The sequence below is a fragment of the Podarcis cretensis genome, assembly GCF_951804945.1.
Source record: "Podarcis cretensis genome assembly, chromosome: 3".
Classification (NCBI taxonomy): domain Eukaryota; kingdom Metazoa; phylum Chordata; class Lepidosauria; order Squamata; family Lacertidae; genus Podarcis; species Podarcis cretensis.
The window spans coordinates 50,145,524-50,217,257 of NC_137172.1; the positions used below are offsets into that span (position 1 = coordinate 50,145,524).

A 71,734-nucleotide genomic window follows, 5' to 3' on the forward strand; every position below is an offset into this window, starting at 1 on the left:
ACCTGCGTCCCGGTTTGTTGGAGTTACTGTTTTGCAATGGTTCCTTTCTTACCTAGAGGCCAGTTCCAAAAAAGGGGGGGGCGGGATTATACTTTTGTCACACAGGGTTTCATCTCCATGCTATTTAACATCTACATGAAATCACTGGGAGAGGAGGTGTCACTAATATGCAGGTGACATTCAGCACTTTCATCAAATACAGGAGGAAGTGGATCAGTGCCTGTATGCAGTAATTGACAGAATGAGGGCTAATAAGCCATGCCTGCCTTTTATAGAGATTTAGACTTTTTGTTGTTGTTGTTTAATCGTGTCCGACTCTTCATGACCCCGTGGACCAGAGCACGCCCGGCACTACTGTCTTCCACTGCCTCCTGCAGTTTGGTCAGAATTTAGACTATACATCCAAGTAATAAAATGGGCTTTTGTGCCAACCTATTAAATCATTCTTTTGGGTGACTGTGTGAAATTTAAACCGGTGCAGGGAACAGGCTAAAATTATGCTACAGTGCATACAATGTGTGGCAGATGTATGTGTGATATTCAACTAAATTTTACTCAGAGTAGACCAAATGAAATAAACAAGTCATGTTCAGTAATTGGGGTCTACTCTGAGTAAATCTTAGTTGAGCAGCACCCTGTGTTGCCACTTTTGCCTTCTGGCAACTGGTTCTTCACTGAAATCAGCTGTATTTCTTCTGGATATATCCAATAATTCTCAGTTATAGAAAAGGATTTTGTTTTCTGTTGGGTTCCTAAAAGGAAGTGATTCAATTATTTAGAATCCACAAAAATAATCGGGAACAAAGGACTTGCACCATCAACAACATACAAAAAAAGTGGTCACTACTCTTTATTGAGGTAAGTTAACACAGCAACTAAAGCCTTTTCAGGCAATGAGCTGAATCTGTAGTTAATGCTTCAATCATGGTTCTTAATGTTGGAAAGTATTCTGATACCAGTGGGAGACTCTTGTAAGAAGGCGAAATGCTGGAAAAGGAAAATGCAAATATTAATAGAAACATAGTCCATGACTTAAGTTTGAAATAAACCTGATATTTTGTATTTTTGCTAATCCAAAAATGCTAATTTAACTCAACTGGAACTTTATTGCTCAAGTTTTGGGCCAAGTGACTACCTATGCATTTTGTCTTCAAAATGTTCTAGCATTAAAATAACAAGTTTCACAATAGTATGGTTCATTATTTCAGACATTTAACACCATATATTGTAGAAGAACTGTTAAGTAGATTGCGACGATAACTATCAATGAAGGAAGCTAATTATCACCATGGTTCTAATCCAGAAAACCACAAAGAAATTTAATGTATTAGGTTATTTTTCCCTTCCGCTAGAGAGTAAAATGCCACACATGCAGACCTCTATGGTGTGCCAAATTCAAACAGTTCTTTCTAGTTTGGGTCTATTGCTTCATGTAACTTTAGTACTACTTAAATTTATAATAGGAACCAGGCCTTTTAGATGTGGTGGTTTAAGTTTAACAAGAACTACATTGTTATCACAAACTATATTTGAGTAGTGTCACAAGCAGCAGGCATAGATATATGGGCAGAGGGTGAAATGCAATAGCTGCCATAAGTGGAAATTTGTGAAAGCACTCTTCTGTTAACTCAACTTTTCAAAGTAACAAAGACTGCCTTTCTGAGGAAAGCTGGGACTTTTTTTTTTAGGACATGCAAAACCTTGAGCCAACATTAACAATTTTACCTTTTCAGATTCAGCCAATCTTTTGCCACTTTACTGAAGGCCTCTGATCCAGCTGCTGTCATAGCTTCAAAATCAATCAGCTGGAACACACATTAAATATAAACAACTAAATGCAAAAATAAGTGCACTGTCAGAATATACTCCCACATTTAGCACCATCCAAAAGGTATTTGTAATGGAAGTTGGAAGACAAGAAGAGCTGAACTGTATGCTTTGAATTTGATTGCTTTAAATATGCTATTTTAGCAGTTATGGTACAACAATGAAAGGCTGAAGTTGCTAGTATGATTTCAAGGGGGGGGGGATTTAAAATTTAAAGAAAACCACCATCACAAGAGGCTAGTTGAGTGTGGTATAAATAATAAAGTGTTATTATTATTGATGGTGATGATTCCTGTTGCAAGACACAAAGTTCCAGACTTCATTTGATCATAAAGAGAAGTTACTATTGTCCTAATCACATAAAAACTTTCATCTCATTTACAACACACTCCATCACTTCTAGAATCTGCCAAGAACAATAACAGGAACATTACCTAATGATAGTTAAATCTAGGAAACAGATTTACTAGGAAGCAAGTTCCACTGGGTGATATATCCAACACTGCACAAGAGGAAGTTCACTCATGCAGTGGAAGTTCTTTTCCTATTCCCCACCTCACTGCCAAATGCAAATTTCCAGTTAGTTCTAGATAGTACCCTAACCCTCCAGAGCAGGTCAGGGGGAAAGGGTAGGGTGAAGAACTTCTGCAAATGGTGCCCATTCCATTTGCAGGTAGACGACACTGGACATCACCTTCTGAGATTAGGATTGCTGCTTTATTTCATTATTTTGCTACACCAACAGTTTCCAGTCCATAGGGCTACTTCTCACATTGAAACAAGAATGCTCTCTCATACATCTCACTTCTTTTTCAAAATACTGTAACGTGTCTTTATTTTTTGAGAAGCTGCAGGTATTCACAAGCTGCTTCCTAAACTTCTGCATTACTTCATTCATACCCAGCCCCACATTACACTTTAAATAACTTTTTGGACACAGGTGTGAGCTGCAGGGGGAAAAAATGGGTGTCACAAGCTGCTCTTTTCTAAATTTCAGGGCATTTTATTCAGAGTGTACCTTTCCTTTCGGAATTTTTCCTGATACTTCTTTTCCACTTGCCATCAGGACTCCCATGACTATTGAATAAGCCACCACACTGAGAAGCAAACAAAAACAGAAGAAATAAAATGCACACAAAGCATTCCATTGAAACACAAGAACATATTTTACTGCTTTTAAAGGTTAAGAGATTCTCCATTTTCATAAATATTTAAAATCAATGCAATGTACTTGTGACCTAGCTGTATTAATTTCAGTATTGCTATATTGAGCTTAATAGTGCAATCCTGTACAGAAGTAAGCTACATTGGGTGCAACAGGGCTTATTTTCAAGTCTATTTTTAAAAAACCGCAGAGCGTAAGACAAGTTTTAACATGTCAAATACAAAATGAGAAATAAATCTACTATAAAATGGAGAAAATGTTCTCTCGTTAAAGATGCACACAAGAATAATATGACTGCCAACCTTTATGCAAAAGTATTTAGGACTTGGGGCAGGAGAAAGAAGAACGGGTAAGGTAAGATCTCATATCACTGTGCACAATGTAATCTTTGCAGATTCAGTTATTACATATGAAGAAAGATACTAACCTGGACCCTCTGGACAGAGGCATTAAGTTATAGAAATAATATACAAGAGACAGGATTAGACTGCACACAGCATCTGATTCCTAAGAAAAATAAAACCATGTATTTAACATGAAAAATCACAATAGCGATAGAAAACTGCATGCACCAGGCAAATTAAATTCAATGGATGGAATTTATGGAAATAAACTGTTTTCATTCTGCAATATGCAGTATTTTATTATCTGTATAATTCTTTATTAAGTTGGTAGTTGCAACATGACAAGAAGCAGCATTCAAGCAGGAAAAGGTGTATATAGGACAGTAAGCCATATAGGCATGTTTCATTTGCTAAGGTCTTCTAAGCTTTGTATCTAATGTGGTTGTCTCTCAAGCCGTGCTAAAAAAAAATTATCTGCCATGTTAATTTTTGGGGGTGTCAGATTGTGAGTTACCGTGAATAGTAATGGAACAGAAAGGGCAGATCAGAGATTTTTAAAATGGGTTGGATCCAGAACTCCTGTGAGCAGAATTCCTGCTGGAAGAAGGTGGGGTGGCGATCAGATTTTAGCCAATAGCTGCTCTTGGGAGGACAAGGCACCCTTGTGTAGGAGGTGGCATTTGGGGGCAATAGGAGAAAAGAGCCTTCCCTCCATCCTTCTGTGGGAGCTTCTGTTGTATCTCAGTGCGTTCCACAAATGGAAAAAGGCTGTTCGCAGAAAGGACACTCTGGATCCAGCCCAACAAAAATAAATTTTAAAATGTTTAAACAATGCATTGCATTTAACCATAAATAGGAGTAATCTCTTAAATATTTTATAGTGATGGCATGCGTTTTAACTAATACTTTGTGTTGGACTGGTGCCTGGAAGCAGTAATGGGCTGGATGAGGGCCAATAAACTGAGACTGAATCCTGACAAGACACAGGTCCTATGGGTAGGTTCTCAGGTCTGAGAATTGGCTGGACATACAGCTTTAGATGCATAATCTGGGGTTGTGCTTGACCCAGCGCTGTCACTTGAGGCTCAGGTGACTTCAGTGGTGTGCTTGGACTAACATATATACAAAATTTTATTTGCATGCCATCTTCCCAGAGTTAAAACCATGCTCAATGTGGCTTACAACATGAAAAAATACATAATGATGAACATAACAAAAGTAAAGGTAAAGGTAAAGGTACCCCTGCCCGTACGGGCCAGTCTTGACAGACTCTGGGGTTGTGCGCCCATCTCACTTAAGAGGCCAGGGGCCAGCGCTGTCCGGAGACACTTCCGGGTCACGTGGCCAGCGTGACATCGCTGCTCTGGCGAGCCAGAGCCGCACACGGAAACACCGTTTACCTTCCCGCTGGTAAGCGGTCCCTATTTATCTACTTGCACCCGGAGGTGCTTTCGAACTGCTAGGTTGGCAGGCGCTGGGACCGAGCAGCGGGAGCGCACCCCGCCGCAGGGATTCGAACCGCCGACCTTTCGATCAGCAAGCCCTAGGCGCTGAGGCTTTAACCCACAGCGCCACCTGCGTCCCTATAACAAAAGTAGTCATAAACAAAAAAATAAAATAAAAAGTAAACAACCAAATTGAAACAATTTCCACATCAACATCCATAACAACATCTAAAATAAAGATACAAAAAATTAACAACAATAACAGCAACAACCTCCCACCCACCCATTGTGTCCAGTTTGGCCCTAAGAATGTTGGTCTAAAAATCACTGACATGTGAAAATCAAGGGCAACATCTTACATGTTGTTGTCCTTGAAGGGGATACAAAAGCTATAATTGGAGTAGAATGTGGCTGACAGAATGTGAACTGGTACAGTTTGTTGACACATTTTGAAAAGCTGCCTATATGCTTCTGAGACAAAATTCAAGGTGCTGATGTTGACATGCCAAGCCTATGGTGATGGTAATGATGACAATTTGCATACCAACCTTCAACCAGTGATCACAGGGTGGTTCACAAATGCCTTGGGATACAAATATCTGAAGAAACATCTCTCTGTGTATCAGCCTGCCTGTGCTCTTAGACCTTTTGGGCTCATGATACTAAAAACTAATTACATAATGGAAGATCTTACCCCAGATTCTGCAGATGAAACAAGTAGTTTTCCTTTGGTAGTTAAGTCTTTATAAAGAGCATCTATTTCTGCATGATACAGTTGTGTTCTTTCTTCTGTTGTCTGCGTTTCAACTGAAAATAGTATGTTCCCAATCCTGAAAATATATGTCTGCATCAGAGGCATGTTTTAAAATAAACACATACATTCAACAACACATACATAAACAAACACATACAAATGCATACAGATTATATATGATTGGTTAAGTTGCTCTAAAACGTATTTCAATAATTTCCAGTTGAATAAAGAAATGAGTGCAATGTTACTTTGGCTTCAGAGACCAAATATCAAAACTGAAAAAGCAATATAAAAAGACAAAGCAGATTTTTTGTTAACTACTTGGTAATATTTTTAATCTTTTTTTAAACACACACTCGCACAAATATGGCGAGATGATTAGGAATGGGCAGAAGCAGGACCTGGTGGAATGTAGCCTTTAGCTACTACATTGCCCATATAAAAATTTAGTGAGTATCCCTGAAAAGGAAAAATACAGAATATTGCTTTGATTCCCCCCCTCCCTTTTTCACAGAAGAAGAGTTGTTATACTAGTATATTACTAATTGGGGAGCATAAGCAGCAAGAACAAGGGTGGGTAACGTGCCATCCAAACTGTATACCTGAGAAGCTTCCAATATGGATAAGGATAAAACTATAATAAGTGTATACAACTTACAAGCTGTTAGTAAAGTCAGATTTTGGTTAAGTGTTAGGACATGTTTGCATGGATTATATGGGTGTAAATATATTAATTTAATACCACATTAAGCACATAAAATGCAGCTTTGCTGACAAAGTTTACTACAGAAGGAAAACCAAGCATATTTGAAATCTGCCTAACCTTTGACTGCTATAACACTGTCTTCAATTTATTTTTTTAAAAAATAATTAAAATAAAGACTAGTAAGCTTTTGCCTGTAGTTTACATGATATAAAATAGAAACTTAGCTTACTTATCTCCTGTTATGGTGATAGTAAATCCATCATACTCTTTTCCTGGATCTTTGAGGCTTGGGACTTTGGTGTTGACTGTGAATCCATCTCTTGTTTTACTGTGGAGCTGCTTTCAAACAAATATCAAAAAGTGAATTTTGTTTGTTTGTTCCATATGACAATTAAGACAATTTCAGCTTTCCTTTATACTACATAACTAGGTAAAGGGTAAAGGGACCCCTGATCATTAGGTCCAGTTGAAGACAACTCTGGGGTTGCGGCGCTCATCTCGCTTTATTGGCCGAGGGAGCCGGCGTACAGCTTCTGGATCATGTGGCCAAAAATATGGCAAGGTTTCTTTCCCATTAAAGTTTACATCTAACATGCATTTTTCTCTCTCACTGCTAAAAGAATTTCACCTATCTCACTCAGGGGGGCTCTTAAAAGTAAGGAAGGTTTGCTATTTGTCGACTATTGCCTTGCTAAACATATGCAAATATGTTAGAACTCTTTTTAGGCATACCACACAACAGAGATGTGCTAAAAACATAGAAGAGATAATAGTTTTCCCTAATTGTTGATACTTGGGCTATTTCATATTTTCCTGTTCAAATATCAGATGCATGTTGACATTCTTCTTCCGACATGGAAGTCAGGACCTGCACAGGAAAACCATTTTGTCAACAGTCTTTAGAGAATTATTGAATTATTCAGCTAACTGCTTTCAACTAATAGAAAACAGCACCCTCAAGGTTATACATTCAATCTCAGAGGGGATTATTTTTAGCTAAAATGGTTGCTAAATTGTGAAATTCTGTCAGTTTGACCCTATGAATAAGTAACACATGACCCACTCTGACAAAATGAAGTGTTGGCCTCCTACTCAAAGTTATTCACCTCTTTCATTTCATGCTATTTGTATCTTTTCATTTATGCGGTATTTGTTAAGTCTTCCTTGTAATGAGTACTTAAAATGCAGTAAGATCCATTGAGCTTATTTTCTTTACTATGGACAATTTTGCAATTAAAAACCCCTTCATCATTCCAAGAGACACTAATAAACACCCACACCCACAATTTGTTACAAAACACTCTAATACACAGAAAACTAGCTTGGAGTTTAGTGAGCTTTCACTTGTAAAATGACCTTCCTCAGCAAACCCTCATTGCGTACTAGAAAAAAAATCATATCCAAGTTTAAAATGGTAGCTTTAAGTCCAGTTCCACTTTCACATGAAATTTGAAGGATCATCACTAACTATTGTTATTTGCATGATCTTATTTCTAATATTACAAAAAATACAGTTGTCTTGCGGGATGGGAAAGGAATTTGGGGTGTGGGGGGGAGAGAGATAGAAAGACTACCTTCATTATTGGGAGAAGGTCTTCTACTTTTTGCACTTGCTCCAGAGCTTCTCGAACGTCTACTAGTTCTTTGTGGTTATTAGCACTAAATGGTTAGACAAAAGGGTTTAAATAGCATTTCAATTAAATATTTTGTTCTAGTTTTTATATTAATATGAAAATATTCTAACATGATAATACAATAGCTTTTTAGCAAAACTAGGTTATGTTACTGAGAAAATAACCTACACAAAATAAAGCTGGTTGGCATCCATGTGTCTTGGGTGACGATGGAAAAGTGTGCTGTGGGTGTAGAGAGAGATACAGGAGAGACATGTTTCAATGAAGCTGGGGCAGATGAAGGTGTCTGGTTGTGCTGATGCAGATGCACCACGGGATTTCTTCTCTTTGCGCTCTTCCCAATGGTCATTCCTCCACCAATCATCATTATGGATACTGACCTATCTGTCTGTCTCCAGGCACTGCTGTCATCTGCAAGGGATTCCCACATGGCAGGGTTGATGTTGCCAGTCTTCATGTCACTTTTGTAGACATCGTTGGCACAGATGGTCTGCCAATGGGCCTAGTGCCTGAAGCAGGCTCCCTTTAGAGCATGCCCGTGGAGATCTTGCCATCTTCCATTCTGTGGACATGACCAAGTCAGCGTAGACGCTGCTGAGACAGGAGTGCAAACATGCTAGGAAAGTGGGTTTAGGAAAGCACATCTTTGTTTGAAAATCTGTCCTGCTATGTGGTATCCAAAATCTTCCTGATGCAGTGGATATGGAAGGCATTGATGCATCACTCCTGATGGTTGTAAGTTGCCCACAACATACTTCCATAAAGCAGCATGCTCAACATGCAAGTCTGGTAAACCTTCATCTTGGTATTCGCAACCTCCTAACCCAGGATGTTGGTCTTTGTCAGGTAAGGCCGAACTCCCTGTAGGCTTGGGCAAAATGGTTGATGAGTCTCAGTAGAGCTTCCTCAGAGTGCACTGTCAAGGCTGTGTCATCTGCAAGCAACGTCTCTCGAATAAGGATCCACTGCACTTTTCTTGGTGCAGGGACGTGCCAGGTTGAACAGACCCCCATTGCTCCTTGAATGGATGAACACACCGTCTTCAGGCAAGCTGAATGCATATGAAAGCAACAGGGAGAAGAATATGCTAAAGAGAGTTGGGCGAGAACACAGCCCTGTTTCTCACCACTCTTTATAGTTTAATGATATAATGAGCCCGTGTCCCCTTCTCTGATGTGACTGCAAGGAGACTGAAAGCATTTGCTTCCATTTTCAACTAATCATGGTTGTCAGTATGTATGAAAGGGCTAAACTGCCCTTAGTTTTACCTACAGTTTATCTGATTAAGGCAACCTTAACCATCGTTAAACCTAACCACAGTCTACCATTATGTCCAAACTGGGACAAACACATCTGATCTCTTCAGAGCTGCTCCAGAGGAGGAGCATGGGAACTTGAGGCTCATCCATGATTATTTCCATAGCAATAACTAAAATATAGTTTAGAGTTATGTTGAACAAGGCAGACTGAAGCAGTTTGAAACCCGCTATATACAGTACAGTACATACTGTTATTACTATACCTTTCCCTTCCTGATATTGTCCTGTATTTAGACTTAAAAATATATTTGTTGACCAGTTGTTCCATCTTTCCATTTTCATTTGTAATCTTATTATATATGTATGTTTTACCCCACCCTTAAAGGATTCTGGAACAGTGACTGACTACTAGGGTGAAATATAGTGACATCTTCATGGTCACTGAGTGAGCTTCACCTTATTCAACTTGACACTCCAGCTGCTCTTCAACTTTTACTCCTTACACATCCATGCTTCCATTTCTTTACTCTTCATCATCTTCCCTCCTGTTAAGACTTTTAAAAAACAATTATCTCAATAAATACAGATTAGTTTTCTTCTCTTGGCTCTTTTTTAGTCTTCTTTCCCCAGTTCTGCTGCTACTCCATTATCTTCTATGTTGACAACAAAAATAGATCTTTTAAAATCTTCTTCTTCAGCACTCTCATTGGCCTGGCTTTCCCTGACCATAGTTCACACCTTTCCTTCATCATCTTCAAGCTTGCTTCAGCCTCCTGGCTGCATACAGTCAATCTGACAGTCAGAACTGCCAACGTCCAAGTTTTCAACCTTGCTAAATTTTGATAGTTTTGTCTCCTGCTACTGGAAAGGCATTTGTTTATTCTCTCATGCTTCTTTTTGGTTTGCCAGTTTTTCAGCTTCACCCTCTCCTCTCTGTTCTTAACTCTGTTGCCCGTTTATTCTGTATCTCAATTTGCCCATCTTTTTCCTGTGTTACAGCCATTTATTGAAATTCATTTCCTTATCAGAAATTATTAGTTACTATGCTTTTACCTTTTGGCCCCTCCTTATCTGTCACCCTTTTTCTTTCTCTCCCACTGCATTATTATCTTTGCTCAGCCAATGCTTTCTTCTTTAAAAAATCTCAAGTTATTTCTATTTCACATTTCCATCCTCACTCTCTTGCTGTCTCTTTTCTCTGAACCTCACTGACACCTGAAATCTGCACCCTTCTGTCTTTTCAATTGTTTATGGAATGTTTCAAACCATTTCCTAAATTTTTGGTTCCTAATCTCTTCTTTCCCTCCCCATGATCTCATCTTGTTTAGATTGTAAGCCTGCAGGCAGGATGTTTTAAACATTACTGTGCAGCACCTGATTCTTGAACACTGTATAAAAATTTGCCGTATTAATGCAGGAAAAGGAAGAATTTATTTACCTATGATAAACAAGGATCCTGTCTTTGATAAAATGAAGCATCTTTTCAAAATATTCCAGATATCTTATGTTAATAACTTGTCCCCTGCAGAGAAGAACATTTTAAAAACGGGACATTAAACAGATAGCAAGTATTTACATACCATTTGTGAAAGTACATATATGATTTCTATGTGGTAAAATACTGGAGTTCAAACTTTGTTCAAGGGACTCTACCTGCCAGAGAACTTTTGTGCATTGCAAAGCATTATGGACATGTTATAGCAAAAATCTGTGTGTTTCTACTTAGAAGGGTTCCATGAGACTCATTGCGTTCAATGAGACTTTGAAATAATGGAACTTACTGCTGAGTAAATTTGCATAGATTGCACTGTTAACTGAACATTTTTCAAGTGATATTTACAAGGCAACTTTGACTAATAGCAGATTGTACCACACAGTTTTAATCTTTGATAATTTGTGTATTCTCTTTAAAAATATTAAACTGACAAGAGTCATTGTTTGCATTTAGATGAAAAAGGATGTAACTATATAAAATTAAAATTAATTTGAGTTTTATTTTGTTTCTGTACTGAGGTTGTCTTTACAGGCAAGCAGACTTAAGGAAACTGGGAGTTATTAGGTCCTACATCTATAAAAGATTATTTATAATATTGAAGTCTTAAACTTGAGCCCTTTGAACTTATTGAGCTACTCAGCATTATGCATACACTGGAAAGCTGTAATCATTTTAGGCATGGGAATATTTCACCTAATACAACTTTTCAGTCCTGCTCAGGATACGGTTACACAGACTGTCCATAATTCATCAATATTTTCCCCCAAACCAGAGCCATTGAAATGAAATGAATGAAACCTCATGCATTGATCATTCATTTCAAGATTTATGCCCATTGGATTATGTTTGCTTATATCTATTTAAACTCTCCAGCTAAATTTTCATTCTGAGCAATGCTTGCAAACACGAATTTCTGTTTTCCATCTATAATGTTGTTGGTGTAATTGCCCAAACATTCATGAACAGTAAAAAGATATGCCTAGGGTGCAGCTAGCCACACAAACACATATACCGAAGGCAAAACTACATACCATTATTGCACTTGTTGAAGTCCCTTCTCGTTTCCAAGTCTACAAAACAAGATTTCATAGAGCAAGCTTTATAGCCGCAAATACCAAGAGACAAAGCTACTTGTCAATCACAGGGGTTAATTAGGCCACTTGTCTTTAATTTCACTTACCTGAGCCAGTTGTGCTTAATTAGTTTAATTAAACCTGCTATGACTAAACAAGAACTGCATAATAATAGCGATGAAAAGAAGCCTGGAAAAAAGTGGCAGCTTAAGGCAGATTCATCAATGCAGTATATGAAAAAGCAAGAATCATATTAGCAGAAGATGTTTTTTTTTCTAAAAGGAGCAGAGAAATCATAGTTCCAAATTATTTATTCAAACTTTCCACTTCTAGCACAACCCACTGCTGCCTGTCAAACACTTTCTATGCTGACAACAAGACATTTCACACTACAAAATAAGCTATGATGGATCTAGTAAGAATGGAGTGTCTACAGGTGAATTAGAAGTTACCACACTTTCATGTTAGGCCTTGTAGTTATGCAGTCAGCATATATCTATGCCAAGCAGATTTTAGAACTTGAATTTAGATTTTCAGAAAAGCTTGATATGAATCTAGTTAAGAAATATAAATGAAGTCAAGGAAATAAAAATCAGAAGGACCCAAATTGAGTGTAAAATATCCAGCTTGTACAGTGAAAGAAAGGTTGATGCTATTGGTAAAGATTGGACAAAGAAATTAAAGTAATTGGTCAAAGCAAGAATTCAACAAGTTCTTACTAGGAAACTTACAAACTTTGGCAGCTTAAATATATGCTCCTTAGTCTAAACCCCTGTGATTGACAATATTATTGTTGTGTTCTCTGCCTTTCCTTCTTTGTGGCTGCTCTAATACCAGATATCTTGTTTTGTAGTGTAGGAGAAGTGGGAACATACAACAATTGCTAAGGTATGCTTTGAAGAGAAGTGGGCTTGTGATGAAGCATAATGCAATAATGAATCAGTTGTGCTGCATATATTATCTTTCAGAAATGCCTGGCAAGATTTTAAGAGTAGCTGTGGGTTTCTGTGTAGGAAAAATACCTAACCGAAGGCAGTACTGAAATATATTGGATTTATTTGTTGGACTCCAAAACAATGTAGTTGTACAATTCTAGTTCCTCAGGAAAAGAAAAAGAAATATCTAAAGGGGGCTATAAAACATGCAATACATTACATACTCATTTAAAGGGGAAAAAATGTTAGAATACAAGTTCAGAAATTCCAACTCCGAGAACTCCTCTGTGCAAAATGTGTGATTCTGGCACAATTTCTGATGCAAACAAGGTTTCACTAAAGCATCATACCTGATTAGATTGATGTGATTATTAAAGCCTCTGCTAAGACTTTGAGCTGGCATTTGGTCTAACCATAGTACAGGCTGGTCTGGGTCAGCTATCCTGTAAAGAGACACAGCATCAACACTGCTTACAGATTTGGTAGTTGTATTAATTCAGGTTTAATTTTTTGAATCTATTTTTAAAGAAAAAAGTTTATTGCTTTCGTCCACCTACAATAATGTGCTAACCTCAAGAGTTAGAGGAAATTAACTTGGAGATCAGAATCAAACTAATTCCTAAGGGATGTGGGGTGGTGGTGGTGGGAATCTGGGCAACCAATCTGGACTTTGGGAGGGCACCTCACCATAACACAGCAGCAATAATGACACCCATGGCCAGCAGCACTGCCTGGGAATGCATCCCAAATGCTGACTTGGAAGCCCTCTTACAGCTGCGAAAACATAAGCATAGGAGGAGGATTGGGGCCCGACTGCAACACGTCTGCATTCATAAGGCAGCTGGCAACACTGCCAAGGAAGAAAATGGGAAGGACAGAGAGAATGGAGAATTGCTGAGCCTTTACATCTTACAAGATTGGTTAGCTCTTCAGGAAATCAAGGTTAATCTTGGTGATGTTCTGTACAACTATTGCTATAACCAAATCTGAAATGTTAAGAGGAATGAAATAATGGACTCAATTTTATTTACTTTAGTTTGCAAGGAGAAAGAACTTTTGTTTCTTGATCTAAGAAGTTGGATTAAAGATTCAAGTTATACACTGCCCTATATGATACACAATGTGCATAGTACTATGAAATGTAAAATTAGAATTTGAATGAGGGGTGAAGTAGGGGGAGGAAAGCATTGTGAAAGAGAGAAAAGACAAAGACAACATGCCTGGTCAAGCAGTATGGGAAGGTCCAAACACTATGATTTGCCCTGTGGCCTCCAGCCTCCAGGGATGGCCCTTATTAGAAGAATTAAATAGGTTTTGTGAAGTAGTCACACAGACAGGGCTATAAATCATGTAATCAACAGCAGAAGTAATGATGTAGGAAGCACAAAAATCTATAAATACTTCCTCAGTTCACTTTGCCTCTGCCTTTATAAAGTCAATACTTGCTTAGCCTACAGTTTAGTACTCTTAATAATAATTCACAAACTAGATTTCTTTCTTTATTACCTTCGCCATTTCACAGCAATGTCAAACATATCTCTCCACTGCATCAGCCTGGTTTTTCCATTAATTCGTACTTTCGAGTTCACCCACGTTCTCTGTACAGCTTGCATTACTTCTATCACAGCTAGCCCCATTGCTGAACAACAAACAGAAGTAGGTTACCAGTGAAGCCCACTCACATTTATACTTGACATCTAAACATAAGGCAGAAGCTGAAGCATCAAAATAGTGCAATTCTATGCATGCCCTTACTATGTTCAGTAAGGCTTACTCTCTAAGTAAGTGGGCATAGAATTGCAGTCTAAGAGATGCAACTGGATGACCGCATAGGATCTAATATTTAATATCACTGGAGGTTGCTGCCTCATTAAGTATTTACACTTTACAGTACATAATGGACCGTAATAATTATTAGTAGTTTTCTTTTATGTATGAATAAGCTGAACTACCATATGAATAGAGCATGTTTTATTGCAGAATATCCAATGCTAATCACAGCAAGCGCCATTATACTTTTAATTCCATATTCCAATAAAGTTTTCCCAGTGTACCTCTATGTACTCTCTTGTTTGGAAGAAATCCAGGGGTCTCATATTGCATTAGGGAACCCAACTGATCAGCAACACATATAATCTCTTGCATTTCGGGTTTATAGTTTTCAAATTTCTGAAGTAGTACATCCCTTAAAATCACAAATAAAGCCAGGATTAAATATCAAGATGATTTCTTACATAGATTCTATATTAGTAGCAGCCAGTGAGATAGACAAGCATTAGAAATATGGTTTAAGATTACCAACCCCTGCCAAGGTTTATTGCAGCTTTCCTTTTTATAACGCTATTTGGGCATAAATAAATAAATAAATTTGTCCACTAGCACCTTAGAGACCAAATAAGTTTGTTCTGGATATAAGCTTTTGTGTGCATGCAGATACACTGAAACAGAAGTCACCAGACCCTTATATATAGTGGGAGGGTGGGATGGGGTTTTTCTCATAAGGGTAGTAGGAGAAGGGTGATTGACCCAATGGATATGGTAAACCTGTTGACTGTTAACGATTGCAATTAGTCCTACAGGAAAACTACTGTGCTATTTCTTTTCTGATGGAGTCTTACTTACTTCGCCAAACCTTTATTAGGCATTGCAAATATAGGCCATCATAAAACATCCATATATATATATTTAGATATACAAAAAAACAGGCATATAAAATATGTAATGAGGATTTTCAGTGGAGTTTCTTCCCGCTAAGTAGTGCCATTCACCACTCTAAGAGAAAACTCATCCACCCTGGCAGTTACTTCTGGGTTAACGTCAGACCAATAGAATCTGATATTTTCATTGTGCCATGATGTTAGACTACCCAAAAAAAGGGGGATAGCAAGCACTTACATAGCTGGTTGTACAATGGACAGTAGAAAAGAATACGTTCTACAGTGTCCAGCACATTCGAAAAACATCTGCAATGTCTATCATTTCTGGGGATGTTTAAATATCTGCCCTTGATGAAAGCTGAAAGGAAAATGTTCAGTCGGGGTAACATAAAGGCTCTGTGTTGGACTGGAATTATTAATTTTGTAATATAAGTGTCCCTGTTATCTGTTGTATTTAAACCATAGAAGTCATGGAATCTGATGGAGTCCAACAGACATATTGAAAGGTCAAGGACCGCGTGTTCACATCCATCTAAATGAGTCTTAACTGCTGCTTATCCTGCCAGCAAGAATACCAAGATCACAACTTCCAAGTGCCCTCTGAACAAACAGTAGTTAAGCAGCCTCTAACAAATAATCTAACAAATGCTGTTTCAGAGATCATCGAGTTGCTTTCCAGAATTCTTTCATTTGCAGGAATGTCACATACTATACAGAGTCCTCAGCTTCTGAGGAAATACAACTGGGGAAAAAAAGAATAATTCAGAGTTGCCTTTCTTAAGTGAAATGACAGCTCCAGAGCCACAGCACACCATAAAATTTGAATTGTTGTGAAAAAGAAGAAAAATAAATAGAAACATTTGCAGAAACTGTTCTTTATAGTACAGACTAAAGGGCATACTGTAGAACAATGAAGCCACTTTCTGCACTAGCTTTTCATTATTTTGGACCTCTAGGATTGTTGAGGTATTTGGTTTTCCACAGTTTCAAGAACAAAATGGACCATAAATTAATATTACTTATTATGCTGTCCACCAACTAAGTCCCATTGGCAGGTTAAAAAGTTATGGATCAACCAAACAACATATATTAAACATCATAAACTAACTCAGTAAAACCAACATAAAACCCAACACCAGCACAAAACCAGTATAAATGTACCACAGAACAGCAACAAACTAGTATTGGGAAATTGGTGCTAGAGATCTGAAATACAACAAAAAACATAAAGGGTTATGACTAAGTCATATTCAGATTAGTCCATTTATTTCAATGGGTCCATTTTGAGCAGAACACATTTTTGGAGTTGGTGCAGGCTAGAAATCAACTTGTACCTGTTACAAACACATATAAAACCATAGCCTATATTTGAAGCCATGCGATTAAAGTTGAACTGCCATTAGCAAACATTTCCAGCAGAGCCCAAGAACTGGTAAATTTAGTTACTTACTTTATATGTGGTTGTAGTCCCGGCTGCTCTTCATAGTCTTCTATGAGAAAAGGAAGATTTTTGGCCCAGTGATCTTTAAACTTCCCAGGAAGATCCATATCTATATTGTATTCTGTAAGTGGGGTATCAAGGTGGGCATGCAGATAGCGAGAATATTCTGTGAAGGAAGTAAATATCATTTAGCCCCGTTTCCTGCAAGTCAACTTACAATGATCTCTAGGCGAAATGCTTTTCAAGCGATCTGCAGTGCTGAAGAAAAACACATAAGGAGCTCATATGAAGTTGCTTTATACTGAGCTGGATTCATCTAGCTTGGTCTTGTCTACACTAAGTAGCAGTGGCTCTTCAGGGTTTCAGAAAGGCATTTCTCCCAGTCCGACCTGGAGATGCCAGGGATTGAACTGGGACCTTCTGCACATGCTCTACCACTGATCTATGGCCCTCCCCCAAATCCACACACAAACTACAACCATGTCACTGTTCACTGTTCACATGCTGTATCTGGGGACCTTTTCATACAAAAGCACTGTACTTCCTTAAAGTAGTATAAACTTGTGGGTGATTTCCCTAATATTTCTTCCATTAGCAGAGATTCTTTAAGTGAGGAACTTTTATCACTGCAACCATTAAACCTTACAACTTCACAATGCCATTTCAATGTACACCACTTGAAGAAATGTTTTGACTTTTGGTAAGTTTTCTAAATAATTAAAATAATATGTCTCCCTTTCCTTGGAATACATACTTTCCCCTTTGGCAAACTGTATCCAATTGATCAGGGTACATATGGGCAACTGCACAAATTCAGTCTTTATTAAGGAATAAATATCCTGAGCCAATAGTTACGTAAGTAGTCATATACATAACTTTATATTTTCACTTAAAAACAAATCTACAGAAAGGGCATGCCAATTAGCAATAAATTTCATGGATAGCTAGGATTGATGTACAAGCCTAAATAAGTACTTTTTACCACCGTATGTAAACCTGAAAAAAACTTTCTGCTATGTACTTCTTTGAGGTAAGAAAGCTGTAAAGAATTTCACAATACAGTATGTACAGCAATTTTTTTAAAAAATGTGCACAAATTTGATACTTAAGTTAACATAGGTTTGAGCAGCGCTATTTTTCTAGAAAAAGAGGTGCTGGAACACACCATGAACCTTATTGTCTTATAATGGCAATGGTGCCCACCCAAGAGGTACTGGAACTGAGTTCTGGCTGAAAAAATATCCTGGATCTGGGTATGAAACAATGAATATTTCATTAGCAGCAACTTACCTCTGAGGTATTTCACTTTCAGGTACTCTGTACTAGCTTTCTGACCAGGCAAAGGATCATTTAACATAACTTTAGTTTGAGCTTTTATTCCTTCATAAAATTGCCCCATAGCAACGTGACTAAGACCTTTCATATACTGGCACACTTCATTATATGGTTCTAGTTGCAGACACCTCTAGAAAATTGAAAAGAGAATAATCAATACATTTGTGAGATTGCAGATAAACAAATCACAGATCTTTATTTACTCTTTATCCACACATCCATAACAGTAGAAAAGTAATTTGTCACAGCCATCTCGAGTCTATGTGGAAGTTAGAAGAAAAGGAGAAGCAATGCACCAGTTTTTCAAACAAACAAGCAGAAATCTTCCACAGGGGAAAAGGCTTTTGTTCAGCCCATTCCTACTGTTATCCACTGGACAGAAATATCAATACAGTCTTTCAATCTAAGGGAAGCCCTCAAGAAGGCTGCAACTTTTCTTATATATGACAGGGAACATGCAAGTCTTTGTGGTTGTATGCGCATTTGAGAGCTTAATAGCCTAAAGGTGTCTGATTTATGTATGTTTGTTTGCTTATATAATAACCACACACAGCACAGAAAGATATAATGAGTATATATGATGGAAGTGCTGTAACTCGTCACAATTCCTTACCTTAAAGTTTTTCAGAGCTTCATTCAGGCTGCCATGATGATAAAGCATCATTCCCCCAAGTTGTATTGTCTGAACGTGATTTTGATTTAGCATCAGTGCCTTTTGAAAGTTTTCTGTAGCAGCTTCAAAGTTACCAAGCTCTCTAAAGTAATAAATAAATAGCAAAAAGCAGCAATTAAAATGTTTATTTAGTAAAGTTGCTATTTACTGAAATTAACCAACATAGGCTCTAAAAATCAGTATCATATCAATAAGTTCAACAATAAATCTGTGATTTTTTTCAAGCAGCAATCCTACATGCATGTACTGAAGATTGGGACACAATTGTTCCTACTCCTTAGTAGGTATGTGTCTGACAGTATTATCTAATTTAATCTGTTTAAGATATAAAAAGACCAGTCAGGAAAATGACTTTGAAAGTATATATTATTTTAGGCAAAGGAAGTCTTTTTACTCCAAAGTAATCTTAAAATATGCGGGACGCGGATAGCGCTGTGGGTAAAACCTCAGTGCCTAGGGCTTGCCGATCGCATGGTTGGCGGTTCGAATCCCTGCGGCGGGGGAGCTCCCGTCTTTCGGTCCCAGCTCCTGCCCACCTAGCAGTTTGTTTTTTTTATATATATAATTTTTATTAATTTTCCAATTTTAAGACAAAACAAAATACATCGACAAACAAAAACAAACACACAGATATGATTTCATAACCTCATTTTCATAAGCCTTCTTTCTCGGACTTCCCCATACCTCCCCCTTTTTGCATCCTTAATTTACAGTTTTTCCAGCAACCCTTTACTCCAATTTATTAAAACTTATTGTCTTATTATCTTTCTCGATTTCATCTTATTTCAACAAACAATTTCCGCTGCAATTCTGTATCTTCCTTTCCCTTGACATTTTAGCACTCATCAATATTGTAACAGTTCTTAAGATAAGCTTTGAACTTTTTCCAGTCTTCCTCCACCGTCTCCCTCCCCTGGTCACAGATTTTGCCAGTCATCTCCGCCAGTCCCATAAAGTCAGTCACTTTCGTCTGCCATTCTTCCAGTGTGGGAAGTTCTTGTGTCTTCCAATGCTTTGCTAGAAGGATCCTTGCTGCTGTAGTGGCGTACATAAAAAAAGTCCTATCCTTCCTTGACACCAATTGGCCGACCATGCCCAAGAGAAATGCCTCTGGTTTCTTGTGAAAGGTACATTTAAGTACCTTCTTAATTTCATTATAGATCATTTCCCAAAAGGCTTTAATCTTTGGGCAGGTCCACCAAAGGTGAAAGAAGGTACCTTCAGTCTCATTACATTTCCAGCATTTATTATTGGGCAGATGATAAATCTTCGCAAGCTTGACTGGGGTCATGTACCAACTATAAATCTTTTTCATAATATTTTCTCTTAAGGCATTGCATGCCGTGAATTTAATACCGGTGGTCCATAACTGTTCCCAGTCAGCAAACATAATGTCATGACCAATATCCTGTGCCCATTTAATCATGGCTGATTTAACTGTCTCATCTATTGTATTCCACTTCAGCAACAAATTATACATTCTTGATACATTCTTAGTATTGGGTTCTAACAATTCTGTTTCCAATTTCGATTTCTCCACCTGGAAGCCAATTTTCCTGTCTTGTTTGAAAGTTTCCATTATTTGGTAGTAATGGAGCCAATCTCGTACCTTGGACTTTATTTTCTCAAAACTCTGTAGTTTAAATTCACCACTTTCTTGTTCTAAAATTTCAGAGTATTTTGGCCATTTGGATTCTATGTTAAGTTTCTTCACCTCCTTAGCCTCCATAGGTGATAACTACCTAGGAGTTTTATTTTCCAACAAATCCTTGTATCGAATCCAAACATTATATAGTGCTTTCCTAACAATATGGTTTTTAAAACCCTTGTGAACTTTAACCTTGTCATACCATAAATATGCATGCCAGCCAAACCTATTATCAAACCCTTCCAAATCCAGAATGTCTGCATTCTCAAGAAGTAGCCAATCTTTCAACCAGCAGAAAGCTGCCGATTCATAGTACAGTCTTAAATCCGGCAGGGCAAACCCCCCTCTTTCTTTTGCATCAGTAAATATCTTAAATTTTATTCTGGGCTTTTTGCCCTGCCAGATAAATTTAGATATATCTTTCTGCCACTTCTTGAAACAATCTAGTTTATCCACAATTTGTAATGTCTGAAACAAAAATAACATTCTAGGCAATACATTCATTTTAATCACTGCGATTCGGCCTAACAAGGAAAGCTTCAGATTCGACCATATTTCTAGATCTTTCTTTACCTCTGTCCAGCATTTATCATAATTGTCTTTAAATAAATTCACATTTTTAGATGTCATGTTAATCCCCAAATATTTTACTTTCTTTGCCACCATTAACCCAGTTTCATTTTGGAATCTCTCTCTTTCAACATTTGTTAATTTTTTTTCCAAAACTTTAGTTTTTTGTTTGTTCAACTTGAATCCTGCCACCTGACCAAAGAATTGAATTAACTCTAAAACTCTTTTTGTACTAGTGTCTGGCTCTTGTAAAGTCAATACTAAGTCATCTGCAAATGCCTTCAATTTGTAATGTTTAGCTCCGACCTGAACTCCTTTTACCAGCTGGTCCCCCCTGATCATATTCAACAGAACCTCCAGGACTGATATAAAAAGTAATGGGGATATTGGGCACCCCTGCCGTGTCCCTTTTTCTATGGAAAGTTCATCAGTAACCACGTTATTTACAATTAGCTTTGCCTTTTGTTCAGAATATATTGCACTTATACCATTTTCAAACCTTTGGCCTACCCCCAACCCATGGAGATTCTTCTTCATGAAGTTCCAAGAGATATTATCAAAGGCTTTCTCCGCGTCCACAAAGATTAGGACTGCCTTCGTATTAATATTTACAGTTAGCATTTCCATAATGTCAATTATATTCCTTACATTATCTGATAAGTGTCTTCCTGGGAGAAAGCCTGCCTGGTCCTTATGAATCTCCTCCATTAACACCCTCTTCAGTCTTTTTGCTAAAATATCAGCAAATATTTTATAATCCACATTAAGTAATGATATAGGGCGGTAGTTCTTGCTCTGGTTTTTTTTCAGTTTCAGTCTTTGGTATAAGTGTAATAAATGCTTCTTTCCACGATTCAGGTGCCTTTTTCCCCTCTAATATTTCGTTACAAACCTCCTTAAGCGGCTGTATTAACCATTCTTTCAATGCTTTATAATATCTGGAGGTTAGTCCATCTGGTCCTGGAGATTTCCCTAGTTGCATGTTTTGAATGGCACCCTCCTTTTCTTGATCTGTTATTTTCTCATTTAAAATCAACATACTTTGTTGCGAAATTTTTTGTAATCCATATTTCTTAAGAAAATCTTCTATGTCTCCTTCGTTTTCCGGCCCTTGTGCATATAATCTCCTGAAGTAGCTCTGAAAGCAGTTGCTGATCTCATTTGGTTTAAAAATGTTCTTTCCATCCACCTCCAAGCCTGTGACTGTATTTAGTTTCTGTCTCTTCTTCAATTGCCATGCTAGAAGTTTCCCACATTTGTCCGCTGATTCAAATGTCCTCTGTCTCATTTGCTTGATTTTCCATTCTATCTCCTGGTTCATCAATTCCATATATTGCATCTGATAAAACTTAATTTCTCTCAAAATCTCATGAGACTTTGGTTTAGACCTCAATTTCTTTTCTCCTTCTTTTATTTTTTCCAGAATCTTATCCTTCCTTTCATTTTGTTTCTTTCTCTTTAAAGAGTTCTGTTGTATCAGAAAACCTCGCATCACGGCCTTGCTTGCGTCCCAAATCACTCTTTTCTCAACATCTGTCCTCAGATTTATCTCAAAATAGTCCTTCAAGGTTTTTTGGGCCTTTTTGTAAATCTCCACCTCTCTGAATAGGGTGTCATTCATTCTCCATCTGAAGGATCCAGCTGTTGTTAGTTTCATTTCCATCTTCACTGCATTATGGTCGGAGCATGTCTTTGGGCAGATTTCCACCTTTTTTATCCTTGGAGCCATTCCACTAGTAATCCATATTTGATCTATTCTTGTCCATGTCATTTGTGCCTCTGAAAAGAATGTTCCCTCTCTCTCAAGAGGGTTTCTTGTTCTCCAGATATCAATCAGGTCCATGTTTTCAGTCATTTCAAAAAAGGTCTTAGGTAGTCTCCCATCCTTAGATCTTTGTGCTTTATCCATATTTGTAGAGACCACGCCATTCATATCTCCTAATAAGATCACCTTATAATCCAAATAGTCCATTAATGTCTCATGCAATTTCTTGTAGAATTGCAGAGACATCATTAATTAATTACCTCCAGCTGCTCCCTGCAGCTGTTCTTCCATTGGTGACTTCAGTCCAAATGTCAAGTTTCCAAGGTCTGTATCAGAGGTCGAGTCTAGCACTCCTTTCAAAAGGTCCTCCTCGTTTCTGTCTAGGAATTGTTCTTTATCTTGCACTGTTCTTATTTTGACTTTCTTTCCTTTGAAGTTAAAAGACAAACCTTGTGAAAATTCCCACCTAAAAGGTATGTTATTCTTCTTCAGCAGGTCAACCAGGTTCTTAAAATAAGTTCTTACCTCCAGAATGTATTTTGGGATGTCCTTGTAAATTTGAACAGAAGCATTTCCAATCTGAAGGGTTCTCTGGTAATGTAAATTTAAAATTTTATCTCTTTCCTCTTTAGATCTCAGAGTTATCAGACAATCCCTTGGGATCTTCCTGCCTTGCCTTCTGCCCAATCTGAAGGCAGTTGTTATCTTAAATTCTTCTTCCTCTGAATTTACCTGCCAAAATTCTGATAATTCTTTTGTGAGAAAGTCCCCTTCACTTTCAGGGACCAACCTAAGTCTCAAATTCTTCTCTTTCCTCTGCATCTCCCACAAAGACAAGGCTGCCTCATGCTGGTCCAACTTCTTACAGACTGGTATTAAACTTTCCTGTGTAGTTTCTGCAGTAAATTTAGCTTCTTCTGCAATTTTTCGAATTATGGCGTTTTCTTGAACCAATTTATTTATGGTTTCTGTATTAGATGTAATGCTTTTGGTATTTAAGTCCAATTTTGTTGTAAGTTCTGTCAGTTGTTTGGTGTTCTTCGTGCTCTGCTTAGTCAAATTTTCTAAAGATTCATTTATTTTGAGTAATGCTTGAGTCACTGAATCCATGAATACGTTTATTCCTTTCTCCTGTCCAGCTGTGCCTGTTGCCACCTAGCAGTTTGAAAGCACCCTTAAGTGCAAGTAGATAAATAGGTACCGCTTTATAGCGGGAAGGTAAATGGCCTTTCCGTGTGCTGCGCTGGTGCTGGCTCGCCAGAGCAGCTTCGTCATGCTGGCCACGTGACCTGGAAGTGTCTCCAGACAGCGCTGGCCCCCGGCCTCTTAAGTGAGATGGGCACACAACCCTAGAGTCGGACACGACTGGCCCGTACGGGCAGGGGTACCTTTACCTTTAATCTTAAAATAACTTGCCCCCCATTAAATTATTGGAGTTACGTTTCAGTCTCATATTATATCACTAAAGTGATATCCGAACATTTTAACAAACCAGCATAACACAGTCTGGATGAAAACCTCCCTTCTATATGTTCCTTACACAGTTCACATTTGAAGGTCAAAGAGTGAAATGTAAAGGCATTTTGCTTACCGATAGGCCTGCCCCAGACTTTTATATGCATCAATGAAATCTGCTTTCTGCTTAAGGGCTTCTTTGAATGATTCAATAGCTTCCTGGGTAAAACACAACCATTTACTCTTGTTAATTAAAATATTGTGCTATTGAGATTAATAATTCCTATTGGGATTTTTGAATAATTATGGAAATACTTTGTGGAAGATCTGTACAGGCAAACACAAGGAAATACATTGGACAATATATTTATAACTGCATGTGCAAAAATGTCCTCAGAAACTGAAATATGAAATGTCCAAAAAGCTTAGTCTCTCTTAGCATCACACAATCAATCTACTAATATACAGTTGTGTTATCACAAATTTGCCTAAGGTCTATCAACCAAATGATAAACTCAACAAATAACTAACATCAGGGACAGGATTTTAAACAACTTTAAAATCTCTCTAGATTGTTCTATATTTATCTATCAGATATTTTAAGCGCCAACCCAAACACTCAAATAGAGGTAATGCCAACTGATAAATTAGATACATATAATTATTTGATACAATTACGGTATGTTACTGTGAAGTCTCTTAGATACAAATTAAGGTAGTTACTGCTGAAACATTTTAAAAGTGTTCCATTCTCCTTAAACAACTTGGTTACAACTAATCAGCTGTGAAAAGCTGTGTAAAGGCCCCTTTGGAAAGACACTCAGAATAGATAAGACTTTGTTAATGGCTAATGGTAACATACCTCCAGCCAAAGGGTGGTATATAAATTCAATAATAAATAAACATATGCATTCATCACACATATAGTAGAAATTGCACAGTTATTCAAAATAATTACCTTTAGAAGTCCTCTGTGAAAAAATGTTAAACCTTTGTAAAGCATAGCTATAGGCTGGTTTTTGTTTAGTTCAAGGGAGTTCTGAAAGTCTTCATGGGCACTTGAATAGTCCTGTGACAGAAAAACAACTTCCATCAGACAGAAAACTGCTAGATCTAACACAAAGGCAACACAAATAATGTTATAGTTACAGGATACCAAGCCTTCCATATTACAAAATTATCAACTCTTAAAATGAAAAGAACAGTTTATGGCGGTCTTGGGCTACAATCCATTACTTGGGAGCTTCACTGAATTCAGTAGTTTACAAAAGAAATATGTTTCCTCTATTTTTATAATGGTTCCAAGGGAAACCTAAATTAAGGCAACTGAAGAAACTGGAGTGATAATAAGTCAAGAAAAGTCCCCTGAAATAATCTGCTGCCACAATCTCTACAGATATCAGCTGTTCCTTCTACTTTTGAAGCAGCAATCTTTGTAACTAAGTTGGTGCTCTAAAAGAATGAAAAAAAATTTTTTAAAACAAAATTGTGTTCTGCCTTGAACTCTTTAAAGAAGTAGTAGTGTATACGTGCCTTAAATAAACAAATTAAATGCTTTTAAACAATTTAAAAAATATGTATCAGCAGTTTCTCCCAGTCTAAAATACTTGAATCTGTTTCCTCAGACAGATTCTGTAAGGCTATCTTGTTGCAAGAGATCGGGCAAGAGAGTAAGAGATCTCCCCCTGCCTCCCAAACTCAGTTCTCTTTAAAGGAGATAGATAGAATAGCTTGTAGGTATACAGTGACGTAGCGTGGGGGGTGCAGGGGGGGCCCGGCCGCACCGGGCGCAACATCTGGGGGTTAGGGTTAGGGGGCGCAAATCCACGGGTTAGGGGGCGCAAATTACTTGCCTTGCCCCGGGTGCTGACAACCCACGCTACGCCACTGTAGGTATATCATATATACACTGCAAATATGACCCTTGAGACTAAGCACCTATCCCAGCTTATTCTCTGCAGGTGCTCAACTGAAAACTAACCTCAGATATGAAGTAAAGAGTACCTCTGTGTCGGTAAAGTCGTGCGGAGGGTTTTAGCTGAATAGCTTTAGTGAGGTCAGCCAGCGCTTCACTCATTTGACCCAGAGGTGACAGTATCTGTAAAACCAAGATAATACTTTGAGCAAGATTGTACAAATAATCCTTCATTTTCAAAATGATTTTGGGTTGCAATATGTAATAACTATGCACAAAAAATTAATTTTGCATTGAGTAATTAAACAAGTGCATTATTTACGTAAAAAAAGTTGTATATTAAAATTGATTGGAGCACATGCATATATTACATTACATATATTTAACTTTAAAAAGCAGACTAAGACCTATTCATTTTGTCAGGTATTAAGGGGCTGAAAGAGAAAAAGTGGATTTGGGTTCTACTGAAATGACGTATTTCTTCCTACTAAAATTTTTCTAAGCCCATCTGTATAGCTTATAAAAAAATTGTTGCATTTATTATTACAAGCATCCTTGTTTACATTAACAAGAAGAGTTAATGACATTCACAGACCCTCTGAAGGCTGACAGCTACAAACACTAGTGTAATTATGCTTTTCAGTTTGTGTATTCATGTTCATAACTGAATAGGTTTTGTGAGTAGCTTTAGTATTTTTATTCTATTTTATTTTTGTCTTAATGTATAGATAGCTGTATATTGATGAGTATCAAATCTTAATTCATATATTATATTATTAGGAATATGACCAAGAACTTTCAACAATAAACATATAAAAACATACAGAAAATAACTGTATAAACAAAATAACAACTAGATAAGGTATAGACATCAGAAAGTCTTTTAAAAGTGGAGGAAGTACCTCTGCTCGCTGCTCAAACACTTCAGCTTGATCTGGGACCAGACTAATGACTCTGCTCAGCTCAAACAATGCTAGCTCTGCATTTTTTATATCCTTAAAAATGGGAGGGGGAAATACGTAAGTAACAATGTATGCTTAGTCATAGGGAGGTTATAGTGTCAATTTTTAAATGGTACAACACTCAGAGAATCAAAAATCTTGGTTTCATCATGGAATATTTTGATGTGTGCTAAGAGTCACATACATGCAACATCAGACAAACAAGGCTAAGTATTCCATTTACTATGGGACCATCATGAATCTGCTATTGCCAGGGCTGGCCTGCCCATGAAGCACCATGAGGCAACTGCCTCAGATGGTAGAAGGGAAATAAAAATCTTCATCATTTATACTTTATCATTATTGTAGTTACAAAAATAATATGTATCCTAAAAACCAATCGGAAGGGACTGTACAAATAACTTCTGGGTTTGGAATAAGTACATTCCTCTTGAGCAAAAATCATTGGCTAAATCACGGGTTGTCAGCCTGGTCCCTACCGCCCACTAGTGGGCGTTACAGGATTCTAGGTAGGCGGTAGGGGGTTCTACGGCACAAACTGAATCCTCCTTCCATCGAGCACTGGTAGGCGGTAAGGAAATTTTAACATCAAGAAAGATGCATTAGTGGGCGGTAGGTATAAAAAGGTTGACTACCCTGGGCTAGAGTGCCATGACCGCTGCTGGGGAAACTGCTTCTCTGGAAGTGGAGAGTATGGAGTCATGGAGTGGAATAGAAGGAAACGTCACACAACTGATGTTGTCCATTAAAAATGTGCAGAGAGTGACAGCAGTGTCTGATTCCAACAATCCTGAAGGAAAAGAGAATCCTTCACACGCCTGTCTAGAACCAACCAATACCAACCCCCACCTCATTATTGCAAATCTTCTGTCTTAGGCAAAGTTGCAATTCTAACCGCTTACTGTAAGAAACAAATAGAGCCCCCAGGTTCAGGAGCAGTCTATCTCTGAGTACCAGGTGAGGTGACATTTTTTTTGTTCACCACAAGCACCAAAACGCCTTAGGCCAGCCCTGGCTAATACATATATATTATGGAATTCATTATCATGTGCGGCTTTAAAAATGTTATACTCACATGCAGCCCTTTCTTTCCATATGCTATCGCTCGTCCATAAATTGCACTAACAAGCTCTGGTTGCTCCTGTTTGAAGCAAAATAAAATAATCTTTAGAAGGTTCCACTTGTCCTAATAGTGAATGCTACATTCCATCATACATAACCAAAGCCAAAATTCATGCATTGCATCCACATTCATTTGCATTTCTAAGGAGTTACTTTGGGCTTATGCATACAATTGAAGAGCAGCTTGGTGGGCAGTTTTATACAGAAGATGCTTAAAAGGGGAAACTACTATAGGAGTGGAGTGTGTGTGCTCCTTTAGTCTTTGCACTGTCTCTGTAAACTCCTTATTAACCTCTGCATTTCTATTACTTTAAAGACCATTGCTCATTTCAGGCCTCTTCTTTGCTATACTGTAGTTACAATTCTCATTTCATATTCATATATTAAATAATACATTCTAGTACATGAATGCATAAATTACAGCTACACAAAATTTCCATAATACAACAGGAGAAGTGAAAAGTGTTCTGGTGATTAGGGCAGCAGAGCTGCTTTTCAAAGTCATATAGTTTGAGCCTGAAGGAATTGAACTTATATGTGATGTGCCAAGTTCTGCTGACATTTCCCACTGCCACCAAAATCAGCTTTAGGTGGCTGTGAATTTGAGTAGAAGAATAGTAGCACTATTGAACTCTTTCTCTGCCAGCCATTTTCCCCACTCAAAATCATACATGGACACACATGTCATATCTAGTTTGGGACTTGCAGCAGTTATGGACCAAGGAATTTAACACTGTCCTCCTACCAAAACCTTCCAGCCTGAACCTTTACAATAGTGCAATCATATTGGGCTGTGATTCAGAGTAGACATGCCTGCTCAATTATAATTTGCGAAATTTTCCTATCAAGACCCCAAGAAGCTGCATGTCAAGTTAAGCTAAGTTGCCTCCCCATGTAACATTTCCATAACAGTCATATCCCTCTTCACATCAACCTATAGCCTTCTGTTTACATTTTTAAATCTGTTACCTTCAAGGAGTTCTGCCTCAGGCCCATTTCCCTTTTATAGATTCAAGTTTCCATTTCATCCATCCATCTTCAATTATGTTACAGTATATAGGCTAAGCCAGGGGTCAGCAAACTTTTTCAGCAGGGGGCCGGTCCACTGTCCCTCAGACCTTGTGGGGGGCCAGACTATATTTTGGAAAAAAATATGAACGAATTCCTATGCCCCACAAATAACCCAGAGATGCATTTTAAATAAAAGGACACATTCTACTCATGTAAAAACACGCTGAGTCCTGGACTGTCTGTGGGCTGGATTTAGAAGGCGATTGGGCCGGATCCAGCCCCCGGGCCTTAGTTTACCTACCCATAGGCAAAGCAGTTTCTGCCATCTGTCACTCTTCTCTAGGAAGGCAGGTATTCTACCTTGGGGAGTTCTATTATCTAAGTCTAAAACTACAATGTAATAGGAGTGAAAAATCACCTGGAGCATTGTGGAGAAGTGCCGCACAGCTTCATCATAAAGGCCACTGCCAATCAATACATAAGCGAAAGCTGTCAAAATAGTGTTATGGGTTAGTGTTATGAATTCCACATTTGCCATGCATATAAGAATTGCTGAATACCTGCCAAGGAGTTTAATTGAGGGGTATGATTTCTGAAAACAGAGTTTCGAAAAGAAGTTATTTCATAAGCTATCAAATACTACAACATAATAATCAGGAAATAGTTTCATTAAAGTATCAACATTTAAAATATTCAATGATTTTTTTTTCCTGTAAAGAGTAGCCCAAGGCTTGAAACCACACTTTGCATCACTGTACACTTTTAGGTAATTTAAAATTTCCACTTGGCGGCAATAAGTAACAAAGAAAAACATTCCAATCCCACCCATGTAAATGGTCCCAGATTCAATCTCTGGCATCTATGGGGGTAACTGAAGTGCAAACAGGCAATCTGGATAAAGCCATGGAAATATTCAATAAAGGTATTAACCTGGCTTCTCCACATAGGACTGAGAAAGACTGGAAAGTCACTCCATCTTAAAGACTGTGTCTAAAAGTCTTTAATGTGGTTACCCAATAAACAAAATTCAGGTTAAGAGGACAGAATGCAAAAATGAATTATTTTATAAGTGTCAATGGGCAGAATCCAATGTTACATAAGCAGCCTTCCAAACCTGTGACAGGAATTTCACCATCCTCCAAAATCTGTCCTCAAGCACACCAACCTTCTAGAGCAGATTTTTCAGGCATGTGGAGGGCTACCAGGAAGGCAGGGTGAAGAGGGATGAGGGGACCATGAAGTCCCACTGCATAAGTAATAGTCCAGTCCACTTACACACATACAGGACTGAATACAACTTAATGCTCTTCATCTTAATTTTATTCTGTGGACAGTCATGGTCAAGTATTTAAAAATGAATTAGGATTATTAGATCTCAGTACCAGTATCTTCAAAACATTTTGCAGCACTCATAAGTGATATAATTCAACTATATATAGCCACTACTGATCACCAATCACACACAGAACCTCTTACCTAATTCTTCATTGGTATTGTCATCATCTGTGGCAAATGGAAATCTTTTTTGTTCTGCAAGTGACTTTGCTTGACTCTGCAAAACATTTACCAAATTAAACTAACACCGCCAAAATAAAAATTGAGGGCATGAACAAACCAAAGTTAAATTAAGTCTTAATGACTTCCCTGCAACAGTGTCAAGCAAAGGCTTAATTCTACCACGGAAATAATGTGACTTAAAAATGCTTAGCTAGATTGGGTCCAAAGTGCTTATCACATCAAAATTTAACACCAGATAAAGCAAGAACAGTTGGTTCTAATGGATCTGGAAAATAACATGTATTCTTTAAAACAAGTTAAAATATTTATAGTTTCAGTGATATTCATAGTTCAAATACTGTTAGCATCTTAACATCTGCAGTCTTCAAACAGTGTATGTAATCTAATAAATTTGTTTTCCTTTCCTTTGGATTGATAAATACATTTCTTAAGTATTATGATCATTGTAATAGATATGTCACTTCAGCAAAAAATCATCAGCAGTCTCCTTGCTATACACAGTGAACAAATAAACATACCAAAAGTTTTTCAGTATTGAGGGAAAGCAGGGATTCACAAGAGGGAGACCTTTGTAGTTCACAGTCTGAGTCATGAAAGTTCAAAAAAGAAGAATCTAAAATGGAAACATTTTCACTGTTAATTGGTATGCTCAGCTTAAAACGGCTACAGAATTTGGACACTAAGGAAGGCAGTGCTAATTATACAACAGTTCACATGTTCAAATATTGCACCTTGTGTTATGGGATGCCATACAACTGCTAAACATACCTTTTTTTCATGTATAAGACTTTTTTTCAAGTTTAACACGGATAGTGCATATGGGGGATTTCTTTATTTGGAGTCCCAAAAAATAGGGGGCGTGTTATACACGGGGAAATGCAGTAAATAAAGAACACTCACGCTGCATTCACTCTACATGTTTAGGTGTGCACCTAAGGTGAGGTAAAATGTGCAAGGAAACTTTAGTTCCTTGCTCTTGAATGGAGCGAAATCCAAGTACGTAGGTGCACTTTAATTTGCCCCGGCCTTCCCCTTCTGCTGCTGCTGCTGCTTAACTGTATACTAGGTCCCCGCAATGAAACATCAGAAGGGGAAGGCAAGGGCAAATTAAAGTGCACCTTCGTACTTGGATTTCGCTCCATTGAAAGCGCCTCAGGGCTTCGGTTTATGACACTCTGCAGAGCGCGGCAAGCGAAGAGAAGAGTCAGGAAGAGCTTTCCGCTTCTCCGCCGCTACTCAAAAGAACTTGACAGGTGAATTTGCACGAGCCGGCTTGGCCCCTTGGGAGAGGCGGCGGCGGCGGCAGCAGCAGCAGCAGGAGCAGCAGCTCATCACTCAACACAGCCGCTTTCTAGCCAGCCGAGACTTGCCGCCTCTCCCTTAAGCAAGCGGAGCGGAGCACACTTCGGAAAGAGAAGCGAAGGGCGCGCCCTGCCCTTCCTCCCCTCAGGCCCAGTCCACACATGCAGCGGAATGAAGTGTCAAGTCATAAGGAGGCGGAGAGCCGGGCTGTACCACTTCAAAATGCAGGCGCGGAATATGAAATTGCTGGGAGGTAGGGTGGTCCTCTAGGTAGATAAGAGCCAAAGCAAAGCATGGAAGGGTCTAGCAGAGATCCCTCTGACTGCTGGGCTGAGAGAGCTTCTTATCTCCCCCCCCCCCACCTGTGCCCTCAAATGGTACAGCCCACTCAGCCACCTCAGGATCCCGCCGCCTCAGGCAGGACCCGATGAGGAAGGAGGGCGGCGGCGTGGCTCCCCCTCCCCGCCAGAAAGCCGAGCAACCGCCGCTGGCTCTTTCCTCCCTCCCGCCACTCACCACAGTCGCCGGCTGCGGCCGCCGCGTACTGCTCCCCTCCCCACTCAGGCACCAGGAACTCCGGGCAGCCTCTGCTCCCTTGGCCCTGCTGACGGCGCGGCTCCTGCCTAAGAAGCGATAACGACGGGTACTGCTCCGTCAGAGCGAGCGCCGGCTGAGTCGCCGCCAGCAGCCACAGCAGCATCGAGAGCAGCCCCGACGGCGCACTGACACTTGGCCAACGGCCCCCGAACGCAGCGGCAGGTGCCATCTTCCCAGCGCGCCTGCGCACAGCAACTTAACTTTTTTGCGTTTCCCTCTTTTGCTCTGGGACCCGGCGAGGAACGGGTGGAGCGGGTTGCTTTCTGGGAATTGTAGTTTGTGTAGCCGCCGGGTCTCCGCGGAGCTTCGAGAGGCTCGTGAACTACGAAGACCAAGATGCTCTGCGGCTGCTCCTGTTTCCCCGCCTCTGCTCGCGGAACCCGGAAGTGAACGAGGCCGAGGAGAGGGGACGGCCGTTTCTGTGGCAACGGGATCTTGCGGCTCAGGGCTCCCGAGGGAGATGGAAGAACCCGGAGCTTATAGGTGCATTGAGTGCAGTAGGAAGGCTCCTGAGCTGTACAAGGATTACCAGCGTGGCGTGCTGCGTATTTCTATCTGCGTGAGTCATGTTTTGAGAGAGAAGTATCGGGCCGAGCGAGGAGATCGGAAGGAAATAGAGGGGGGCTGACTGACCAAAAGGAATGTATCGGGGTGGTAGAGATACTTGCCCATGGAAGGGAGACGGGGGTGGGGTTAGTAATAGATTACAAAGTATGCGAATAGTTTTCCGAACTCTTCAGTAACTAGAATATGGATTGGCTGCACTTCAGTAATAACAACAACAATAACGTACTTTTATGGGTACGTAATAACAACAACAATAACGTACTTTTATGGGTACGTATTAGGATTGCTAATTCTGCAAGTAGGAAAAGGCATGTGGGTTGTACTATGGCGGTCCACGTGGAGGGGTTGCACGTGGCTGTCCACGTGCATGGAGCTGAAGTGAGGTGTTTAGACTTTGCATAAGTGTGGCAGGGCAAGCCCTTAGATAGAGATGGGTGGAGGGAGTCTTTTAGTCTCACCAGCAAGGAGAGTTCATAGCGTGGTTCATGGAAGTCAGCCTTCCCTGTCTCTCACCTGACAGTGGAATTCTCTCCCCTTCAAGGCACAGGTGTTCTCAGGGTTGTTCAGCCTGCCATGTAAAAATGTATCTTATTCACCTAGACCTTTAGTAGAACTTGGTCATTCAAACTCCAGTATAATTTGGATGGTTGCTACTGTGTTTACATGGCAGAGGGCATTCTCGATAGTGGTGCCGACTCTGTGGAATACCATCCCATCAGATGTCAAGCAGATGAGTAATTACAGTGGTATCTCAGTTTAAGAACAGTCCTGTTTACGAATGATTTGGTTTACAAACTCCGCAAAACTGGAAGTAGTGTCCCGGTTTGCAAACTTTACCTCGGTCTAAGAACAGAATTCGAACTGTGAAAGAGCACTGGCGGCAGGAGGCCTTATTAGGAAAAGCGCGCCTTGGTTTAAGAATGGTTTCGGTTTAAGAACGGACTTCCGGAACTGATTAAGTTCGTAAACCGAGGTACCACTGTATATATATATTTAGGAGACATCTGAAGGCAGCCCTGTATAGGGAAACTTTTTAAGGTTTAATGTTTGACTATGTTTTTATATATGCTGGAGTTACTGGGCCAACACAGTGAGATGGGCGGGGTACAATTAAATTGTTGTTTTTGTTGTTCTATAATCTGCACACTCAGCTTTCACAAGTGTTCCAGCTGCTGCATTCTGTACCAGTTGTCATTTCTGAACAGTCATCAAGGGAGGGAACAACATACAGTGCATTATAGTAATCCAACATGTATGCAGTCAAGGCATGCATCAATGTGGCTGGGTCAGCTAGGCCACAAAGTCAGCTTTCTCTAGGTAGGGCCATAGTTGCTGAACCAGACTAAACTGCTAAAAAAGCACTCCTAGCAACCGGCACCACCAGTGCCTCAATAGATAGTACTGAGGCCAAAGTCAGATCTTAGCCTTCATCAAAATTAGCATGTTTCCTAAGCCATAACATTCTATGTGGGTGAAGCTTCATCTTGTTAGCTCTCATGCAGCCTACTATCAACCCAAGACACTTGTTTAGGGTTGAAACTGTCATATTAGGCGGTGGGGAAGAGTGGTAGTTATGCTTCCCCTGATAGCCTATCACCCCAAGCCTATGTATTGCATATAAATGTTGATAAGCATGAGGGAGAAGACAGAACTTGAGGCACTAGAAATGTCAGTGGCCGAAGAATAAAACACCATGTGGGGGCAGGGCTGAAAGCAACCAAATTCTTTCCTATTTCTGGCCATATCCTGATTTATGTTTTCATCTTACTGGTTTGTAACCTTTTGGGCAGTGGCTGTATTTTTGGGTTGTTTTTTTTAAATAAAAACACTGTATAAATGGTAAAAGATGATCCACTGGCCTTGAGCTAGATCCGCTGCTTTCCATTATGCCAGGAATTTGGTGCCCACAGTTACACATGCACAGAGGCTTTCCCAGATGCCCACTGTGCATGTGTCCCAGTTGAAATTAGACTTGGAGGAAACATTGTATTGTAACCAGTAATATAGATAGTAGTGTATATGGCACTCACAACAGGTTTATTCCAGTTTGCAGATATGTCCATAGGCATCCAAAAATTGGCAATTCCTTCATTATGCTGACTTGAGGATACAGCTCCACTGTATTGCAGTTACAATGGGTTGTATCCAATGACATTCTTTGTGCTTATGAATAGCTCTTTTGTACAGTGTAATGAGGAGAGAAGCAGTTTTTGCCTATTCCACTTCCCTGCAACCTGCTGTGTGTGCCCCCCAAATTTATTCCATAAGCTTCAGTAGCCTTTCTGCTGATGGAAGGCTTAGATATAACTGGTCTCTCTCCCCCTCGTCCTTTTTGTATCTTCTAAAAATCATTCATTCATTCAACTAACTAACTAACTAGGTGCTGTGGTCTAAACCACAGAGCCTAGGGCTTTCTGATCAGAAGGTCGGCGGTTTGAATCCCTGCGATTGGGTGAGCTCCCGTTGCTCGTTCCCATCTCCTGCCAACCTAGCAGTTCGAAAGCACGTCAAGTGCAAGTAGATAAATAGGTACCACTCCGGCGGGAAGGTAAACGGCGTTTCTGTGCACTGTTCTGGTTCGCCAGAAGCGGCTTAGTCATGCTGACCACATGACCCAGAAGCGATCTGTGGACAAACGCCGGCTACTTGGCCTATAGAGCGAGATGAGCGCCGCAACCCTAGAGTCATCTGTGACTGGACCTAACAGTCAGGGGTCCCTTTACCTTTAACTCACTAACTAGATTCATATACCACTTGATTATAATAAAACTTCAATGTGGTTTGCCTTTGTAATCAAATCACTGCCTGAACAACCTTTATTGTTCATGACTGCAGTTCAGAAAAAGAAATTGGAGTATTGGTTCATCTAGACATACTTGTTACACAATTACTTGAGTGCAGTTCTTTATCAAAGACTGATAGAATACATCTCTGACAGGCTTATAGCATGAATTTTGCTTTGTTGATTTTATACACAAAACGGGGACTCAAGTGTAATATATGTCTCCATAAATTGTGGAATGTACTTAATGCACTGTTATTTAGAGAATGCCCTATTGTGTGTTTAAAGGGGTGGGGGAGAGGGGGCTCCTTCAACTTGTAAGGCTTGTGAAAAACCATGTAACTTTGTGTATGTACTTAAGTAAGCTTTATGCCTGCGTATTCCGAAAGCATCTGAATAAATTATTATTATTATTATTATTAATCTTAGGGCAGTTCACATAGGATAATTTTTTGATAACCAAACAGTTAAACTTCAGTTATCAAAATAGAGCCAGTGTGGTGTAGTGGTTAAGAGCGGTAGACTCCTAATCTGGGGAACCGGGTTCGCATCTCCGCTCCTCCACATGCAGCTGCTGGGTGACGTTGGGCTAGTCACACTTCTCTGAAGTCTCTCAGCCCCACTCACCTCACAGAGTGTCTGTTGTGGCGGAGGAAGGGAAAGGAGAATGTTAGCCGCTTTGAGACTCCTTAAAGGGAGTGAAAGGCGGGATATCAAATCCAAACTCTTCTTCTTCTTCATATTTGAATTTCTGCTTATTCAGTTTCATATATTTAACATACAATGCAAATAAAGGATCTGAAGCTGAATAAGGATGAAGGACTTCTTCAGTTTTGCATCCTGTACCTGTTTTTAATCTGTTGTTCTTAGAACACACTTTCTGATTTCCTGTTTTGAAAAACCAGCATGACTTCATTTAATTATAGTTATAATCTGTTCCTTAATAGAGTTCATGCTATATTTAATTAAACATGTCCTTAGTCCATCTCTCTGACTTGTTTCAGGCTCATCAAGCGCCTGGCTAATTGGCTTTCTCTTTTTATTTTCTTTTAACTCTTTCCTGTTTCTACCTCCCAAAGGCTGAGTGTTGCAATGAATTTTTATCCAAGTATTCTTCATTATCTGTCTTGACTACAAACATTTTTAGAAATAAAATTTAATATAAACTGCAGCTCATTTTTTCTAGCAAAGCAAAGGATCTTCAAATTGTCTTGTCCCTTGCTGTGCTACTCATCTATGGACATCTTTCTAGTTAGATTTGTGGGGCTTCAGGATGCCTATGCCTTGTGCTTTCCTTTCACTTACCTCTTGTACTTCTCATGGTATCTGATGCTGCCATTTAGCATTTTCTGCCTGTTACTTTAGGAATTTTGTTGTGTTGCTTGACAGCAGCCAAGTTTCTAAGGTAGAGTTGACACTGGCTTTTTCTTCTGTAGAGCTTGAAGGCACATGCCATGAACATAGAGAGCCTCTTTATCAAAACTTTGTAAAAAAAGAAAAGAAAGGAAAAGAAAAAAAGAAACCTGTGCAACTTGTGCACACTTTCTCTATGAACCTAGTTGTAGTTAAGAGCTGTCTAAACAAATATCTGCCTCTTGGGCTCTGAAAATATTGTCTTACTCTTGATAAACTATTTGTGCAGAAAGTTAATAACAGAAATTAAAACTCCTACCTTTATGTATCCTTATATATTCCCCATCTGTACAGCACATTTAAAAATACAGTAATTTCATACCCCCTTAAACAGTAATAGCTTCCCCCAAAGAATCCTGGGAACTGCACTTTAAGTGTTCAGAGTGTTTTTGGGACATACTATTCCCCTCACAGAGCTACAGTTCCCAGAGTTCCCAGGGAAGATGATTGGATTGTTTAAGCACTCTGGGAATTGTAGCTCTGTAAAAGCACGTCCAAGTGCAAGTAGATAAATAGGTACCGCTCCGGCAGGAAGGTAAACGGCGCTTCTCTGGTTCGCCAGAAGCAGCTTAGTCATGCTGGCCACATGACCTGGAAGCTGTCTGCGGACAAACACCGGCTCCCTTGGCCTATAGAGCGAGATGAGCACCGCAAACCCAGAGTCGTATCAGTTTATTTCGCTTGATCTTGCCTCTTACTCTGCTCTTTCTTGTATTTCCTCTGTCTTGTATTCCTGCTGCCCTGGCTGTTTCCTGTACATTCCTTTATTTCTGGATCTTCCTCACCCAAACATTCTAACACCCTGCTTTCTCTGTATTGTATGATGTTTAACAAATGATTTTCCCATCTCATCATCAACTTCAGTGCAGCTTATGGTCTAAAAACACCAAGCAATAATATAATTTGAAATAGAATGTTTTTAAGAATATTGTATGGCTAGGGTTATGATGGCATTTAAATATATTTATATATTTGTCATGTTGACCATTATGAAGTGTTCTAAGTCCCAGTATGTGGTGTGGAATAAAAAAGTAACAGGGAAACAAGCTCAGACAACATAAGAATGGGTTGCAAAATAGTAATAAAAATAGGAGTTTTTATAGGAGGGGCTTTCCCCTCATATCCTTTCTTATTTGTCTACAGTGGGAAGGGAAACATTGGCAGAGGAGGCAGAAACATAGGTGCTGTCCTGGTCTGCTGGCATTTGCTGATTTTTTGCATGGAATGAGGTTTTGGCCTAGAACACGACCAACAGCGGAAAATTCCAGAATGTGCAAAATGATTAGTTAGCCATTGCTAACTAATCACTGAAGCATCTTCAGAGCACAAGTTTAAAACCACTTAAGCATCTCCCCAACAGTGATCCACCATTCTGAAAATGGGGAATAGTGTGGACACCAAGTTGAGGCTGATAAGCTCTTATTTGGATGGGGAACAGGGTGGAACCTAGATAGCTGAGGTCCTGCTGAGTACATACCATAATATAAATTGCAAACTGGATGTCCTTAAGGCTTACAGCATGATGTAAAGCTCGCTTTTTTATTAATAATAACTGGCAAGCAAGATAGTTGATGGGAAAGCTAGATAAAAGAAGCTGCACTGAAAGATGGTAATAAAACACGTTTTAACTACTGTCACATCTTTTCAATCTCAAACTGTCCTTTGGCAGCATTTTATTATCATTTAACCACTAGGAAAATGTATTTTCCTCACATAAAAACTAAAATGGCGGTGCTATTTTATAGTCTTTGCGACATGTTATCTGTCTTCTGGACAAAAGCAATTCCTTCAGCAGAAAGTATATAAAATCCAGTATTTGCTTGCATAAAAGAAGTTGGCAGTTTTTATAAATTTTGCATGAACATGAATGCTTTGATATGACTGATTGTTCTTGCTGTTGGCACATACTTTTCATTTTCAGGTAACAAGTGTCTCTTTCTATTTTGCTGGGTACAATTTAACATCTTTGTCAAAGAAAATTTTAGTAAGTAGCAATACCACAAGAGAGAAATTATTCCTATCAGTGTACATTGTGATATGGCCATGAGTTTATCCAACAACACAGCAGCCAACCATTATTTCTAGTGACTGGTGAGGCACCCTTGCTTCCTGATGCAAGGAGGCAAATATAATGTTTCTGTATCATCATTGCCTGGCAAGGAGTTTTTAGAACGTTGGGCAGTATATACACATTTAATAAATTAATAATAATAATAATAAATTTTATTTATATCCCTCCCCAGCCGAAGCCGGGCTCAGGGCGGCTAACAACACTAAAACAGTACAACATTATAAAAACATTATAAAAATTAATTAAAATCAAAGTTGATGGCAACCATAAACTAAAGTTTTGTAAAGATTGCCAAAGGAGGGAGTCAGGCTGCGCCCTGACCAAAGGCTAGGTGGAACAGCTCTGTCTTGCAGGCCCTGCGGAAAGATGTCAAGTCCTGCAGGGCCCTTGTCTCTTGTGACAGAGCGTTCCACCAGGTTGGAGCCGCAGCCGAAAAAGCCCTGGCTCTAGTTGAGGCCAACCTAACCTCTCTGTGGCCTGGGACCTTCAAGGTGTTTTTATTTGAAGACCGTAAGTTCCTCTGTGGGACATACCAGGAGAGGCGGTCCCGTAGGTACGAGGGCCCTAGGCCGTATAGGGCTTTGAAGGTTAAAACCAGCACCTTAAACCTGATCCTGTACTCCACCGGGAGCCAGTGCAGCTGGTATAGCACCGGATGAATGTGATCTCTAAGCGAAGACCCCGTAAGGAGTCTCGCTGCGGCATTCTGCACCCGCTGGAGTCTCTGGGTCAGTCTCAAGGGCAGCCCCACGTAGAGCGAGTTACAATAATCCAGTCTGGAGGTGACTGTCACGTGGATCACAGTGGCTAGGTCAGGGCGAGAGAGGTAAGGAGCCAACTGCTTAGCTTGGCGGAGATGAAAAAATGCCGCCTTTGTTATAGCTGCAATCTGCGCCTCCATGGAGAGGGAGGTATCGAAGTTTACACCCAAACTCTTAACAGACGGTGCTGGCACTAATTGCACCCCCGCAAGAGATGGGAGTTGCCCCCTCAGTCCCATGTCGTCCCTTCCCAGCCAGAGGACCTCTGTCTTCGAAGGATTTAACTTCAACCGGCTCCCACGTAACCATCCAGCCACAGCCTCCAAGCATCTGATCAGTGTGTCTGGGGCCGAGTCAGGGTGGCCGTCCATCAACAGATAGAGTTGGGTGTCATCAGCATACTGATGGCAGCCCAGCCCAAAACTCCGGACAAGCTGGGCGAGGGGGCGCATAAAGATGTTAAAAAGCATCGGGGAGAGTATCGCACCCTGGGGCACTCCACACACCAAGGAGTGGCGGGATGACAATTCCCCCCCAAGCGCCACCCTCTGTCCCCGACCAGAGAGAAACGAGCGCAGCCATTGAAGGACTGTGCCCTGGATTCTCACGTCGGCAAGGCGGTGGTCCAGGAGTTCGTGATCGACCATGTCGAAGGCTGCTGACAGGTCTAGAAGAATCAGCAGCCCCGACCCGCCTCGATCCAGCTGCCTGCGGAGATCATCTGTTAGGGCGACCAGAGCCGTCTCGGTCCCATGACCAGCACGGAAGCCGGACTGGAATGGATCCAGAGCCGATGTTTCATCCAGAAACCTACCAAGCTGTTCAGCAACTGCTCTCTCAATCACCTTACCAAACATTTGGGGTTTGTAACAACCCTTCTCCTCCAGCACATAACACTAATATAAAATTCCAGTACAAGAGCACTCTATTGCTATTTTTGGTGAAAAATTACTGTCTGCTATGCTTTGTTGCTGGTGTTTTTTTGAAAATGTAGATACTCCAGTCATAGTGTATACCTGGCAGTATAATCTGTCACTAGTTATAGTTTTCACGGCTAGCTACTTGGTGATGGTGTTTGTGCACCCCAGCCAATTTCACTGAAGAACACAGACTTTTCGTTTTGGGAGGGAAAATAATTTGTTTCTACACTTTCTCTCTCCATCATCCATAATTTTATGAGCCTCTAACAGTCTGCCTTTACTAGTGTTTTCCAGCTCAGCATTACTTTTGAGATGATGGTATCAGGAACAGATTAACTGTATGTGGACATACTGCACCACAGGCATATAATATTAATTTGACATTTGGTATTTTATTTTTTAGTGCCTTTCTAATAATTATTAACATTAAGCTTGTCTTTAGTGCTGCTGCTGCTACAACACACCATCACCCCATGGGCTATGACAACAGTGGTACCTCGGGTTACATATGCTTCAGGTTGCAGACTCCGCTAACCCAGAAATAGTACCTCGGGTTAAGAACTTTGCTTCAGGATGAGAAGAGAAATCGTGCTCTGGCGGCACGGCAGCAGTGGGAGGCCCCATTAGCTAAAGTGATGCTTCAGGTTAAGAACAGTTTCAGGTTAAGAACAGACCTCCGGAACGAATTAAGTACTTAACCCAAGGTACCACTGTACTGCAATTCTGGAATGCATCTGTGCCAAGCATTGAAGGACAGGATCATCATCATCATCATCATCATCATCAATTTATGCCCCATTTTTTTCCTTGACAAGGATTCAAAGAAGCTTGCAGATATTTTTATGGTCCTTGCAGATCATCTTGTATATCACATGGCTCTGTTTCGATCTAATAAGTAGTATAGAATTAAGCCTAAAATATCTATCTTTCAACAGTATGATGAAATGTATGATGAAATGTAAATTACTGTTCACGTGGATAAAAATAGACAGCCTTGGTAGTAATATTTTATGAGTTTCTATGCATTTTTCTATGTATGGCAATTCACTGCAACTTGGTGTGCTGAGTCAAAAACATGCACCATAGCCAACACTATGGTTGGATGAATTGTGAAGGTATAAATATTTTGCTATCAAGGCAGCATTTTCAGATGAATGTTTTTTGTTGTATTAGACTGAAAATGAGGCTACATGGAATTATCAAGAGCTGTAATGGTATCTATATCACTACAATATTACTGTGTGATGTTTTAACTTGTTCTTGCTCTGTTACTTTCAGAAATCCTGTCAGAAACCAGTGGACAAGTATATAGAATATGATCCTGTTATCATCTTAATTAATGCTATCTTATGCAAAGCACAGGCTTATAGACATATACTGTTCAATACGAAGATAAATGTAAGTTCCTGGGGCTTTCCCTTCTTATCTTAATTTAGTGTAAGATAGGCGGTTCTTGTTAGAAAGTTATGAGAGGCATAATGAAAATATTTGGTGTGAAACTGGTCTTTCTTTCTTCCTTTCCATGTAGTACTTATATTAACTTCAGCTTGCATCCTTTTCTGGAAGTTTTGTCTTGTCCTGTTCCCCACCACGGCAAAAAATAATTACAACTCTTGAAAGTCACTCTAAAGCCCATATAGCATATTAACTGAATGAATAATAATTGAGCTCCTTGGGCAGCACAGTGTGTAGCAGTACTCTGGAAGATGTTCTGTTATTCAGAAGTCTGATTATGAGCCAAGTAACATTTAGTTATTCTTGCAGTCAGTGCATTTCCATATGTATGTTGCAAGTCCATGGATGGGAAAGATGTGTGCACCATCACATCTCTGTGGAGGCAGCCCTCAGTTAGGCTCCTTCAGTCTTTCCTTTTTCCATTCTGCGTCTTCTAGTATGAGACAGCTGACTTCTATGATGACTTATGCATCTAACACCAATAAAACTTGCAAAAAACAACATAGTTTGTAATGGTAAACAATAGTGTTAAATGCCTGATGTCCATGGGCCTCTGAAACTAATGCTATTTCATATTTCAGATTCATGGGAAGCTTTGCATATTCTGTTTGCTTTGTGAGGCTTATATCAGATGGTTGCAGTTACAGGATTCAAGCCAAAGCACTGAACCTGATGATTTAATTAGATATGCCAAGGAATGGGATTTTTATCGAATGTTTGGAATAGCGTCTCTGGGTAAGATCCAGTATAATTTGTCATTGCTCCAAATATTATTTCTAGGTTCTTTTTATCTAAATATTTTAAATTGGTTTGAATGCATTGTAATTATTAGTGTACAATGGATGTGTTGTATTGTTAGTTTATTTTTCCATAATGTCTCACTTGACTTCACATAATCTGCTTGGAGGATGCTCAACAATCAAGAGTTGACAGTATTCCACCAATCTGAGTGGGTAGTTATATATGAAAAAGCATTGCAGGGCACTTGTGAGTGCAAGTATTTTACAGCAGAGAATGTTGGGGTTGGGTCTGGGAGACAGAGCCCAAATCCATTTTCAGCCCAAAGCCCCTTGATTAGCCTTGTGAAAATTGCTTTTTTCTCAGACCCTTTTCAAATTGGAACAATAGCGACCTGCATTGAGGTGGGCAGGTCTCAGGCTTCCATTTCTACTGTTTTCCCACTAGAATCCCAGGATCCACCATTTGAAGCCAGTTGCAAAATTGTGGTGGGGAGCAGAACTAGGCGGTGGTTCAGTTGTCGGTTAACATGCACTGGGATGACTGGTGGTGTCTAACAGGGTTCAAGGCTGTGCCTTATGCTCTTTAATATCCACCTTAAAACTCAAAGGAGAGGTTACCCAGAAGTTTGAAGTTGGTTGTCACTAGTGTGTGAATGGTATGCAGCTCTCTATCAGCTTAACATTTCACAGGGAGGGTGTGGAGGCTTTGAACCATTCCTTGAGGTTACTGATAAGCTACATACATGCAGGGAAACAAGCTGAAACTCAGTTTGGACATGACAGAGGTGCTATGGGGCTGTGCTCCCTTTGAAAGATGAGGTTCATAGTTTGGGAGTGCTCATGGGCCCAGCTTTGCTCCTGGATATTCAGTGACTGTGTGACCAGGAGTAATTTTGCTCAGCTTCAGCTGGTGTGTCAATTGTGCCTGTTTCTGGCCATTTCTGATTTTAGTCATGCCTAGCTCCCCATTTCTAAGCACAGTGCAAAGTGTTGGTTATCACATCTTAAACTTCCACAAAGCATGATGCCTAGGGACTGCCTTCTTCCCCATGACTCTGCTCGTTCTCTGAAGTTGTTGGGGTTTCCCCCTCCCCTCCGCAACTGGTTTTAATATATCTATGCGGGGGGGGGGGGGGTTGTTCATTTGTTTGTAAGTTGTTTTGAGTTGCCTTGGGCAAGGTAAAGTAACTAACAAATGTCATATATACATCTTGCTACATCTAATCCAATCCAAAATGTACTCTTTTCCACAGAAAATTACTTAAAGGCACCTAGCGAATTTATGTAGTACAATGTCTGGTATACCTTCTAATGACTAACTGTTTAATAAATGCCTTAATCTCTTTCTCTCTCTCTCTCTCTCTCTCTCTCTCTCTCTCATTCAGAACAAACTGCCTTTTTGATTGGCATCTTCACTGCTTTGTGGCTATCAAGAGCTGTAGTCCTGACAACCAAGGCAGATTTCACCTTTCTTCTGAAAGCATTGCTGCTATCCAGCTATGGAAAACTTCTGTTGATTCCAGCTGTGATTTGGGAACATGACTATACTCATTTGTGCCTCTTGCTCATTAAAGTGTTCGTCTTGACCTCAAACTCGCAAGCAATTAGAGGTATTCCTAATTTTACTCTTGTAGAATTGTAAGTTGTAAAGCAAGTCAGGATTGGGACATTTGTTCAGCCCAGACATAGAGGTGCCACCCCATCTTCATGGTTTTGACTGCATGAGGCAAGCATTCAGCATTAAGATGTAAAACATCAAAGAAGGAAACTTTATTCAGAGAGTGGAAACTAGAAAGCGAGATTGGAGTGCCTGACAGCAGACTTGAATAAATGTGAAATCTGTACAGTGTGCAAAAGATAGCAAAGACTGAAAGCTTAATCTTTGACTCTAGCAAAGTTGACATTACAACAATAGTTGCACAATAATCCAAAGGAATAACAGTTTTTCATTTTGCCTTGAACATATACTATTATGTTAGTTTGTTCATATGCGTTACATCCCATACTTGGGTAAACCAGTCTGTTTGCCCTTGTCTGTTCTAGCAAGTATAGAGGTGTTCTGTATCACTGATGCAGTATTTCAGGAAAAGTGGGTTCCTTCCCAATGATCCAGCTGGTGGCACAAGGACAGTGTTGCTTCTTCACCCTCCCCTCCAAGTAATGCAGTTCTTTCATAAACATCTAAAAAAGAACAAAAGAGAGGCAGGCGCCAAACCACAGAGCATGGTAGGTAGAGTAGTAGAGTGTCCTTTGGAAAGACACTCTTTCTACTGTGCTTTGTGGTCAGTCTGGACTGCCTCTTTCTCATTTTCCTGGCAATAATGGTGAAAAGGAATGGTGGATCACTGAGAAGGAACTGGGTTGCAAAAGATCTCACAGAAATGACTAGATTACTAGAAAGGAATGCTGGGCCAAAATTGTGCCATTTTTCCTTAGTGCGGTTGTGGTCCCTTGGAAGGCAAAAGTGAGGTGGCAGAGGGAGAGAGAGAGAGAGGTGGGGGGAGGGAGAAAGAAAGAAAGAAAGAAAGAAAGAAAGAAAGAAAGAAAGAAAGAAAAAGATTGGAGGGGGAGGGATAGAGGGATAATGTGAGGGAGGGAAGTTTTGGGTGGTGATAGTATTAACAGATGGGGGGTGATAAGTCCTGACCCCCACAGTATGCAGCCTTGAGAAATTAGCTCCAAAAGAATTAAGCCATTGATGGAACAAAGGTTGCCCACTCCTGCTTAAATGATTAGTTTGCAACTGTGATAATGTTTAACACAACTTACCTGTTCCTACTCCTGCATATTTTATTCACATAGCCATCACATATTAACTAGAAATGTGATTTTGTCCAGACTAATTCATTCATAACCACAGTTGGAAAACCACTAGGAATTGAACCCACCCCATTTTTCCTTTCTTTTGCAGTTACCTTGGATACAAGCCGAAAACTTTGTCTGGTGGCTATTGTGAGTGGATTAATTTTTGAAAATGCTATCATCAGCTTGTTCCAGAGGATAGGATGGAATGTTTGAAGCAATCTTGATTTAGTTTGTTTTAGGTGGAATTACTTGAAGATATAAAGGAAATGATGTTTTTTGAGTAATTTTGCCACTGTTTGCTACCTGTTTATTATAAATGCAGTAGTAAAGAGACAATGAACATAAAGAAAACGTTCCATGTTGAAGAGGAGATAGTAATATGAAGAGTGCAACGATGCACTGATGGAATGTAGTAAGTTCTATAACGTACTTCAGTATTTTTCATTTGTCAAAAATGTCTTGGACTGGTGGTACTGCTGTCCTAGATATTTATGGATCCAGCTGTGGTCCATTTTTCTACTACACTTTAGTGTTTTGTATTTTTAAAAAGCCTGATTAGTAGTTTCATTATGAGGGGGGGGGGGGGAAGCATATGTGGAAATGGAGACAAAATGATATCCTATGACACCTAATCTGACCACCTTCTGAAAGCTATTACATCAGAATGAACAGCAAACCAATGCTTATGACATGGCATACAGATTGCAGTAAAGGTAAGGCTGAAATCCTCTACTTACCGGTACCTATGAGTAAGCCCCATTAAATTTGGTGGGGCTAACTTCTGAGTAGACAAGTATAAGCCTGGAGCACTTGCTTCCTTTGCAAGGGCATTGCTTTGATATTGCTGGCAGCTGTGCTACTTATTTGAGGGGTAATCACATTTTAAATTTGATGTTGATACATACTCAAATAATAAAGATGCTTTGTGGGCTTCATTTCTAAATCTCTTGATATTGATGTTTATGCAAGAGGCATATTTAAAGTTATTTTTAAAAAGATTTAAGCAGCGATCCTATACCCACTTACCTGAGAGTAATGTGATGGAACTTAATTCTGAGTAAGTGCATAAAGAATTGTACTGTTCTTATGTTTCCCTGAAAATGAACTTGACAGCCTTATTACATGTTTACTCAAAAGTAAGCTCTACCTGGGTACATATGAGTGACGCCTATGTATGATTTAAGTGTATTTGGAATGTACAGTAAAACTTCATTCTGTGGACGATAGCATATTTAATTAGGGCAATGGTAACAGGAGGTAGCTGGAATAGATAATTAACTGCCACATTGGGAAACAATAGCTTGTACTTGGAAAGTTATATGCTATTAATTTTTTTTATTACCCCAAACCAAGTTGATTAGGTAGGATGATTTCTGGAGCTCCCCACCCAATAGCTTTGCAGTTCTGTTCCATGGAATTGTGTTCTTAGAAGCTGAGGCATCTGTTTTATTTATACTTAATTATAAGGTTCAAACATGAAGGTGGTCTAGGTGAATTTTGGTGTTCAATGAGAAGCCCTCTGATATATTTGATAAACTTTGCAGTGAACTCGATGACTCAGAACTAGAGGTATTAGGAATCTGTGTTGATGTTTAATATCCTTACTTACCCTTGCTTTTTTGGGTAACATTTCTGTACTGCCTTTCATTTCAAAGAATATTTTATTTTGAGAATTTATATGTCACTTGTCATTTCTATGATGAACTATCAAGTAGTTACATATAAAAGGTAAAATAATAAAATTCAGTTATTAAAACCAAATCAGAAAGCAGAAGAAAAAAATGGAAAGCCAATACCTGGTCAGATATGTTTTGCCCCATTGCAGTGTTGTTCTCAAGTGCAGCACTTCCAGCTCTACACTTCTATGAGTCTATGATCTTCTCACACAGACAAGAATGTCAGCTGTTCTCTATTATGCTTAAAGGCAACAACTAGGCTAAAGACTAAATGTTCCTGGTGGTCCCTGTATCTAGAGTGGCACAGGAATCCTCTTTTTACCACTGAACTTAAGGGAATTTTTCTGTAGACAGGATATCCACAGCCCATACTACAATCATTTGTGTCCATGCCATTAATTTTTTTAATTTTTTTATTTTGTAACATTTATATTCCACTTGATTGTAAAAAAGAGTGATTTACAAAAAGAATAAAATAATGAAATGATCACTTTAAAATAGCTAAAAACAACTATTTAAAAATGTCAAAAATATTTTTAAACCAATGATAAACTGCCACTTCTAGCCTGTGCCAACAAAATGCATCTTCCCAACCTCCCATCTGTTGTTCCATCCTCAGCAGCTTTGAGGACAGAACTCAGTCAGCCCCACGCTGGGCTGGAAACTTTCCATGGCCTACATCTTTGAGAAAACAAAACAGAATATATAAAACAGTACACAGCACTACTTTTTAAAAAGAAATTAAATAACACAGTGATAACAAACCATATAAAAGCAAACAGTAAAAGATCACAACCAGTCATTTCTCTCCTCTGCATGTAACTGTAAAAGCTTTTGCTGGGACCTAAGAAACGGTTGGTATCCTTCAAGGGACTTGTGATGACCCTGTATAATCTTTAACCTTCAGATATGCTAACCTGACCTGATGTGCTGTTCAAACTGCTTTTGAAGCTTTGTTCAGTTTCAAAAGCTGTTTCTCAGTGATACGGAGGTGGGCAGGTTTGCTGTTTAAGTGGGAGGGGGAGTTGAAAGCCCCCATCTTGAAAAATCCCCTCTAAGTAGATGTCAGGAAGAAGGTTATAATCTAGCCACTAGGGCTGGGCAATATCAGCTTTTCAACAATATTGCCAGCCAAACATTGGTTTGTCGATACACCACGGCACTGAAAAAGCAAGCTGCATTGGCTTGCACCAGGCACCTGGTGAAACAGCCCCAGCTCCCACCTTGGGAACTGGTTTCACCCAGGCACTCACAGGCTGGGGCAACACAGCTTGTTTGCACAGCTCAGCTGGGGATCAGGAAGGTTCCCCCTTTCCAGCTGAGACAGCCCTGGTGCTCCCCCCACTCACGGGCGAGCGGGCAGAGCCAACCGCGCGCCCCTCAGCTGAGCAGCTTCATGAAGCCCCCACCAAAAGATGCAGAGGGAGGAACAAGCTGTATCGGCGCCTTGCCAATACAGCTTGTTTCTCCCTCTGCATCGGATGAGGGCAGAATGCTATGGCGGTTTCACTCAGCAATATATCGCTGGTGAAACAGCCATCACTCCCAAGTCCCTCTGCTAGCAGCGCCGAAGGAACTCGTAATGGACGCTGCTAGCAGAGAGACTCGGGAGTGGTGGCTGTTTCACCAGTGATATACCGCTGAGTGAAGCCGACATCACATTCTGCTCCTCATATATCGCCCAGGCCTACTAGCCGCCTCTCTGACATTCTACATTTCTGTATTGGATCTGCAAGTGGAGGAGCTTTCAATAAAATATCCCACCACTTGCCATTTGAAAGCAGCACTGCCTACCAAAGATCTAAAGCTACATGCTAAGTGAATTACAAATTACCTGGATCCCTATAGCCTGATCCTACCCATGTTTACTCCAAAGTCACACTTCAGGTGAACTTATTTCATGTATGTGTGCCTAGGATTGCACCTCAAACCAAATTGCACAGGAAGCAAAACAAAGTTCAATTATCAGTTTGCTGATTTTCTTCCCCCAGCATGCCAAATTGTGGATGAGCTTGTGACCTAATTTCCTCCAACAAGGACAGAAGATTGCTGTTGGCATAAAACATTATATTATTCCCTACCACCACCCCTTTGGACACCTAAACTTACTTCAAAATATGGAGTTCAAATGCTTTCTTCCAGGTTTATAGACAAGGTGGTTCAATAAAAGGCGTATCAATTATGCTGCATTTCGGCTTCTTGAAAGGGTAGCTTTTAGTACCATACCAGAAGTTCCAAGTGTAAGTGTATTAATCTTACATTCTTTAATATATCCTAACATGTCATTTTAATTACCAATCTAGCAAAGTTTCACTGGATTAATTTAAAATCTTCAGCTTGATTCCCATTAAGTACATTTTAAATTAGAAGTGACTAGGCTGAATGAATTTGAACAAAAAGAGCCATAGACGGAGTTAAAAATATATATTTCTCCTCTTGGAATCTTGATACAGCCATTCTGGCTCTGCTGGATTCTAAATGATTCAAAAGGCTCTTGTGTTTAACCAGTCGAAACAGTTTAAGCAATAGCTGGCACAATTCAGACAGGCATAATTATTATTTGTGACAGAGCCTAGCTCCAGAAGTCTAAAATGAACCCATGAATTACTGCACATGGGCCAGTCTTCTCAACTCCACTGAATGGTTTCTTTGACCCTTGAGGGGTAGCACTATGTGCTTGGACACTGGGCTGATGAGATAAATAAACATTTTTTTTGAGGTGAGGGAGGGATCCTGCCCAAAATAAAACCTCACAGACTTAAGAGCAGACATGTTATACACAAACAAGAGGTCATAACACAATAAAACATTAATTATTAAATCTTGAAAATTTGACTTTGCAAAAAGGGACAAGATAGCATTTAGTGTCAAAACACATTTCCAAAATGTTTGCTGAGTGCAATGAAACTTACTTCCAAATAAGGGGAAGTGCAATGAAATACCATGCATGACTGCTGAGAAATAATCCTGCTGAGTTTATAAGGATTTACTCCCAAGTATAGGAATTCAGCCTTAGTACATTAATTTGTACTATAGTTAACGCCGGCCTGTTTTGCATGAAACACTAAACCAGGAGTGGGGAACCTGTGGGCCTCCTGATGTTGCTGAACTATCAGCCCCAAGCAGCATGACCAGCGGTAGGCAGTGATGAGAGCTGTAGTCCACTAACATCTGGTGGCCTTGCAGAAGAAATTGTGGCCTTCCAGGGCTGTTAGGTCCTTGGGACTCTCCCCAAGCCACACCTCTCAACAGCCCTGCTTTGTACCTCCAGTATTTTTCCTGCCTGGGATGTGTCCTTGAACTCTGATGTTTCTTGCTGTCTTAGATTGAAGATTGAGATGGATGTGTATAGAAACTAGCCTACTATAAAGGTAAAATTCACATACTGTCAAGAGCCAGAGTCAGATGTAGGTCAGCGATAAAAAACACAATGTCAGGTAAGTTAATGCTTAATTCAAAGAAACCAAAACAGAGCAAGCCTAGTGATCCCAGCAAGTCTTGCCCCAATGAGGAAGTTGTGAGGACTGAGTTCACTCCTCTCCAGGTTATTTCCCAAGCAATCTGAGACTGTGTCTGTGCACAATCAATCTCTGCTCTTTTGATTTCTCTACATGTACTGGTGGACCAGGAGGGAGAGGTCGCAGCAGGAGGGGGAGACTCCCTGGATTCATCAGCAACCTCTACTCTCCCTCTTGACCACTCTCCCCTCTAGCCTCCACTTCAGTTGGAGCTGCTTTCTGCCACAGCTTCTAAACCCTGGGTTCACTAAACCTTGTCACCTCTTCTGCCAGTGACACCTCCTCCTCCCAGTCTTCTCCATCTGACCACACATTGTCTTCCCACCCATCCCCTGGCTCGGAGCCTTCTTCCCTTGGGGGTTCCCTAGAGGGGTTCCCCGCACAACTCCTCTGCATTCAGCTATTCCATGACAACTCATCTGTGCACTGCAGAAATGGAGGAGAAAACGGACAGGTTCTTCTCTTTCACCTGGGCTCCTGGGAAGGCCAGAATAAGAGAAAGACCTACACGACATCTGGCTTTGCCAGGAATCCCATGCAAAATTAAAATAGTAGCATAGCCAGTTCAGTTAGCAGTTTACTGGTTTCCAAGTCTTGGTGTTTGCCTGGCCTCTGGCATCAGCCATAGCCGTTTCTTCCTCTTTGCTGTCCTGCTACTGACCTATCCATGTTACTCAGAAGTAAGCCCCACTGCATTTAATGGGGATTGCCTGTCAGAAAAATGTGTGTAATATTGTAGCCTTAAAAGCATATTTTGTGGGTGGGAGGGGCAGGCTTCTGGGTGATATTGAACATTAAACTGGCATTGTATATACATTTTCCCTGTAGTATTTTTGCTTCATAAGAAAAACTGGAGTCTTTACATCGTTTTAAATTGAAAACATCTTCATAAGTCTTTTAACTGCTGAAGACATTAATAAAGCCATTAAATGTAGCTTATCCCAATGAATTCTCTGTAGCTCGCCCAAAATAAATGTAACTACATTTCAAAATATTGACACAAGAGATACTGACTTCTTTTTGGGGGCAACAGAGGGAAGCCCACAGCAGGAGGCCATTTCGTTGCTTTCCTGAGATCCTGCTGTTTTTGTGAATCTCCAAAGAATGCTCAATATATGTGGAAAGAGACCAAAACAACGAAGTTGAGAAATCTGAACTTTGTGTAGTTTCATAGGAATCTCAATAGCAGGATTTACGTTTTGCAGATATGTCATGAAAGAGAACAGTTCCCTTGCTTTCTTTGGTAATGCAAAAGCCTGCATAAGTTCAAGGCTTTCCTGAGTAAACAAGTGTGTATCTTGGCACATAGTCCAGCTAAAAAGACTTATCTTGTTAAAAGACTATATCCCCCCTGCAGCTTGGTTGAATATACATATGTAAAGTACATCAGATTGCCAAATTCCCCACCATCAACTCTGGAAAGAGCTTTCTTTCCCAAGTGTAAGGCTTTTTAGAGTTGAAGAGGGGGGTATAAATACCTGTAAGTGAATGTAAAACATCTGTCATGGATGCTTTAGTTGAGATTCCTGCTTTGCAGGGGGTTGGACTAGATGACCCTTGGGGGGACCCTTCCAACTCTACACTTCTATGATTAAATCCCGCAATGGCCTTTGGCTATCCAGAAAACTTAGCTAGATTGGGTCCAAACCCAGTCTTGCAACAACATGCAGATTCCCTGTGAAGGGGCATTTATCTCAGAATGTGTAAATAAGGTGTATGCTGCTGTAGGAGTGCAGGAAGCAGTTGCAGTGGGTGGGAAGGAGGAATGAAGTATGCAGAAATATGGACTGCTATTCAGCAAGGCTCACCTATCAGGCAAAATAGCAAGGGTGGTAAGGAGATTCATCACATGGGTTGACATGGGCCAAATGCAGCAGATAGGCTATTGGTCTATGCAGCAATCTTCCCAATTGGCTCAGCTATGTGTGCATATTCCTTACTTCCCAACAAGCAACAAAGCCACTAGAGGTTGTGACTGTCAGTGTCTACAGCCGGTATTGCACCTCTCTCTGGTTACTTGATGAATCTTTCTCTCCCTGGATAGAGCTTCAGGCTTTGTCCCAGGTAGATTGTACACTGCTCTAGAGGCTACATAAGTGCGTTGTAGCTTGGGCTCCACTTCCTTGCTGTGTGAATTGTGCTCCAAAATAATGTTTCTGTGAAGCATGAAGGAGATTCAGACCACTGTCTGCAGGTAGCCCTGGGGACATGTTGCTACCCAAGTTACTGATGGATTGGAGACACTGTGGTGTCTGCAATACAAGAATCTGTACTAGGGCTGTGCCCTCATTACAAATTCATTGGTTGCATTGTTTTGAGAGCCAATTTGTTTGGGAGCCAAGGCGCTTGAGATCCAAGGTACGAATGTACTGGTTTCCTGAAAATTCCTTCATGGAAGCACCCTCTGTGCAAAACCTGACAACATGACTGAGGTGGCAGTTTGTGTTTTATTTGTGAAGGAAGCAGGCTTGGCTGTACTTAGATAATTTTACTTATTTACATACACACACACACCATGTTTGGTATAAAGTTTAATAAATTACAGGTCAAGCTTGAGTTTTCTGTTACAATAGTATAAAAAAACAAAGCTGCATAGAATAACCTACAAATAATTTGTACACATCCTTTGGATTTATAAGATACAAAGTTCACAGCTCTCTTCCAAGCATTAAGGAGTATAAAATACTGCTGTTGGTCTCAGTTTGTGTGAAATTTATATTACTATTCACTGAATAAGCAATCTAATTACACTTATATAAGCTCACAAAAAGGAAGACCCATTTGCTTTCACTGTATTTGTGCAAAAATATACCAAGTGTTACAAAACTTTAAATTGATTGGATTAAAATAGCTAAAACTTGCGTGAGTGAAAGAGTGAACTGATCACTGGGGAAAGAGGGTAAGATTCCTAACATTTGTAAACTTTGGGATGGAAAAGAATATGGTAAGAGGCTTTTAGAAGTGTATCTGAGATTTTTAAAAGTCTATCTAATACAGTACTGGAGAAGGTACATGTTGGTCCTCAATGCTCTGAGTTTTTAACAAGACTTTCTTTAAAAAGTCAAAACATCAGTTCAAAGACCATTCAAATGTTTACAAAATACGTATATAATTATTACTACTAATGTTTTACATGTCAGAACACTCCAGATCTCATTTCTTCCTTGCATGGTCCCAAGCAACAGTTAATAGAAAGTTATTTTCCAACATGTGCAAACTGGAAAGACCCAGTTCACAAATTATACTGACATGGCCTGTCAAACATGCTTGAGGACGCCTTAAAATTTGTCGCACATGGCTTTCCTTAAAGGAGGATTCACACAATGTGTAACTCGGGTTGACAGCATGCCAGAAATAAATGGGCTGCAAAGTAGCAGAGCGTCTTTTCTTCAGCACAAGGCAGGAATGCACTTTAAGTTCCAATTAGACGCCGATGATCTCAGCTCTACTCCAGGGAACGGCTGTGTTCTTAGAAATATTCCTCCTCTTCATCAAAAAAGCCATTTTCCAGAGCATATGCACAGTCTGCACTTGATACAGCTTGGCAGGCACCTTTATATTCTTGAATTGACTCATAAAGGGAGTATAGTTGACATAATAATGACATATCTAGCTGCCGGAGACCAACCTTGTAGAAGAGAACACACACACATATTAGTATTTATGGCTTAATTTTACTTCTAAAATGCTGGTGCTTGCACATTTTGCTCCCCACAATGACTTCACTCAGAAGATCAGTGTTGTACCTGACAATTACACAATATGAGTAGGATAATTAAATTACGTGGGAGATTCCACCCTGCCGAAGTAAGGAAGAAACAGCTGTGGGGGAAGCTGGAGTATGCAGGAAGCAGCGTGGCAAAACATTCCTGATGCTTAAGTAATGCTACCATGCCCTCTTTAATAGCAGAGGATCTGTAACCATAGGCTGATGCTGCATTAAGGAGAAACCAGATGTGATTAGCACAGACCTGTGCCAGAAGTGGGTCACTGCCAATTTCTTATAAAGTGGGGAAATAAATGTAGTTTAAGGTGCACCTTGGGCTGGTGGGAGAAGGGGGACTGAAACTCCCTCCTTTTTGTTTTTTACTTCCCTGGGGGAAGGTTCTAGTCAGTGTGTCCCTATGGGAGAAAAGCAACTTCATGGGAACGAAAGAATGAATTGAGGAAACATTCAGTGTTCTCTCCCCCCTCCCTCGATATGCTTTGAATTCTACTTCATAGGAAATCAACAGAACCCAATTCTGGCAAACTGGTGCAGGGATGACTGCTGTATCAGGCCCAGCTCCACACTCATCTGATTGGTTGGGGGGAGGGGTTGTCTCTAGTCCTTGTAGAATGAAAATGATGAAGCAAAGTGTGTAGGTACCATTCAAAGCAATCGCTCTGTGAGATATAATACTATTACTGCCTTTCACTGTTTTTGTTTTTGTTTTTAACCCAGTGCGTGAAACAGAGCTCTGATTGACAAAGTGCTCTTGAGAAATTAAGGGTCAATGGGAAAAGACTTCAACATTCATTTTGAAGCCATGTTGGGGTCTTCTCTAGTACTTGTATGACTCAGCTGTTCTCCAGAGACTGTCTAGTTCATTCTGAGGGTGCCTGTTCATCTTCCTTGGTAAATAAGTGGTTGTTGCACAAAGAAAATAATTGAGAAATCCAGGATTTTAGCACAGCTGTGATTGGGCAACAACATGTCTACCCCAAAGCAAAAAGTACCAGCAAAGAAAGGAGTCCATTCTCTTTTTAACTCTAGTTTATTTTTCCCCTGAGTATGCAAACTTAAAAAAAATCCTACCAATGCAAATATAAATACAGTACAACCCATCATTACCCTATCCATATTGCTTCAGGGGGAGGGTGTGGTGAGGTTTGGAAAGTGTGGGTTATAGCATCCTTGCAAAAAAGTTGTGTTGCTGTGCTGATATTGCCTGGATAGTGGGGAGGCGGAAGATAATACCGCGTGACAACCCTGCAGTGTAGTTCAGTGTATTCTAGTCTCGTAAAAGTGTGTGCCTCTGTTTTTACAGAAATGAAGCTGGAGAGGTATAGCAGCAATATGGAAGGTGATTGCTTTTCCACTCTGGGGGGGGGGGGGGAGGAAACAGGGGGATTCTTGAGAGCACTTAAATGAATATATTCATGTCAAAGGATCAACTACTTCTTTTTGCTTAAAAAGAAGAAAAGATGGCTGTTTCACCTTGGCTGGTAATATTGTTGTAGTTTTTACTAGGTATAAATAAATAGCTGTAACATATGCTCCTAAAAGACACTCCTCCTTTAAAACAATGTACGGTAATCTTTACCCAAGAATAGGCATCTGAACCAAAATAACTGTAAATTTAAAATCTCTTGTGACCCCACCGCCAGCCAGCTGAAACACCATGTCTGGTCTTGTACTGAATGAGGTATTGCTAGCCTAAGATTAATTGATGACAGATATACAGTAACATAAGGGGTTTACAAATCATGGAACATGAGTTCTTTGCATGGTTTAGGGTTAGCATTGAGGGAGAACTGAGCTTTTGTGCCTTTAACAGCTATGTGGCAAGCAGTAATTTAACAGGTTATGCCTTTCCTTATATAGAAATCCAGAACTTCCCCATCTCCTTTCCTTACACCCCTCATATCTGTTCTGGGGGTTCCCAAAGCAAATTTGGGGAGTGTGGAGGGGGGAAAGAAATGGAGAAATATTTGCACTAATGGAAGCAGTCAGCTGGATACCACCCATTCTGTTGGACAGACATGTTATTCCTGTATGGCCCCCAATATATCTTATGGTCCTCCACCCCACAAAAGAGAATAAAAATTTGCGTATGACACAAAGCGTATGCAAATGTATGCCCTCTTTTGCAAGTAAGGCAAAATACATAATCCACATGGGCTCAGAAAATCCTGGGTAGGCGTGTCTGCCCCTTGAAGAACACTCAGTTTGATGCTTGCTTGCTATAACACTTGTGGATGGCAGCCAGCTACTACAACAATTTCATCCTATTTACTCCCAGCTTTTCACACAAGCATTTTAAAAAAAGAGCATTCTGCTCCATCAGAATCTGGGTAGTTTAAAGAAAGGACAGGAATGAAGTACAAAGCCAGGTTGTTCTGAACGCTTAAATTCTTGAATTAAATACAGAAACTGCCCAAGGTATAACAAGAGTCTTTGAGCATTTTACAGAACTTCTTTTAGGGCTTACTTCATAATATATTACCTGCCTCCTTCCTTCCTACACAGTAATGGAGAATTGAATGAATGAAAGACTTTGTATTATCTGCACTTTGTATTATCTGCACTATGCCATAAATGTTCTTTTTAATGTATTTAACTTTTTGGTCCATAGGACTTCTGTTTTTTAGCCATATGCAACTACCTTCAGCTTATACGGGCAGCTTTTCACAAGGACGTTTAGGAAAATAATATGAATATAATCAAACACCTCATATCATTCATTCTTGCCTTTCACACAACTCATGCCAGGCTCCTCCCCCACCCCCCGGGCCCCGAAGTAGAGAAAGAAAAATAGCATAGGCATTGCAGCATCCAAGATCATAGCACATTATTTTATTCTGCCTTTCAAAAATGATATTACTACCAGAAATTAAGCTTGCTTTTCTCCCCTTAAGGTGGATCTAGTGATGACTTCTCATTTGCCCTTCAAAGCAAAACACTCACCTCCCACTAATGGGCAAAACTAACTTGCAAGGCTAGCCGTGTTACAGTTCAATTAGTTATTCATAAGGAAAACAGAAATGAATCATTGGTAAACAACAACTGCAGGTATTTGTGGGGGTGGCAAGATTAAGAATTATAAGTAAAAGTGGGTGAAGGATGAGCAAGACAAATATGCAGGCTAGGTATCATCAGAAAAGCAATCTAAACAATTGGGTTTATATCTCTTGCCAGAACATACAATTTCATTTTCTATCCAAAAGATACAAGTAAGATTTATGGTGGAGGGTGTGATACCATCTAATTATGGTTGTTGTTGTTTTTTACCTTTGAGATATAATCTCAACATTAAATAGAAACCACACAGCCAGGCTCCAGATTCCATAAATACACCTTCTGACTAGCAATGGCATTAGTGAAGTCAGGAATATCTACAGTTTCAAATTGTAGTAGACAAACTTACAGTAATAAGCTATGCACCATGTACTGCAGATGAGAGGGGCATCAAAATGCCAGTCGGTTTCTTTGCACTAGCTGATGATAAACAGTGGTGATGGGGATTGACACTGGCATAGCACCAGGCTTACGAGGTGCAATTCCACCAGCAGAGTGATAAAAAATGGGCAGTGTGTCAGGAGGAGGAACAACAGGTTTTCAAAGCTTCCCCAAGCTTGGCTGTGTGTAAATTAAAAACATTCCTACTGAAGCTAATGGAGAGCTAAAATCCACTGCCCCAGCTCTTCTTACTCTGTTTACACACCCACCACCTGGTATCTCCATTCCTCCTACCATGCAAAAGATATCTTTTCTTTCTCACAAAGGCACTCTTTCCCCACCGGGGGCTGAACGGTTGCCAAGGGGAGGCCAAAGGTTCACCATGCAAAAGTGAGGCTGGGTGATATGCCAGGAATGACCATCCTTCCTGTATGTTTTCCTGTCCAAAGGCTGATCTCCAGCCCATGTGCATGGTGCAAGGTCACCTGCAGGGATCCCAGTTATGGGATTTGGACTGGACGCACCAGAGTGGTTCACAGTGATAAGGACACTCTAGTATGTGTTTGCAGCGCTGCATCTTATCTGTGTGGTTGGGCAAGGTGATGTTGATGTTTCACCATCACCACACATAATTTCTTCCTTGTGCAGTGAAGCTGAGGGTGTCATCAGTATGCAACATTGTGATTGGTGGGCACTGTCATGAATGCAAAGAGGACATGTGTAAGAGAAGGTGTCTGACTCTAATACTCTGTATTTTAAAGTGATACTTTGCTGTTTTCTGAAGGGAGTTTACAGGATCCTAACATACAGTGCGCTATACGTACACCACATATGGCCCGAGCTAGACAATGCTATGATGCTTTCATGTTCTATTTCCAAGGACCTGGACAGCAGCACTATCCCACAAATACTGCAAAGAGAAAACACCTTTTAATCACATCTTAAAATAGCCAGATTTAGAGTGATGACATGCTGTGCGTATTCATGAGCTGCCATCCTAATTCTACAAAAACTTGTCAACCATTGCAACTTCCTTCCTACAGCAGGAAAAAAGATAGCTCCAGATTACTTAATCAGGGGTGTGCCAGACAGGCATAGATATCTGCTGCCTTTGGAAGTTTCATGTTACAGATCCAAAGGAAAAGTTTTGCATACCTAATAATTCAGTCATGTTTCACTAAGAGCAATGTTGCTTGTTTAACCTGAAGCTTTTGTCTCATGAAAGGCATATGTGTACCACTTAAAATGGGAAAACCTTTTAGATTGCGGGTTTTGCAAAAGCTTTTCTGGGATTCTTAACTTGATTTATAGGTTTATAAGACAAAAAGCCATGCTTGATCAATTCAAAATGAATCTAGCCCATACTTTGTTTGCTTACATGATCTACTAGTGTAACAATATTTGAAGCACTTCCGTTTTTAGTCGCATTTAAAAACCAATGTGAATCTGCTGCTGTAAGCAATCTGGTGCAAAGCCCAAGTACCAATCCTGTGCAAAGTAAAAGCCCATTAAGCCAATTAACCTACATTTCAGAAGACAAGTCAAAGGTGGGAAAGAAGCAGCCTGCTTACTAGAAGTCACATTCCAGTTTCTGAAACAGAACAGAATACTTCTGATCCAAATAGTGAATATAAAGAACAGGTGTGTGCTTGTACAATATGCAACTATGACTAGAGCGCAGAATGAAAAATTAGTTCTAACTAAAAGAGAATTTGTAGAGGAACTGAAAGAATGAACAAGATCATTTTTAGAGGAAATAGCTTTTAAGTATTTTATTTTAGAAGGAAACAAAGGACAGAATGAGAAAAGAGTTTTAAAAGGGAAGATAATAGTGACATACTTCAGATGCTATCAAGGTTTTGTTTTTTTGGTTTGCCAATCTTTTGATTTGAGTTTCTTTTTCTTTTTCTCTCTCACATGAGGAATGTTTCAGTCACAATCCCTAGATAGGTCTTTCATCCATTAACTGCAATTTGGGTAACTATCACAGGCTTAGGCCCAAAAAATTGCACAACTTGCTCTATGCATCCTTTGGGTTTGTCATTCTAGAATGCAGCCCCCACCCCACCCCCCTTTACCTCCTGGCAATTCTCCATTTGAACTCCTCAGTTTCACAACTGTTCAAAGGGTAAATAAATAAGTATAAAAAATTCACAGGGTCTGCCCAAGGTCTTCAGCACAGCTAAGGTAGCCATAGTGATTAATAAGCAAAACAGCTTCCAGTTTCCACCTTTATCGCTTTTAAATCTATCTAAAAATAGATTTTATCCCTTAAAAATGTGTATATACGGCCTTTCGAACCTAAGAGGGAGCCCCAAATGCAATTTACAAGAATGAAAAACTCTACAACTAAAAACAGTATTAAAGTAAAAAGAAGAGAGCAAAAAAAAATGAGTCTGCAACAGGTAAACAAACACTAAGGGCTTGGTGGAAAAGTGTCTTACTGCACAATCCTAACCATAACTCCCCAGAATTGAATGGTGCTTACTGATGGGCATAGCCAGGATTTGGGTTGGGGGCAGGACTTTCGTTGGGGGGGAGGCAGAACCTCAGTTCTTTATTTTTGTTGACTGGGGGCAGCTGCCCCCCCAGCCACCCCCAGTGCTTTTTTCTAAAAAAAATGTTTAGGGGTACTGTACTCTCATTTTCCTACTCATATTGAAATACTGCCCCTCAATGAGGCCAAACTTAGATTCACAAAATGTTTAGGGGTATGCATACCCCTGCGTACCCCCAGAAAAAAAGGCACTGGCCACACCCATGTGCTTACTCACAGGCAAGGGGACTTAGGACTTGCCCCCTCAGCAGCCCACCTAAAAGAGGCCAATCTCACTTCCTTTGGGAAGCAGATCCAGCAACTGGGGTGCTGCCACCTCTTGCTATCGCAGTAGAGAAGAGCATTTGCCCTTTTTTTGCGCAAGGAGCTGGGATGAAAACTCGAACCCTGCCTGCCACAAACAAAAGGTTCCCTTTCCACCGTGTGCATCGTACCGGCGTGCGCGCGAGGGGAGCAGAAATCGCCAACAGCCTCCCGGCGCCGGAATCGAACTCTGCACGCGCTCAGAGGCGACGTTCTCGAGCCAGGTCCCGGGACTCAAAACTGAGCAGTTTTAAAAAGGGGGTGGGGCGGAAGACTTGCACCAAGCACAAACACGCAAAAAAAGCAAAAACGGGCGGGTGCTCACCATCTCTTTCCGCAGCAAGGCCAAAGCGGCGTCCAGGTTGGGAGGCTTGGGCGGCCGCGGGGATCCCCTTCCCCCTCCGCCGCCTCCGCTGCGGCTCAGCTCGTCCTGGATGCGGGACTTCTGCGCGTAGAGCCGCTCCAGGTCCCGCCAGCGCCCGCCTGCTCCGCCCGGGCCGACCCCGCTCGAAGAAGAATTCAACAAGCCGCTCAGGCTCTTGGGCAGGGGAGGCAACCCAGACCCGCCGCCGCCGCCGCCGCCGCCTCCGGGCAGCCCCGACCCACTCATGGCACCCGGCGGGGCAAGGCGGCCAGCCGGTCCCCTCAGCCCAGCTGAGCTAAGTCTGCCGCGAAAGAAAACAAGAGCCGCCTCCGCCTCCTTCCCTCGCAGAGAAAGGCTCTCTTCTGTTCGGCTCCGCTCGGGGCCCGCCTCCCTTCTGTCGGCCCCGCTCGGCCCGCCCTCGCAACAGGGACAGGCCGTGAAAGGGAGAAAGAGGCGGGCTCAGGGCGGGCCCGAGAAGGAGGGAAGAAGGCACAATAGACGCAAAATGGTACCCGAAACACTTCGGGGGGTGCGCGGCGGCGGCGGCGGCCGGGAGGGGTTCGCTCTCTTCAGCTAGTCATAAAGCGGAAGAGAGAAGAAGGGGGGTTATTCGGGGCTGCTGAGAAGGAATAGAGTGCAGTTTAAAAAAAGAAGGGGGGAAAGGCAGTTTGGTCCAAGGTAAATTAAGAGCTGTCGTAAATAAGTAAGGCAGTGTGGTCTAAGGCAGTGGTTCCAAACCTTTTTTTGGCCATGCCCCACCTAAGCATCTCTAAAATCCTGATACTCCCCGAGACATATAATTCTTATTATTCAAAAAGTGAACTTCTGTTCAAGTGGAGGAAGGCTAAAAGGCCATTAACTGTTAATAACTCATTCTCGAATTGCCCCCCTAAAAAAATCAAATTGCACCCCTGTGGGGCGTGTGCCCCACGTTGGGAACCAGGGTCTGAGGTAAATTAAGAGCTGTGAGGGCGGGGAATGTGAATGTGAAACGTTTTCTTATTATTATTTGTTACGTTTCAACAAGGTGGCTCACGTGTTGTTTTTTATTGCTTGGGGGGAAAAAAACCCACGGTAAGGACAAAATAAAATATAGGCCAGGCAGGTCCGAAGTTAAAGATGAGGGAAAGGGGGGGGGGGTTGAAATATCTAAGGCAACCTTCACACCCTCAAGATAATTTGGACTAGAAACACTCATCTCATCCAACTACATCTGCAGGGCATCAGGTTGGGGAAGATTAATCTCTAAGGTGTTATCCTGCGCAGGGATAGCAGCTCTTTCTCTTCAGCGGAGGGGTATGCAACACTGATAAAAAATTTCTTCAGTTGGGCATATCTGAGGTAAATCAAAAGGGGATGAGGTGGGGAGGAATATAAATTAGATGTAATGGTACCAAAAACACATGAAGGTGATAAGTGAGTAGCTACTTTCCTTTAGCAAGGATTCCTTTAGAAGTTGGGATTGGCGGAGGAGGGGGGAAGAAATAAAATAAAACAGGTGTTGCCTGTGTGCATATGGGTAATGTTATATATGCATTATGCCTTGAGTATTGATGTGTGAATAAATAAGCAATACATTAACAACTAATATAAATAATCAAATAAAGCAAACAAATAATGCTAAATAAATGAATGGTGCTGGGAGAAAGGGGATTATTCCAAGTTGACTATTCCATTAGAAGGGAGTGTTTGAAGCAGGGCATTCTGTGGGTAAGAAAATAAAGTATGTTGCCTTTGACAAAGCAACATGCAAGGCTCCAACTAAAATTGTAGAAGAGAAGCAATTAGGTACATCTGCTTCAGGGAAATAAAAGGGCAAGTGTGACTCTGAATCTTTTTATGCACATTTAGCATTCAGTTGTAAGTATGAAGCAGGACCCAACTTTCTTTTCTTTTAAAGATACCATGTTGCATCATCTTTCTACCACATGGACACTGTCACATTTGCTGACTAATCCCACAATTAGGATGTGAGAAACTTCCTGATAAATTAGACTGAGCCATGCCATTGTTCTACTAGCAAAGGACTGCCTAATTTGGCAGCAGCTATCCAAAGTAAGGCAAGTGAAAATATCTGTATACTGTATTATTCAAAGTAGTTGAATGTGGTACCATGTCATCCAAGTTTAAATTGTTAACGTTTGGCCCTGTTTTGCTACTTGAGATTCCCCAGCCTGTTTGAAAGCAGCAAATTACTAAACATGGGAAACTTTTCTGAAATAAAAAGGTATTAAGAAAAGATCTAAACAGAAAATGAAAGGGAGGTAGTAAATCTTTATGAAGGCTTTCCACTATTTTGGCATCACCACTGAAAAAGCTTTTTAAATTGTTAGCTGAAATTGTTTTTAATTTGCTGTGTTGCTTTAAAATCTGCTGTATTTACTCATTATTTTTTAATTTTAAATGTAAACTGTAATATGATAAAAATCAAAATTACATTTTACTTTATCTTACAACAAATAATTTTGAATTAGGTCACTGAAAGCAATCCCAGAGACAACAGTGTCAATGTTCAGTCATAGGAAACAAAGGAAACAGGATTTCAATGACACATTTGGAGCCCAGATGTTTTGGCGCATGAAATAGATAAAAGTTCAGGAAACTGTTTTCTAGGCTAAGTAACATATGCATGCAGCAGCATAGTACTTTCATAACTGGGCATTTCAGTGTACCTAAATGAGCAGCTAGATTGAATGGATATTGTGGAAAAAATAGTGAAGAAAATGGAAAGAATATGCAAGATAATAGAAAAAAAGTGAAGGTGAAGCCAAGTTTATTTGATGTTTGTGTCTCATCCCAAGGTGAGATATGTTAGCAATTTCCTCAGATTTTCTGGAGGCAAAATGCTTTATGCAAACCATTTCCAAATAGTTCCTTCCCTGTGCCACCACTGTTCTAAGCATGACTCTAGCCTATTTTATCTATTCCATCTTTAACTATATTCATCAATGCTACATCTGCATTGACAGAGTGCCCCACCATTATATCTGAGGCTTTGTGCAGCTGTATCTGTCATCTAGTGTTGTGCAGGCATAGTGGGGCTGCACAACATTACCTCTCATCTAGTGTAACAAGTATAGGACTGCATCCATAGTGCATCAAATGAGCATGTGGATTGGCTGTTAATATAAATACATCTGTATTACCATTTTTTGTCCAAGACATAACCTTGATGCAACCTATGTAATTCTATGTGTTGTGTTCATTCCTACAACTCCTACTGCTTCAGAGCAGAAAAATAACAACTGCCCACAAAGCAACGGAGTTCTCCCATTCCCTTCAGAGCTTTAAACTAAATCCTGAGAGTGATGGAGACGATATTACAGATGACAGGGAAGCACCTGATACTGGGGATAATAGCTTAATTGATGCACAGGAAACTGAGGCAGTGCTACAGAAACCTGATAAATGGCAAGAAACTACAAGAAGTAAACAGCTGGAGGGAATGACTCATGGTTTCAGTTTCTACCAGTGCACAGAGTATGGGAAACAAGCAGGACAAATTTGAGCTCTCAATAAAGTATGGCAAATATGACCTAATAGGCATTACTGGAATGTAGAAATGGTAAGGTATATATCAGAACAAACAGACCAAACAGGAAGGGAGGAGGAGTAGCATTATATGTAAAGGATGTGTACACTTTTGAAGAGATCCACGACTTGGAGCGTGGAAGGCAGATTGTGGTTGTATGGGTAACATTTGTTGGAGAAGGAAACTACACTAGCCTTACTGTGGGTGTCTGCTATAAACCTCCAAGCCAGACTGAAGCCTTCCTGGAGCAGATTACCTAACATTCAAAAAGGAGAGATATAGTAGTTTGGGAGACTTCAACTACCCCATATCTGTTGGAACACAAACTATGCCAAGAATTCTTCCATTGCCTCACTGACAATTTCATTTCCCAAAAGGTGGAAGAAGCGACAAGGGAATAATCTATCTTGGACCTGGTCCTCACCAACAGGGGAGAACTAATTGATAAAGTGGAAGTACTAGGAATCTTGGGAGGAATTAATCATGTGCTACTGGGTTTCATTATACAAGGGCAGGGGAAAGCTGAGTGCAGTCAGACATTGTCATGGGCTGGCTGGATGCAGAGAAGTAATGGGAGGCACTAGCTGGGGAACTCCCAAGGGAACCTCCAGGCAAAGAAAGCTCAGAGCCAGGGGATTGGTAGTTGGACAACAATGAGAAGAGAAGACTGGGAGGAGGAGGTGTCAGAAGCTGAAGAGGTAACAGGGTTTAGTGAACAGGAGGAGGCTCTGGCAGAGTGCAGTTATGACTTCTGATGTAGAAGCAAAGGGGAGGTCAAAAGGCTGACTGGAGGCAGGCTGCTGAATAAGCCAGAATATCTCCCCTTCCTGCTGTGACCCCCCCCTCTCCCAAAACACACAGAGAAATGAAGAGGGCAAAGCAAAGAGAGGCAAGATGCCAGAGCCTTAGGCTGCTGGGGAAGGAACCAGGGGAGGAACCTTAGAAAGACCTACTGGGAAGAGTTGCTGTGATCGCTACGCCTGCACTGTTTCACTGTTTTAGTTTCTTTCAATAAAGAGTTAACTTCACTGACACCAGTGGTTTTTTATTGTTGATCTCTGACTGTGGCTCATGACAGCTATGTACTCTGGAGATATGATAGCCATCTTCAAATATTTGAAGGGCTGTCACATGGAAGATGAAGCAAGCTTGTTTTCTCCTGCTCCAGAGGCTAGGATCCCAACCAATGACTTCAAGTTAAAAGAAAGGAGATTCCGACTAAACATCAGGAAGAACTTTTTTATGGTAAAAGTTGTCCAACAGTAGAATGGACTCCCTCGGAAGGTGGTGGACATTCGTTGCAGGTTTTTAAGCAGAAGTTGAATAGGCATCTGTCATCAATGCTTTAGCATTGCAGGGGGTTGGACTAGATGACTTTCCAGATCCCTTCCAACTCTACAGTTCTATGATTCTATGATGTAGTATAATTTCTGTCCAGACATCATTACCCTCTCCATTTCCGCAGTCTCACTTCACACAAATGAAAGTCACTGGCAGATGCAGGGAAGTGCTCAAGATAACTGTCAGGAAACAGGACATTGTTTACAGAGAAGGAGCAGGATAATTCAGCACATTTTCTGAGGAAGTCCCGACTTCTAATGTGCATTTCTACCCTAAGAGTGTTTATGTTATCAATGCAAGCACAACAGTTCTTAGTGGTTTTTAATTTGGTGGCACATACCTATTTTTGCATGTCACTAACCAAGAACTAGAGTGAAAGATGAAGGCTTTATCATCATGATCATAAATGGCTCCTGCCAGTCCAATGTGATGTGGGTCTAACACGGCATTGGCAGTGCTACTAATTCAGTGCAGACTCTAAAAGCATGATTCAGATTATGTGGATCTATTGTGAATCAGTGCACCTCTGGATTGTAGTTGGAAAAAGTGAGTGGGTTTTTGCTGGAACCTTACACTGCCTGTGTGGGTGTGTGAAGACAAATACCCGTAGAATCAATAATTTTATCCTGACATACTCGGGGGGAGACCCATGTATGTGTTGGAATCCTGCCTCGGTCAGAGGAATGTGCCACTCTCCAGGCACCGGCTGAGTTCCTTGTTGCCCTCCCCCTGCGACTCCTGGCAGGAAAACAGGCGAGGTCTGTAATTGGCGATCCTTCCCAGACGTGAGAAGAACACACCACTCCTTCACTCCTCCCTGCTATCCCCAGGGAGGGGAAAGAGACAGACAGAAATGTATCTACATGCTTTTATTTCTGTCTTTTGCAGCAGTAAAACTAGCTGACTAGAGCTGAGTCAAGAGTGTGAGACAAAGAGCTTTATTTCAAGTGAGTTTGTTAGTATAGAGGCAAACGAGCCATCAAAAACCCCAGTTAGCATATCTGTATCCTTCCTGCCTTCTTGTTATGCTATCTTGGCCCACCATCTCCTTAGACTAAGACAGTATAAGGACATTGTTTGCATAATATATATTTACTTAGTTCAAGGGCCAAACTAGTAATTACAGCATCATGACCAACTAGGATAGTTTCAAGACAAACAAATTGGAGATCAGGAAGCAGGGAAAAGTAACTGAACACACACATTCTCTCAATCCCACGTTCCCCTTTACTTTTTTTTCAAGACCTGATAACACTCTGCCACATAAATTATTAGGCATCTTGCACACACTTTTATTTTCTAAATACCTTAATTCTCTGCCAGCGTTGGAAATTCAGTTTCATTGTATTAAACTAGATTTCTGAATGGAAATAGAATTTTTCACACCATAAAAATGTTGTGAGCCATACATTATCAATGTTATCAGTAGCCTTTAAAAGTATGGTTTGAAGAGTTGGGTGGTTTCAGGGGGGGGGGGGAACGAGCCTTAATCTTATTCCATAGGAAATATAGTACTTCAACTCAAACTTGGTCTCTTTCCTGTTTTGAGAGGAAGCTGGTGGCAGTTCTATCAAAGTCATTAAATAGTCTCTTTACTGTTTATACAGTACAGTTCTATGTACGTTTGCCCAGTAAGTCCTACTGTATTCCACTGAACTACTCCCAGGAAAGTGTGCATAGCATAGCTTTGCAGCAGCAGTGTTCTTCGCTGCTTCAAACCTGTACACACCTCATAGGCATAGAGTTGGAAGGGAGGAGATAGATAACATCCTATGGTCAGAACTCTGGTTTCTGACTGGGGGGGGGGATTACCCATGTACTGTAATGGGTTTAAAATTCTGAGTTCAGATGGGCTTTTCTTGCTGTTTGTATGATGTTCTGTTTCATGGCTTTTTATCATTTGTACTTCCTGGTTTTTTAAAAAAACAAACCAGAAAATAGTCAAGAAATAATAATAAAAAATGCCTGCCCTACTTTCAGAAGGAAAGGGGCGGGGACAGGACACACCACTGCATAGTGACAGCACAAAATCTAAACACAATATTAGGAATTGGTCATTTAACAGTTCTAACTAAGCCTCTTTTGCTATTTTGGAAATGCAAACATTATGGGTAGTGATCAATGCTAGTCCTACAATGCTAGTCCTGCCTAGAGCAGATCCACTGAAGTTAATGGACATGACTAACTTAACCAATTTCAATGGGTCTGAGCAAGACTCAACTGAACACAACTCTAAGCGATGTTTCAAATCTTCCTGGAATTGTCTCCCCCTTCCAGAACCTTTGGTGGAAATCAGCTATTTTCCTCTTCAAAATGACAGCTATTGCAGGACCTAGTTTGCTAGCTATGTAGCAACAAGCTTCTTTGCTGTCAACAGTACAGGTTGATTTACAGTAGCAGACTTGGAGAATCTGATTACCGAAAGTAGATGAGCAAAAAGATAAGAGCTGCAGGGTTTAAAAAGGTATTTGTCTCATTATCCTAGTGACACTGAGCAGAATTTCTCTTCAGGGAGGTCTGTAGCAAGGACCAGGCTTCTATGCTGAGCAGAGGTTATCTGAGGTAGAAGCGTAATCTCTTAAATCTGTAGATAAATTACATGCCAGAAATTATATTTTACAGAACAAGGTAACTGCTGACCCATAAAGGAGTAGAAGGATGATTGGTTCCCCAAAACAGAGACTGTTATCCTAAGTCCAGTTATGCTGAAGCACTTGATTTGAGTTGGTTTGTGTGCATTAGGACTAATGGCTTGATCCAGAGAAGTTATTTCATCTGGAGCAGCACAAACAGTGTTTTGTGCTGTTTCAACTGAAGCAACACCATGTATATTGTGGAACAGAGCCATGCAGCTCTACAGTACCTGTCATTAAAACTCATGATCTTGATCCAGCTGAAGTTAAGCAGTTTCAAGCCTTATTCATTTCAATAGGTGAAATTTCAGCAGGTGCTTAATGCTGCAATTGAAACAACAAGAACAACAAGAGCAATAATAACAATTATTATATTTATATGCCACCCATCTGTCTGGCTACACCAGCCACTCTGGACGGCTCCCAACAAAATATTAAAAACAGAAGAGAAAAAAATCAAATGAATGAATCTTTAAAACAATTTTTAAAAATATAAAAGGGAATCAATCTGTTTAAAAGAAACAAAACACACTTCATTATTTTAATCACTGTCAGCTATCTATATATTTATGTTGCTAATAGTCAGATTTAAATATCAGTTAAAATTCACAAATTATATATTGAGGGGGAAAGTGTTCTTTTAAGAATTAAAGCTTGGTTATCCTCAGTCCTATCACTTCCATATGCAGACATCTTGGTTCATTCTGGGTTATGTATTTTTTTCTTCTGACATGGACTTGGTTTACTGTTATTGGGCTCTCTCTGTGTGTTTTGGAAATGTGCCGGCTTTGGAATCATGTCACAGCTGCTGTGCTTTTCCCTTCACAGAGGAAGCTAGCTAAATTATTTGCATAGGCAGTCCCTTAATTTATCTTGTCTTGGTAGCTGCATTTGTCTCAGATAAGAAGTAGCATCTAATGGAAACTGATTAAGATAGTGCCTTTTAATATGCACAGACAAATTTCAAGGCATGCATTAAAATGTAAAGCCTGCATGGATATGGCTCTATGCTGCATGTTCATTTAGTGTTACTGCTGCGTAATAAATTAAAAGTAGTCCTAAGACATTGACCGCTGAAAAGACAAGCTGCTTTTTAAAGCAAACCAAACTTTCCTCTTTGTGCATGGCTGTGAATAAAACATCAAAGCCCCAGTTGCAGCTTTCCTGTGCATACAGCCCTTCTTGAAAAATAGGTACCGGTAATTCTTTTATTAGGATTAGTTATTAGAACCAGTTATTAGAATGTTGGATTCAAACTTGTGTCAAATAAATCCCTCGGGCAAACAAACAAACAAACAAACAAACAAATGCAGTCTTTCATGTCTACAGAAATTTCCTCACCTCAAGACAGAAAACGAAAGCTGAAGCAGACAGCTCACTTATAAATATTAGGGGGCGGGATAAATCATAAATTTGAGTTACAGTTTACAAAAGGTTTTCCCTCCTTTTCAAATTTACTGCAGCTCTTGTGCATCATAGATTCAGGGCCCAAGGTAAATGATTCCAAGGGTGATGTTTAACTGCCCCTTGTCATATTTTATGGAGAAATGTCTGGTGAATTGGAGCAGTTGCTGTAAGCCTAGGGCCCACAGATGCCAGCTGAGGCTCCCTGTGTCTCCCTTTAAAAAAAAGCACCTCTTGGAGTTGGGCTCACTTCAAAGCAAAGTGCTGACCTCCAACCACCAGCATGCTAATATCTCCAGAATGCTCTTGGCCCCATTTGGGCTCAGAGGTATTTCATAGTGGACACTTGCAGACAGCACCCAGCTGTCCAGAAAAAGAGAGAGAAAATGAACACACTCTTGCTGCTGCCTAATAAGTGGAGCAGTGGGAGTAACTGGGAGAGCAGGAAGTGAGGAAGGGGGTTGGGAAGAGGACAGCCACAGCAATGCTGTCAGTGTTATGTGATCTCATCTAGCTGCCCTGCTTAACTGCTAGGTAACCACACTCTGCACAAGCTACAGCCTCTGAACCATCTTCAAGGGCAGCCCAACATAGAGTGCATTGAAAAATCAATTCATAACATTATTACAGCATAGATAACTGAGGGTAGGCTATCCCTGTCCAGGAACAGTCACAGATGACAAACAAACTTGTTTCTACCAAGGCCACCTGTGCCTCTAGCGACACTTTTGAATTGAGGATAGCCCTAAGCTATGTAGCTGTTCCTTCAGCCCCATCCAGAACAGGCCATCTCCCTAATTCCTGAACTCAAAGAGTCTCCTATCCATAGTGTCTCTATCTTATCAGAATTCAGCCTCAGTTTATTGGATCACCACTGCCTCCAGGCATCTCTCAAACACTTGCACAGACTTCCCTGATTCAGATGGAATGAAGCGATCTTAGCTGTTACCCACATACTGATGGCACCCCACATCTCTGGATAACAGTTCCCTGCAGCTTCACATATGTGGTACCCTGCAGCATAAACACCAAGGAAACCAGCAGGTAGGAGTGGAACCACTGTAACACACAGGCACAAACTTCCAATCCTCAGAGATACTCCAGAAGGACACTGTTGGCAAA

General features: G+C 40.4%; 3 protein-coding genes and 1 long non-coding RNA gene across 9 annotated transcripts; 2 read left to right on the forward strand and 2 right to left on the reverse strand.

Moving 5' to 3' along the window:
• Window positions 1-826: 826 nt before the first annotated feature.
• On the reverse strand, window positions 827-32,777 carry TTC13 (tetratricopeptide repeat domain 13; the record flags this gene model as incomplete). Of its 5 annotated transcripts, none has more annotated exons than XM_079971330.1 (23): window positions 827-987; window positions 1,726-1,805; window positions 2,846-2,924; window positions 3,420-3,499; window positions 5,476-5,611; window positions 6,471-6,577; window positions 7,816-7,900; window positions 10,573-10,656; window positions 12,988-13,080; window positions 14,144-14,276; window positions 14,692-14,822; window positions 16,745-16,901; window positions 18,026-18,200; window positions 18,684-18,825; window positions 24,318-24,400; window positions 25,140-25,250; window positions 26,163-26,279; window positions 26,999-27,091; window positions 28,134-28,199; window positions 29,610-29,680; window positions 30,668-30,743; window positions 31,228-31,322; window positions 32,528-32,777. In XM_079971330.1, the coding sequence occupies 23 exons, from the start codon at window positions 32,775-32,777 to the stop codon at window positions 876-878; spliced, it is 2,556 nt and encodes an 851-aa protein (XP_079827456.1). In that variant the 3' UTR covers window positions 827-875. The 5 variants fall into 5 exon arrangements, with proteins under 5 accessions (XP_079827456.1, XP_079827455.1, XP_079827457.1 ...); XM_079971329.1 differs by having other exon boundaries at window positions 6,471-6,580; XM_079971331.1 differs by lacking the exon at window positions 32,528-32,777 and adding an exon at window positions 31,836-32,381 and having other exon boundaries at window positions 6,471-6,580.
• Window positions 32,778-33,032: 255 nt separating this feature from the next.
• ARV1 (ARV1 homolog, fatty acid homeostasis modulator) lies at window positions 33,033-47,795 on the forward strand. 2 transcript variants are annotated; one of them, XM_079971387.1, is made up of 6 exons: window positions 38,419-38,448; window positions 39,292-39,354; window positions 42,401-42,520; window positions 43,159-43,312; window positions 44,703-44,927; window positions 46,229-47,795. In XM_079971387.1, exons 1-6 carry the CDS (start codon window positions 38,434-38,436, stop codon window positions 46,333-46,335), a joined length of 684 nt encoding a protein of 227 aa, XP_079827513.1. In that variant the 5' UTR covers window positions 38,419-38,433; the 3' UTR covers window positions 46,336-47,795. The 2 variants fall into 2 exon arrangements, with proteins under 2 accessions (XP_079827514.1, XP_079827513.1); XM_079971388.1 differs by lacking the exons at window positions 38,419-38,448; window positions 39,292-39,354 and adding an exon at window positions 33,033-33,167.
• A 6,039-nt stretch (window positions 47,796-53,834) lies between these two features.
• FAM89A (family with sequence similarity 89 member A) lies at window positions 53,835-62,092 on the reverse strand. Its single transcript, XM_079971394.1, has 2 exons — window positions 61,664-62,092; window positions 53,835-54,944 (listed from the first exon to the last, which is right to left on the reverse strand). Exons 1-2 carry the CDS (start codon window positions 61,946-61,948, stop codon window positions 54,786-54,788), a joined length of 444 nt encoding a protein of 147 aa, XP_079827520.1. The 5' UTR covers window positions 61,949-62,092; the 3' UTR covers window positions 53,835-54,785.
• A 178-nt stretch (window positions 62,093-62,270) lies between these two features.
• On the forward strand, window positions 62,271-66,266 carry LOC307213467. Its single transcript, XR_013837512.1, has 3 exons — window positions 62,271-62,380; window positions 63,603-63,757; window positions 64,177-66,266. It is a non-coding gene; the product is annotated as an uncharacterized lncRNA (long non-coding RNA).
• The last annotated feature ends 5,468 nt before the right edge of the window (window positions 66,267-71,734 follow it).

Bases quoted from the DNA above. Each gene is read 5' to 3' on its own strand.
- FAM89A (XM_079971394.1), bottom strand. From the start codon at position 61,948: ATGAGTGGGTCGGGGCTGCCCGGAGGCGGCGGCGGCGGCGGCGGCGGG. The intron at 54,945-61,663 runs GTGAGCACCCGC...CTCTTCTACAAG, and splicing joins CCTTGCTGCGGAAAGAGATG to GTTGGTCTCCGGCAGCTAGA.
- ARV1 (XM_079971388.1), top strand. From the start codon at position 33,069: ATGGAAGAACCCGGAGCTTATAGGTGCATTGAGTGCAGTAGGAAGGCT. The intron at 42,521-43,158 runs GTAAGTTCCTGG...TTCATATTTCAG, and splicing joins TGTTCAATACGAAGATAAAT to ATTCATGGGAAGCTTTGCAT. The intron at 44,928-46,228 runs GTATTCCTAATT...TTTCTTTTGCAG, and splicing joins AAACTCGCAAGCAATTAGAG to TTACCTTGGATACAAGCCGA.